This window comes from Eretmochelys imbricata, chromosome 6 (assembly GCF_965152235.1).
Source record: "Eretmochelys imbricata isolate rEreImb1 chromosome 6, rEreImb1.hap1, whole genome shotgun sequence".
Classification (NCBI taxonomy): Eukaryota; Metazoa; Chordata; order Testudines; family Cheloniidae; genus Eretmochelys; species Eretmochelys imbricata.
Window position 1 is genome coordinate 3,580,961 of NC_135577.1, and position 72,089 is coordinate 3,653,049.

The 72,089-nt window shown below is 44.2% G+C and overlaps 2 protein-coding genes across 2 annotated transcripts; both read right to left on the reverse strand.

Moving 5' to 3' along the window:
- Nucleotides 1-18,216: 18,216 nt before the first annotated feature.
- LOC144266417 (olfactory receptor 5AR1-like) lies at nt 18,217-19,155 on the reverse strand. The gene has a single exon (XM_077819872.1). It carries the CDS (start codon nt 19,153-19,155, stop codon nt 18,217-18,219), a length of 939 nt encoding a protein of 312 aa, XP_077675998.1.
- A 42,101-nt stretch (nt 19,156-61,256) lies between these two features.
- Nucleotides 61,257-62,195, reverse strand: LOC144265936 (olfactory receptor 8U9-like). Its single transcript, XM_077819026.1, has one exon. The coding sequence runs from the start codon at nt 62,193-62,195 to the stop codon at nt 61,257-61,259; it is 939 nt and encodes a 312-aa protein (XP_077675152.1).
- Between the last annotated feature and the right edge of the window lie 9,894 nt (nt 62,196-72,089).

Consider the following 72,089-nt stretch of genomic DNA (forward strand, 5'->3'; position numbering starts at 1 on the left):
ATTACTTACTAAATTCTAAGACTTCATTCCTGCACTGTCCCCAGCAAACGCATCACACAGACAGACACAGAACCTTTGTTTTTCCCCCTCCTCCCAGCTTTTGAAAGTATCTTGTCTCCTCATTGGTCATTTTGGTCAGGTGCCAGCAAGGTTACCTTTAGCTTCTTAACCTTTACAGGTGAGAAGATTTGTTTTCTCTGGCCAGGAGTGATTTTAAAGGGGTTTAGCCTTCCCTTTATATTTATGACAGATGCTAAATAAATCTGAGTCAACTAGAAATAGTCATGCTGTCGTTACAAATGTTAATAATTTTTATAATGTTTGTGAAGTTATAATATTACACGGTATCATATTATTAATACATGTTCCAAACAGAGGCTGGCAAACTGGTCTGTCTCAAACAAAGAAATGTGTACTCTGCTAATTTTGTATCTAAACAGTCACCAGAGTCATCAAGCAGGAAGAGAAACAAAGGAAGCCCAAAAAAGGTGAGGTAAAAGCAGCAGGGAACATCCTTCTACATAGACATTTTGTCTGCTGGTAACCACATGGAAATGTTTCTCCAAGGAGGGATAGGACTATAAAAAGAAGGGGCAGACATCCGAACGCACCGATCTCCCTCTCTTTCTCTCTCTCCCAATTGATTCACTGCATCTGAAGCGATAAAGGAAGCAGCCATTGGACTGGGGGAGGGGTCCTCACATAAGAAGTTTGGTCAGTGAGACGGCTGAGAGAATGTGGTGAGGACACTTTTGCTTTGAATTTCACATAATTTGTTAACTTAGGCATAAGTTGCATTCTAGCTTTATTTTTCTTGTAACCATCTCTGACTTCTATGCCTCCTTATTTGCACTTACTTAAAATCTATCTTTGTGATCAATAAACTTTTTTCATTGTTCTATCTAACCCAGTGTGCTTAAATACAAATGTCTGAGAAACGAAGTTGCAGGCATGTTAGTGCTATTAAAGAAATAATGGACAATGTAGCTTGTATTGTCCAGGAGAGGACTGGGCAGCACAGGACATACTTTTCGGGAGGGAAACCGAAGACTGGGAATGTGTTGGGGTCACCCTGCAGTATGAGCAAGGGTGGTGAGAGCCTGAATGTAACCCAAGTATTCCTGGCTTGGCTGCTCAGGGTGTGATTTGCATGCTGGATGGTTGTTTGTGAGTGGCCCATGTGGAAGCCACTTCAGCAAGGCATTGCAAGGTTTTGGGCAGGTGTGACACAGCTTCTGATTACTCTGGGTTGGACCCTGGTATGTCACCAACCTAAAAAGTATCCCGGTAACATCAAAGGTGTAGTGATGACTGACAGTAGTATTCAATTGACATGAAAGGGTGAAGTCACCACAGGGATGGGCCCATGCACTGATCCATGGCTGCAGATGTACAAGACCATTGTGGTCATCACCTCCCCACAAGGAGATCCATGGCAGGTCCAGTGATGACTCTTACCTTTTTCACTATGATAGCAGAAATTATCGCCCATGGGTGTGCAGGCTTCGCTGGTATTATCAGTGCTCTGGGGCATGTCGGTGCCCCCTTCTCATAAGTGGTGCCAACCTGTGAGGCATTGCAGGGTTCATTGTATTAGGAAGAAAAATTGATGATCCAAGTCAGCTATATTCTTTGGTATAATCCATGTGGTGGGAGGAGTGGGAAGTTACAAAGAATGTACACAAAGTCCTGCTTTCCTGGGCACCAGAAGAAACAGCCAACAGCAAGCAAGCTCTGTATTCAGAAACTCCCAAGTCTGTCACTCTAGGTCTGTGGCCAAGAAACCATATTCCCCTATTTCCTCTAGGAGTCATGCTCATAACTCCTCCTCCTGGTTTCTCTGCCTCCTGTGACCCAGAGGTGCCTGGGGAAGTCCTTACTGAAAATGCTAAAGTCAGGGCAGGGCAGGCTGCAAAAAGGAGGGTATTCCACAAACTGGTGGTTAACACTCAAGATCTCTGCAGCATCTCTGCAGATGCTTCTACAAAATATCTGTTTTGTTAATTTTATTTAGTTCCTATAAATTACAGTCTGTGAGACAGAGTGTGACGTTGTGCCCCATAACGCTTTATAGAAATAGGCTTATGAATGTAAATATGACATAATTGGAATATGTTTTATGCCAGATATGCCATGTAACATATCTCTGCAATGGCTATGATCTACTGGATATATTTATCCTATTTGCATGCATGTATCATTTTTGTATTCGAAGTTATGAATATTGGCTGTGTACTGGTTTGATTTTAAGTAGCCTCAGTGAAGCAGTTGTTCAGCTTCTTGAGAAATGACTATTCTCTGTAAGTGCCCAATCTAGAAACACTTTAGCTAACAATGAACTTTGAGAGACACCAATCCACATTTGAGCTTTCCTGGGAATGTGCCGTCATCTTGTATGGAACTGAGTCATGCATGGACATGTGACTTGCCCATGTGACTCCAAAACTCCATCTTGGAGCTGGATTCTGCGTAAGAGAAAGGAAGGGGTTTCCACCCACAGGAGAGAGACTATATCAGATCCTGGGGAAACCCCTCCATTTTGTCTTCAGCTGGCACAAGAGATAGCCTCTCCACCCCAGGGAGATGCTGGAAAGGAACTGGAACAAAGGACAGTAACTATAGGTGTAAGTGATTGCTGGATCCAGACTAGCAGGAAGTCCAGTCTATAAAAGAGGCTTTTTGGAACATCTCAGATCATGAGATTTACCTGCATTTAGTTTTTACTTTATTCAGCTTAGACTTCTGTCTTTTATTTTATTTTGTTTGGTAATTCACTTTGTTCTGTACGTTATTACTTAGAACCACTTAAATCCCACTTTTTGTATTTAATAAAATCACTTTTTATATATTACTTAACCTAGAGTATTTCTTAATACCTGGGAGAAGAGCAAACAGCTGTGCATATCTCTGTATCAGTGTTATAGAGGGCAAACAACGTATGTGTTTATCCTGTATAAGCTTTATACAGAGTAAAATGGATTTATTTGGGGCTTGGACAACACTGGAAGCTGGATATCTGAGTGCTGGAGACAGGAGCACTTCTTTAGCTGTTTTCACTGAAGCCTGCTGCTTCTGGAGGATGTGGTTCAAACTTGGATCTGGGTTTGCAGCAGGCAAGTGTGTCTGTCTCAAACAAGGTAAGGTACGGAAGTCCCAAGCTGGCATGGAAAAGAGGTTCAGAGGGAGACTCAACACATCGGGTGGCAGTCCCAAAGGAGTTTCTGTGACCCAACCCGTCACAGTGGCGTAGTCGAGCAGGATCTGTGCACAGCTGATTGCTTTGAGACACTGGTCGTGATTTTAAGTGAGTTTTGGGTGTGGTGGGTGGAGAATAGACAAAGTGGTTACTGGTTTGTTATTTTCTGATTGCTTATTTCAGATAAGGGAAATAGGGACAGAAAAATAAGCAAAATAAGTTAGAGTGAAGATCCAAAGAAGCTAGAACTGCAGAAGTTGCAGACTGCCAAGAAAGGCTGAAAACTGGGTACTGGGAAAGTTTCTGTTAACTAAGAAGCCCCTGATCTGAGTGAATCTCAGTTTCAGTGAACTGCAGAGGGGGTCTGGCCCAGCACAAGAAAGCAGGAAAATGACTACCAGTGCAGCAGCTGCTAATGTAGAGCTGGCCAGAATAGAAGTAGAAGAGAAGTTTCAACTGAAGCTCAAAGAACCAGAGGAGACGGCACACAGAAGGGTTATGGAGGTAGAGGCAGTGAGGGATGAAGCTGCTCACAAAAGGGCTATGGAAACAGAGGCAGCCAGGGACAAATGAGCCCTGGAATTAAGAGACAAAGAAATACAGGCCCAGAAGCATGAACTGGCTGTTATGGAGTGGAAGAGAGAGAGCCCTCCAGCAGCTGGCCCCACTTCCCCAAAAATACACAAATGGGTGCGACAATGTCTGCGGTATGATGAGTTCAGTGATATTGCCGAATATTTCATCAGCTTTGTGCACCCTCCACACAATTCCTGACACTCAACAAATTATCACATTGGTCGCAAAATTGACTGGAAGAGCTCTGGACATATTCAATAAGATTCCTATTGATGATTCCAATTGATGACGCTTCAAACTATGGTAAATTTAAGAAACTGGTTTTGAAACAGTTTCAGATTACACATGAAACCTACAGGGTTAAACTCAGGAGTCTTAAGCGGGGATCTGGATTGAGTAATGTGGCTTATGTAAATGAAATGAGAGATTTGTTCATTAAGTGGGTGAGGGGAAAAGGCATTACAAGCTTGGAAGAAATGTGTGGTTTGGTTACTCAGGAACAATTCCTGAATATGTGCAGTGATGATGTAAAACAGTATTTGTGGGACAAAAAGGTGGATGCAGTGGGTGGATTGGCTGAGTTTGCAGACTCTTTTGAGCCATCGCAAGCGGCCATTAAACAGAAACCAGTGGCAGAGGGACACAGGGTTGGGGGAAAGCAGAATCACTGTTTTACCCCAGGGAAAGAGGAGGCTGGGTGTCCATCTCCCCATTCCCCTGTTACTCGTACCAAGTCTCCTGTACGCGAAGAGGAGCCCAAGAGGTGCTCGGATTGTGAGTCCGCTGAGGACCTGAGGAATAAATGTACTTTGCTGAATGGGAACAGGCAGCAGGTAACACATGAAGCTGCTGCTTCTCAGAGCCAGGCTGCTGCCTCTTTCCACACAGGATTTGTAAAGGGGGTTTTGCCCCAGCCAAGCAGTGAGCAAATGCACGCTGTTAAAGTGACTGGGAAAGTTCTCCTGGGATTGAGGGACACAGGTGCAGAGATTTCTGTGGTCAGGAGGGACCTGATCCAGGAGAAGGATTTGTTGCCAGGGAAAATGGCAGAATTAGAACTGGTGGGAGGTTAGAAAGTCCTTTCCCCTTTAGTTAAGGTACACATGGAAACTGGTGGTGTGCAGGCTGAGCTGACTGTTGCCACAGTGGCACACAATTTTGCACCATTTTGACTGGGGAATGATTTCTTTCATGTGGCAGAATCTGTCCCTGGCTTGGTTAACAGCGAGAAGAAATCTTGTTCTCAAAGCCCCCGGGCAGGATGTGTGTTTGAAGACACATGGGCTAGTGGGGGAATAGGAGAGAGTATCTTAAATTCCTCTGTAGCAGTGAAGCATGCAGCTTTGGGGGCAGGAATGGCTGTAACCTGTTCCTGTAGCTCCGGGGCTCAAGGCAAGTCCCTGCGGGAGGGGCTGGACAAAGCCAGCTCCTGTCCTGTGATCATCTGCCTGGGGGAGGGGAATGTTCCACCGTGTAACAGGGTGGCTGTCCCAGCTGATGACTGCTAGGAAGCTGCTGGTTGGCATGGGACAGGCCCTGCCTTGGGGTGCACAGAAACATGTACCTCAAAGGTGGAAGTTGGGGTCCTGGTAACCGCTGTGGTGGGAACAGACCCCAGAGACTCTGTAGCTGGAAGCAAGCCCAACCTGAGGGAAAGAGGGGGATTGTGCTGCCAGGGAAGGGACTGTCATCGCTGGTAGATGTGACCCCCATAGCTGGACCAGGGTCCCCTTCCCTTTTGGGGGACACAGGTTTGTCTGTCCCAGTGGGGAGCCAAGAGAGGAAGGTGAGGGGAGACCGGAGGGTCTGCTCACTTTTTGTAGGGGGACTTTTTCCCAGGAGGAGGGTGAAAAATCTGCATTTAAAATGCCAGACCCCTCTCCTGTGAATCAGGTTTTAAGGGAAGACTGAGGGTCAGATCTCCTGGAGGGGAGTGCCCACCCAGCTGACCTGTTGGGAGCAGAAAGTGGGGTAAATGAGGGGATCTTTCCGCTCCAAAGCACTCCATTAAAGAATGTTATTCCTGTTACCCTTATAAAAAATAACACTCTCTCTTCAAGGCTGGTGGGAGAAAAACTCTGCACTTGGGAAGCTTCACAAGAGGCCAAGGGCAGGCAAGGTTGCAGTGCCCCTTTTCTTGCCAAAGCCTCAAACACAGGCCTGAACTAAAAGCCTTCTCCAAAAAGGCAGAAGAATCTGCATCAGAGCCCCTACCAGGGTACACAAAGGAATTGGGAAATGCAATAGACACTCAACAAGCTAAATTGTGTGAACAAAGCCTGTCCGCTGAAGAATTCCTGTTAATCTTGTGTCTTTTGCTACTTCATCTCTGGGTCAAGACAAAGGAGCTCATGCTAGTGGTAAATCCTTTAAACATGTGGGACACACCTGCTTTCTGGGAAATAAAATAGTTTTGTTCATGCTAGGGATGGTGGCAAGACAGTCCCACAAGCATGTTGCTTTTCAGCTTATACCTGTAAACAGGCTGGAAGCCTGGCACCGCAGCAAAAGCATAACAGGCCTACGCTGCTGTGTGGAAGGGGAAACTGAGGCACACTGCCTCAAGGCTGAATGCCAAGACAACTATACTTTAACAGATATTGCTGTCTGCATTCTGTTAGCAATACTACACCCCAACTTGTTTTCAGGCATCCGGGGACCAGAACCCCAAACCTTGCTAGAACACCTATGAATGACCTCCTATCGTTTAAAGGCACTAAAAGGGGTTGTGACCAGAAACCAACAGGGATTTTACATGTACTGCGTCTGCCATGGACAGTGTCCAAGTCTCTGGCAGTATGTTCAGGAGGAGGGTGTGACATTACACCCCATACTGCTTTCTAGAAATATGCTTATGAGAGTAACTATGACATAATTGGAATATGTTTTATGCTAGATAGGCCATGCAACATATCTCTGCAAATGCTATGATCTCCTGGATATATTCCTTCTATTTGTATGCATGTATCATTTTTGTAGTTGGAGTTATGAATATTGGCTGTGTACTTGCTTGATTTTAAAGGTTTCAGAGTAACAGCCGTGTTAGTCTGTATTCGCAAAAAGAAAAGGAGTACTTGTGGCACCTTAGAGACTAACCAATTTATTTGAGCATGAGCTTTCATGAGCTACAGCTCACTTCATTGGATGCATACCGTGGAAACTGCAGCAGACTTTATATACACAGAGAGAATATGAAACAATACCTCCTCCCACCCCACTGTCCTGCTGGTAATAGCTTATCTAAAGTGATCATCAAGTTGGGCCATTTCCAGCACAAATCCAGGTTTTCTCACCCTCCACCCCCCCACACAAATTCACTCTCCTGCTGGTAGCCTAGTAGAGCATTTGGTCAGCTTGTGGGGTAAGGAATGTGCAAGTTAAGTGCCCAATCAAGAAGCACTTAACAGACGATAGAACTTGGGGATGCCTATCCACATCTGAGCTTCCCCAGGAATGTGGTTTGGCTGGTAAGGAACTCAATTGTGTAGGGACATGTGACTTGCCCATGTGACTCCAAAACTCCATTTTGTAACTGGATTCTACACAGGGAGTGGGAGGGGTGTCCACCCAGAGGAGCAAGTCTATAAAAATCCCTGGGAGATCCCTCCATTTTGTCTTCAGCTGGCAAAAGGCAAGCTGACCCACCCCAAGCATACCTGAAAGAAACTGGAACAGAGGACAGTAACTACAGGGGGTGTGAGTGATTGCTGGACCCAGACTAGAGGGAGACCAGTCTGTAAAAGGAAGCTTAATGGAACACAAATGGGGGTGAGGGTTTTATCTGTATTCAGTTTTATTACTGTATTAGAGATAGATCTGCATGTTTTATTTTATTTTACTGGGTAATTCACTTTGTTTGGTCTGTTATTACTTGAAACCTCTTAAATCCTACTTTCTGTACTTAATAAAATCACTTTTTACTTATTAATTAACCTGGAGTATGTATTAGTACTGGGGGTGGGGCAGGCAAACAGCTGTGCATATCTCTCTATCAGAGTTAGAGAGGATGAACAATCTGTGAGTTTACCCTGTGTAAGCATTATACAGGGTATAATGGATTTATTCAGGGTTTGGACCCCATTGGGAGTTGAGCATCTGAGTGTTAAAGACAGGAACATTTCTTAAGCTGCTTCCAGGAAAACCTACAGCTGTTAGGGGACATGGTTCAGACCTGGGTCTGGGTTTGCAGCAGGCTAGCGGGTCTGGCTCAAACCAGGCAGGGCACTGAAGTCCCAAGCTGCCAGGGCAGGAAAGCAGGGGCAGAAGTAGTCTCGGCCCATAAGTTGGCAGCTCCTAAGGGGGTTTCTGTGATCGAACCCATCACAGGTGGGTGCTCAGCGCTCTCTGAAAGTCCAGTCCTTTTGAGGTGCTTCAAGCTAGGTACCTAAAATCACTATTCGCTTTTGAAAAGCTTGACTCCACTGAGCAGCTTCACTCTTCTAGCCTTCATCCCCCACCTCAGACCCAAACCGATAAAGGGAGTGAGTGCTAAAGGGAATCAAACTCATATTAACATTCTTTAAACATCACTGTTTTTCCCCATTCAGCCATATGAAAGCTGGATCCCTGGCTGGTCTGTGTCAGCATAACTGTATTGATGCCAATGGACCAGGTGTAAATAAGAAATGCTCTATTCAAGTTAATTGCCCAGATCTCCTGCTAATGTACATTGGCCATAAAAACTATGTAATTCAAAGGAGCCAGATCCCCAGCTGGCATAAATCAGCATAGATCCACTGAAGACAGTGGGCCAGATCCTTAGGTCGTGTGAAGCAAAGAAGCCCCATCAAAGTCTCGATACCAGATTCTTTGCTGGTGTAACTAACATGGGTCATTTGGAGCTTCTGGGTGGTGTAATTGGAATGTTCCCATTGAAGTCAACAGGCCGGAGCCACTGTGGGTGTGACTCTTGCGCCAATTTGCACCCGCCGAGGATCTGAGCTAATGATCACCAATGCACAGCCTCCTTTGGGTAACTTCTATACTATGTCCGTAGGAATCAGAGCCAGCCAACAATGGCACTTTTATTCATTAAAACTCTCACAAATTGTGGGTTTGGTATTTGACTAGCTTGAGGCCAGGTTTTACGCAAGAAACTTTTTGCCAGTATTGCGATGTGGGTTAGGCATGTGATTTTTTTTTTAAACAACATTTCTGTACCAGCAAAATCCATCGGTCCTGTCTACACTTGGACTGTTACAGTGGCACCCTTGTAGCACTTCAGTGTAGAAGCTCTCAATGCTGATGGGAGGTGTTCTCTTGTCGGCAGAGGTAATCTGCCTCCTTGAGACATGCTAGCTAGTGCTCCCTACTTGGGGACTGAGGTTGGCTTGACTACGTCGCTTGGGGTGTGATGTTTCCACAATTATGGCACATAGTTTTGATGCAGGAAATGTTTTCTAGGCCTGGGGATTTGTGCACAGCTCAGTTTCTAGGGGAGTAGTTGCCTGCAAATGGTCACATTGTCCTTGCTTGAAAGTGCAGGGTTAAGGAGACAGTGCAAGGAAAGTGTCCACCGTTGTGCCCCTGCACAGATACCATGCATGACTGCATTCTCTTTGCAGAGACAAACACCTACAAGATCTCTATCAATCATTCTTACAACTACAATACCCACCTGCGGAAGTGAAGAAACAGATTGATAGAGCCAGAAGAGTTTCCAGAAGTCACCTACTACAGGACAGGCCTAACAAAGAAAATAACAGAATGCCACTAGCCGTCACCTTCAGCCCCCAACTAAAACCCCTCCAACGCATTATTAAGGATCTACAACCTATCCTGAAGGATGATCCAACACTCTCACAAATCTTGGGAGACAGGCCAGTCCTTGCCTACAGACAGCCCCCTAACATGAAGCAAATACTCACCAGCAACCACATACCACACAACAGAACCACTAACCCAGGAACCTATCCTTGTAATAAAGCCCGTTGCCAACTGTGCCCACATATCTATTCAGGGGACACCATCACAGGGCCTAATAACATCAGCCACAATATCAGAGGCTCGTTCACCTGCACATCCACCAATGTGATATATGCCATCATGTGCCAGCAATGCCCCTCTGCCATGTACATTGGTCAAAATGGACAGTCTCTACATAAAAGAATAAATGGACACAAATCAGATGTCAAGAATTATAACATTCATAAACCAGTCGGAGAACACTTCAATCTCTCTGGTCACTCAATTACAGACATGAAAGTTGCGATATTACAACAAAAAAACTTCAAAACCAGACTCCAGTGAGAGACTGTTGAATTGGAATTCATTTACAAATTGGATACAATTAACTTAGGCTTAAATAGAGACTGGGAGTGGCTAAGTCATTATGCAAGGTAACCTATTTCCCTTTGTTTTTTCCTACCCCCACCCACCCAGAGGTTCTTCTTAAACCCTGGATTTGTGCTGGAGATGGCCCACCTTGATTATCTTACACATTGTAAGGAGAGTGATCACTTTAGATAAGCTATTAACAGCTGGAGAGTGGGGTGGGGGGAGAGAAAACCTTTTGTATTGGTAAACACCCATTTTTTCATGGTTTGTGTGTATAAAAAGATCTTCTGTACTTTCTACAGTATGCATCCGATGAAATGAGCTGTAGCTCACGAAAGCTTATGCTCAAATAAATTGGTTAGTCTCTAAGGTGCCACAAGTACTCCTTTTCTTTTTGCGAATACAGACTAACACGGCTGTTACTCTAAAACTCTCAAAATGCTATCAGTCAATAAGAGACATAGTAATTAGGTGATGTTAGTAACTGAACAATTACTAGGTCTTATGCCTCTGTATTACACTGGCTTCGTGTGTGTGTGTGTGTGTGTGTGTGTGTGTGTGTTTATGCACACACATGCATGAATGTATGACCTTCCAGAAGCATGATTGGGGAGCAGTAGCAGTCAAGCCATGTATTAAAGTAAAGAGAATCTCATTCAGCTCAGATTGTATGGAGCTGAGGATGGGCAGGAATGATGCCAGGATGTGCAGGAATGGCATCCCTAACCATCTGTTTGCCAGAAGCTGGGAATGGGTGACAGGAGATGGATCACTTGAGATGACCTGTTCTGTTCATTCCCTCAGGGGCACCTGGCATTGGCCACTGTTGCAAGACAGGAGACTGGGCTAGATGGACCTTTGATCTGACCCAGTCTGGCCATTCTTTTGTTGATCTGTTTTTTCTGTGCCGAAAACCTCATCGTGAGTCTTTGTGGATAATCAAGATGCCCTCATGGCTCATTACACCTGCACAGTAGATTTGGATATATATGCTTACCTACACGTTATTAGATTACAAGCCTGTAGGGCAGTGCCCAGGAGGTATGGCTTACCTACGGATTGTTAGATCGGATCGTAAATTTTCCAATGGAATGTTTTTTTACCAAAAAAAAAAAATCATTTAGTCAACACTGTCATTTCCATGGGAACATGTTTATTTTGGGGCGGAGGGGGGGGGGAAGGAGACTCATTAAGAAAAATAAACAATTGAAATGAAGTGTTTTGGTGGCAATGGACAAGGAACGTTTTGATTTTGTGTTCTGACATGACTTTTTGTTTCATTTTTTTCCCCTTAGGACAGTAGCCTATGTGTTACCTATGTGGTATGCCTCTCCTAAATATTATCGGTCCTTGAGCCTTGGTGGAAGCATCTGTGAGGTATAATGGACATAAGGATTTCTAGGCCACAAATCTGTGCGTCCACATTTGTATAGCATTCTTCACTTAAAAATGATTTGGCCCCTCATAACTGCCAGGCAGGGCCTGTGACATATTGCTTTCCTAACGTGTACGAAGTCACCAGCCTGAAAAGCCGTACCTGTGTGGTGTTGCTCACTCAAGTATTATTAGGCCATATGCCTGCACGGCATTACGCATCTAGAGATGATTAGGCTTCAAGTAGTCCTTGTGAGGTTGTGACAGATGTTTTCCAAGGATATTGAATTAAGGTGAAATCTCTTTGGAGTCCATTGTATTAACTACAAAGCTCATGCATTAATGTGGGCCTGGATGATCAAAGTGCCGTATTGAATAAGGTGGCAGACAAGAATGGTCTTTTAGGACAATACATGTGAAGTGGATTTCATGGCAAATATCTAAGGAGAGGTGAAGACAAATTTCCCACCTCCATTTATGCAAAAACCCAGCTTATTGAAGCTATGGCCTGAAGAGTGGGCCTTTTTCTGCTGACTACCTGTTCCCAGAGGCACAAGATCGGTGGCCCAAGCTGTGCAAGGGATAGACTGACCTGTTCACAGGGGCGGGAGTTCTCAGCTGAGGCTCTTATGAACTTGTAGTCACAGGGAAAACACCTAAGTGTGATTTGAAAGACTGACTCCTACCAGAGCCCCTGCTGGATTTGGGAGATGATTTGGGGTAACCTTATTAGCAGGTGTGTAGGTTCTCTTATTGTTTTTAATATGTTTTCTCTGTAATAATTTCACCTTAAGAATACATGTGCCATCTTATCAAGGTCTGTGTAGTAATTTATAACTACTGGCAATTACACTGTTCATAATCTTTGATGAGAAAGCAAAGCACAGAAGCTGGCCTGTTTAGGCAGTCTGATTTGCAGGGGATATCACAGTGTAGGAAGGGAACTGGAAAATCCCGAGTTAGGTGGGGGAGAGATACAGATCTCTGTCTAAGAGAGGTGTTGGCTGAGGAGCTGGGGGCCTAGAATGGATGCCCTTGGTCGACCAGTAGGGTAACCATATGTCCCGATTTTATAGGGACAGTCGAGATTTTGGGGTCCCCTTGTAGGTGGGGAACTTTGTGGGATGGAAAGTGGTACCTGGAGAAGGATTGCTAGGGTTTGTTGGTATATTCTGCTGAGCCCTTGCCTTCTCCATCTCCAGTTCATGCTCCCTCTCTTTTTCCTTCTCCTCCAGTTCTTTGGCCCTTGCCTCCACTTCTTTTTCCTTTCCCTCCATAGCTCTCTTGTAAGCAGCCGCTTGGTGGTGTTCTGCCTCTTTTGCTGCCTCCCTTTCTTTGTCCTTTGCCTCCATTTCTCTCCTGTGAGTAGCTTCTAGGGCTTTTTTGGCTGCTTTCACTGCCTCCAGTTTGGCTAACTCCAATTTGTGTAGTGCCTTGGTGTCAGTCATTTTTACCTCTCGGTTTTAACTAACTTTACACCCGAGGGTTAGAAATAAAACAAACAAAACTTGGCTTGTAAAATTTTCCTATTCTGTAATAGGATACCTATATTCTCTGATAGGGATTGTCAGCCTACAGAAAAATCCAAAAAAAACCCCAAAAAACAAAAAACAAAAAAAAACACCCCAACAACAACAACAATAAAAAAAAATTCAAACCACCCCCCCCCAACCCCTAACACTTTTGCCTCCAGGGAAATAGGCAGAAAACCCCTCCCGTTACTTTTAGGTAAAAAAAATCTTCAGGTCTGAGAAGACTTGTGAATTTCCCTGCAGGAGGATAACGACTCTGCCTTTAGGTAGAGAAAACTGCAATTCACAAAAGTTAATTCCCTTTTGTCTCTGCTCTGGCCCCAAAGCAAAGCAAAAAAAACTTTCCAACTATTTCCAGTTGGAGACCTGCTTTCTAGCAGCCCAAAGGATTTTAAAAATTTCCTTTTAAAATCTGTTTTTCTGGTTCAAAAAATCTCAAATTGATCTCAAAATGATTTCAAGTTAACCCACCGCTCTGCCACCATGTCAAGGTTCCTTCCCCACTCTGAACTCTTAGGTACAGATGTGGGGACCTGCAAGAAAACCTCCTAAACTTACTTTTACCAGCTTAGGTTAAAACTTCCCCATGGTGCAAACTATTTTATCCTTTGCCCTTAGACTTCCACTGCAACCACCAAACGTTTATCCGGGTTTATTTTTATTAGGAAAGCATTGTTTGGAAACATCTTTCCCCAAAAATTCCTCCCAACCCTTGCACCCCACTTCCTGGGGAAGGTTTGGTAAAAATCCTCACCAATTTGCATAGGTGACCACAGACCCAAACCCTTGGATCTTAGAACAATGAAAAAGCATTCAGGTCTGGAAAAGAAACATTTTAATAGAAGAAACAGTAAAAAAGAAACATCTCTGTAAAATCAGGAAGGTAAATACCATATAGGCTAATTAGATTCAAAACATAGAGAATCCTTCTAGGCAAAACCTTAAGTTAAAAAAAGACACACAGACAGGAATATCCATTCTATTCAGCACACTTAATTTTTCAGCCATTTAAAGAAATCATAATCTAACACATACCTAGCTAGATTACTTGCTAAATTCTAACACTCCATTCCTGTTCTGTCCCTGGCAAAAGCATCACACAGACAGACCCTTTGTTTTTTTCCCTCCCCCTAGCTTTTGAAAGCATCTTGTCTCCTCATTCGTCATTTTGGTCAGGTGCTAGTGAGGTTATCCTAGCTTCTTAACCCTTTACAGGTGAGAGGATTTTTCCACTGGCCAGGAGGGATTTTAAAGGGTTTTACCCTTCCCTTTATATTTATGACAGAAGGGTAACCACCATTCTGTATACAGTACTGTAAAATCCCTCCTGGCCAGAGGCACAAAATCCTCTTACCGGAAAAGGGTTAAGAAGCTCAAGTAACGTGGCTGGCACTGGACCATGATGACCAATAAGGGGACAAGATACTTTCCAATCTGGGGGAGGGAGGGTACAGATTTGTTCTTTCTGTTCCGTTCGGCTCTTTCCGGAGTCAGATCAAGAAAGCAAGCAATTCAACTCCTATAGAATTAGTACGCACTAGCAAGGGGATGCATTAGGTTATATTTTGTTTTGGCTTGTGATTTTCTCTGTGTTGAGAGGAAGTTGTATTCCTGGTTATTTTTTTTCTTTTTGTAACTTTAAGGTTTTGCCAAGAGGAAAATCCTCTGTGTTTTGAATCTGATTGTCCTGTGAGATTATCTTCCATTCTAATTTTACGGAGGTGCTTCTTTTACCTTTTTTCTTTCTAATAAAGTTCTCTGTCCTAAAAAACCCAATGTTGGTCTGTGGTCATCTTGTTTATTCCCAAGCCACCCCAGGAAAGGTGGTGTAGGACTTGGGGGAAATTAGGGGGAAGATAGGGCTCCAAGTGGCCCTCCCTAAATGTTTGTTGAATCACTTGGTGGTGGCAGCGTTTACCTAATCCAAGGTACAAGGAAGAATTTGTGCCTTGGGGAAGTTTTAACCTAAGCTGGTGAAAAAAAGCTTAAGGGATCTTTCATGCGGGTCCTGACATCTGTACCCTAGAGTTCAGAGTGGGGAGGGAACCCTGGCAGCTCCTCAAGTTACTGTGCTCTGACACTTCCCTCAATCAACTCCTTCTCTATAACTATGGCAGCTCCGTGGAAATCATCTCCATCCTCGTTGTCCTCCTCTCCTACATTTTAATCATCATCTCTCTCCTGAGGTTCTTGCTCAGTTAATCTCTTGATTAACCTGTTAAAAAATCACCAGTGAGGAACTGCAGAACAACAAGGGGACTGGCTAAGCCAATGAGATATAATGTCCTATAGCAACAGACATAGGTATATAACAGATGTAAGAGATAATTAAGTTCTCATTGGATAAGAGGGAAGATCCTTTCATGGACTGAGAATGGTTAAAAGACAGGGAACAAAGGATAGGCATAAATGGTAAATTTTCAGAATGGAGAGGGGGAACTGGTGGTGTTCCCCAAGGGTCAGTCCGAGGACCAATCCTATTCAACTTATTCATAAATGATCTGGAGAAAGGCGTAAACAGTGAGGTGGCAAAGTTTGCAGATGATTGTAAACTGCTCAAGATAGTTAAGCCCAAAGCAGACTGTGAAGAACTTCAAAAAGATCTCACAAAACTTGGGCAAGAAAATGGCAAATGAAATGTAATGTGGAGAAATGTAAAGTAATGCACATTGGAAAAGAAAATCCAAGTATACATACAATATGACGGGGGCTAATTTAGCTACATCTAATCAGGAAAAAGATCTTGGATCATCGTGGATAGCTCTCTGAAGACGTCCACACAGTGTGCAGCGGCAGTCAAAAAAGCAAACAGGATGTTAGGAATCGTTAAAAAAGGGATAGAGAATAAGATGGAGAATATCTTATTGGCCTTATATTAATCCATGGTACGCCCACATCTCCAATACTTTGTACAGATGTGGTCTCCTCATCTCAAAAAAGATACACTGGCATGAGAAAAGGTTCAGAGAAGGGCAACTAAAATGATAAGGGGTTTGGAACAGGTCCCATATGAGGAGAGATTAAAGGGGCTAGAACTTTTCAGCTAGGAAAAGAGGAGACTAAGGGGGGTTATGATAGAGGTATATAAATTCATGAGTGGTGTGGAGAAAATGAATAAGGAAAAGTTACTTACTTGTTCCCATAACATAAGAACTGGGGCCACCAAATGAAATTAATGGGGAGCAGGTTTAAAAGAAATAAAAGGAAGTTCTTCTTCACACAGCACACAGTCAACCTGTGGAAATCCTTGCCTGAGGAGGTTGTGAAGGCGAGGACTATAACAGGGTTTAAAAGAGAACTGGATAAATTCATGGAGGTTAAGTCCATTTTAATGGCTATTAGCCAAGATAGGTAAGAAATGGTGTCCCTAGCCTCTGTTTGTCAGAAGGTGGAGATGGATGGCAGGACAGTGATCACTTGATCATTACCTGTTAGGTTGACTCCCTCTGGGGCACCTGGCATTGGCCACTGTTGGTAGACAGGATACTGGACTGGATGGATCTTTGGTCTCATTCAGTATGGCCATTCTTAATGTTCTTATGTTCTTATAATGGGACATGCATGTGTTTTGGTTTGGGGTATTACGTTTGACCCAATATTTGTTTATTTAAGGATTTAGGGTCACAGGATAGCAGATTCTTTTTGGTAGGAAAGGAATCATTTCATCCATCTCTCCCTGATCCATGGAGGGCAGATGGTCTGCTGGACTTGGACTCAGCAGACCTGGGTTCATTCTTCTGCTCTGTCACAAAGTGGAGAAATCACTTAAATTGCCCCATCACCTTTACAGTGATATCAAGTTTAAAAAAGTCTCTCTCCTCACTCTGATGTGTGGTGGTCTGCTCTGCAGAATTAAAGCAGTGAGCTAATTGCTGAGCAATGTGGGTGGGGGATAAAGAGGAAGGATTTTAAGAAAGACAGTTTTGGGGAAAGGGAATGGCTGAAGGTTTTGAGGATGAGACAAGGTTCCTTTCCCCTTTGCCTCACCAGTTCCAATCCAGGGAGGAGGTCAAGATCCATGAGCCCAGAAAGATGATGGGTCTTGAAATGGGACACGGTTATTTTCAGCTATAGGTCACAGATCTTTTTTTTTCCCCACACCCTGTTCAGCGAATGGGACCAACATTCCATGTATGGAAACAGCACCACAGGGAAAGCCAAGGACGTTATCTCAGCAGCAGAGCAGATGCTGCGATCCATTTTAACTGGCTGCACCTCTTTCCACAGCTTTTTCATTCTTCTAGAAAGCGGGACAGAACATGAGAAAGACGAGTGTTTATTGACCTATAACTTTCCTATAAAATATTACGGTTGCTCCCAGAAGGACTGAAAGAAGAAAATGAAATGAGTTATGGCAATAAATAAATGTGTGGTGATATATAGCATTTGTGGTGGATTTGAATAAATTAATAAAGAAGGATGATAGGGAGGAAATGGTGTTCATCTGGCTTATTCAAACCTTTCACCGCATGCAGGCAACAGTCCTCTATCCTCAGAAAAACTGGAACATTTGTAACTGATTTCTGATTGTATTAAGCTTAGCTTGAGTGTTTTGTTTTATTTTGCTTTGTTCTGTCTGTTATTACTTAAAAACACTTAAATCCTACTTTTTATACTTAATAAAATCACTTTTCTTTATTTATAAACTTAGTATAAGTAATTGTTACCGGTGTGTGTGTGTGTGGGGGGGACAGCTGTGCATATCTCCCTTGCAGTGATATAGAGGGCAAGCATTTATCATTTTATCCTGTATAAGCTTTATACAGAGTAAAACAGATTTATTTGGGGTTTAGATCCCATTGGGAGCTGGGTATCTGTGTACTGGAGACAGGTGTCCTGCTGAGCTGGTTTCAGTCTAGATCTGCACCTTTGGGGGAATCACCCAGAGCCTAGGTCTGTGTTGCAGCTGGGTAGTGTGTCTGGCTCAACAAGACAGGGTTCTGGAGACCCAGGCTGGAAGGGAAAATGGGCTCAGAGGTAATTTCAGCAGATGAGGTGACACTTCCAATGAGGGTCTCTGTGACCGAACCCGGCACACTATGAACTTGGGTTTCCTGCATTTCCTGTGATGCTTCCCTTTTTTGTCCACTGATCTCCATTGGGGACTGCAGACCTCATTGGAATACAAAAAAATTGATAATAATAACAATATAATAATGAACAAACTACCAGGGGCTATCCGAAATTATTTTGTCATGGGCTGAGAATTGAATTCACCTGTTTCCAGTCCCCTCCACTAAACCAGTACTGAATGAAACAGATTCAAGAACTGGTTAGCAGTTTATTCATTGCTTTCCTCAGGGCGTCCTTCACCTCCGTGTTCCTCAGGCTGTAGATGAGGGGGTTCAACATGGGGATCACCAGGGTGTAAAACACTGAGGCCACTTTGTCTGTATCCATGGAATAGCTGGAGTTGGGACGTAAATACATGAAGAGGCTGGTGCCATAAAACAGGACCACAGCGGTCAAGTGGAAAGTGCAGGTGGAGAAGGCTTTGTGTTGGCCCTCGGCAGAGCGGATCTGCAGGATGGTGGAGGTGATATAAACATAGGAGAGGAGGACAGTCACAAAGCTGCTCCCTGTAATGCAGCTTGTCAAAGCAAACATCACAATCTCATTGATGTGGGTGTCAGAACAGGAGAGAGCCAGCAGCGCGGGGACGTCACAGAAGAAATGATTGATGATGTTGGAGCTGCAGAATGACAGCCAAAATGTACAACACGTGTTTAACACTGAATCCACCAACCCCACAGTGTACACACCAACCACCAGCTTTTTACAAAGCTGCTTGGACATGGTGACCGTATAGAGCAGCGGGTTACAGATGGCCACATAACGGTCATACGCCATCACAGCCAGCAAGAGGCACTCAGCATCTCCAAAAGCGATAGAGAGATACATTTGCACAGCGCAGGCAGTGAAAGAAATGCTTTTCCTCTCGGCTAAGAAATTAAGCAGCATCTTAGGGGAAATTATCAAGGAAAAGCAGAGGTCACAGAAAGACAAATTCCTGAGGAAAAAGTACATGGGGGTGTGGAGTCGGAGATCAATCGTGATTAACAAGATCAACCCCCCATTCCCCAGCAGGGTGATACCATAAATCAGTAGGAACACCCCAAACAGGGGAACCTGCAGCTGTGGATTATCTGTCAGTCCTGAGAGAATGAACTCAGTCGCCTCCGAGTGATTTCCCCTTTCCATCTCCTCTCAACAGAGATCGGACAGCTACAGAGATGTGGGCATGTAGATAGTGAGGAAAACCTGTTCCTTCTCTGCAATGAAGAAAGTGAAGATAAAGGGAGATCAGTTTCTTAATGGGCATCAGTACGAGCTCAGGGAAAGGCTTAGTCCACAGAGCCAGATGTTCACAGCTGGTCATTCCAGATGTTCGATAAAATGCAGACACTGTGCAAATACAATGACACACAGGTTAATCATGCCCCCCCACACACACAAAGACTCCTGTTCACTAATCCAAACAGAAAACAGTGACTTGTGACTCCGCTGGGAGAGAATCAGTCTGAAGGGATTATTCCTTATCTAAAGAAGGGGTGAGAGTGAAGGAGTGTCAATCTTTTGACCCTCTTTGGGCAAGGGGAGCTGTGTGGCTTGGCACGTCCATTTGGGGTAAAGTTGCTTACTGTTCTAATTAAGCTTTCTGGCATTTACTTGACCATGTATGAAAACCCAGCAACATCATGGGAAGCCCTGGCTTCAGTGACTTTGTAATTGCCTATTTTTTTCCAACCCATGAGGTAGGTCCTTTAGATGAAGGGGTAGGAGTTGGGGCTGAGGCTTTTAGTGCTGGAGGTCTGGAATTGAATAGCTGCTGATCCCCATGGTGTCTCTGTGTGTGTCTGACTGTAATTCAGGACAATAGCACGTACCTGCTGAGAAGAGAGAGAGAGAGGTGGTGGCATTTCCCCGTCAATAGAAACTGCCAGTCTGGGAGCATGCAGGGAATTTTATACTGAGATGTGCCATCTATGGCACATGATTCAAGAAGCAACTGGGAGTACCTGAGTTCAGAGACCTACAACACCTAATTAATGCATTCATTGAACCAAAGCCAGCTTGGTGTATTTGGTACCCTGGGGATTAATTTGACCTACTCTTTCCTACTGTGTTATTAAATGATGCAAATTCTATCAGAGTTACAGAGTATGAGGTTAAGGTATATTTCATCCTGGTGTATTCATTGTAAATTGGGTACTGTGTAGACCTAATCCACAAAGGTTTTTTTTTTTGTTTGTTTTTTGTGGTGACCAAAATCTTTTAGCTAAAAACTTAATATTTTCACTTGGAAGTACCCCGGGGGTGCCTCAGATACCACACACCACCAATCTCTTCCATGTTCCTGGCGCCCAGGCTGGACTACATTCCCCCCTATGCATGATGGTCTCTCCTCTTGCTGAACTGCTCTGGAACTTCATCAGAGTCCCACAGCCATAATTGAGGGAGGAGGGAAGTTTTGTATTTTGACAGAAAGCTGATAATTTCCATGGAAGAATAATTTCATGAAAAAAATTGTTGAATGCAAAATCCAATTTTCCATGGAAAAAAGTCTTAAGAAAAAATTTCAACCAGTCTTAGCAACAAATTTGGAATCAAAGGAACTGAAAGTTAGGTACAGGTGAAATGTACAAACTGTTTGCAGCTGTAAATGGTATCTTATCAGTTATTCCTGGTTTGAGAGTAACCTCATTGTCCTGGCCCCAAGAAGTGGAATGTAAAGCCTGTAAGACATGTAAGAGGACTCCAGATTATCAAGATATTTATAGGATGCCAATCACCATGGTATCCTATGTCCTTCCTTTGCTAGGTTACTCCCTAAAGTAGAAAAGATCGGTTCACGCCTTTTGCTTGCTGGAGACCACATGATGACAAGAGGCATTCAGGCGCTCAGGAGGAGACCACAGCATGCTAAGGAGTTCTGCAGTTCACAAAACTACCCCTTTTGCATGAATATTATCTGCATATTATTTGCACACAGAGCTCAGTTTTAGATGCAAAATAAATTTATGAGTCAACTAGAAATAGTCATGATCCCATCACACATATTAAAACATTTTTTGATAATGTATGAGAAGTTAAAAGATCACACTGTATCATGTTATTCATACATGTTCCAAACTGAGGCTGGCAAACTGGTCTCTCTTCAACAAAGAAATGTTTGCTCTACTTAATTTTGTATCTAAACAGTAATCAGAGTCAGTAAGCAGGAAAGGAAACAAAGGTATCCCCAAAAGGTGAGGAAAAAGCGGAAGGGAACATCCTTCTACATAGATTTTTTTTTCTCTTCCAGTAAGCAGGTGGAAATGTTTCTCAAAGAAGGGATAGGACTATAAAAAGAAGGGGCAGATTTCCCAAGGCACCACTCTCTTTCTCTCTCTTTATCTCAGCCCATTGATTTACTGCGTCTGAAGAGGAAACTTTTCCTTTGAATTACACATAATTTATTAACTGAGGCAAATGTTGCATTCTAGCTCTATTTTTCTTTTAACCATGTCTGACTTCTATGCCTTCTCATTTGCACTCACTGAAAATCTATCTTTGTATTCAATACACTTTGTTTTATTGTTTTATCTAATCCAGTGTGTTTAAATAGAAATGTCTGAGAGTTGTCTGCATATTCGTGCTGATAAAGAAATAATGGACAATGTTGCTTGTATTGTCCAGGAGAGGACTGGGCAGCACAGGACGTACATTTCAGGAGGGAAATCAAGGATTGGGGAATATGTTGGGGTCACCCTGCAGTATAACCAAGGGTGTTGAGAGCCTGAGTGTAATCCAGTTATTCCTGGCCAGCCTGCAGTTACACACACATGCCTCAGGTGAGATTTCCATGCTTGAGGGTTGTCTGTGAGTGGCCCAGGTGGAAGTCACTTCAGCAAGGCATTGCAAGGTTGCAGGCAGGTATGACACAGCTGCTGATTAGTCTGGGTTGAACCCTGGTATGTCACAGCCACCAACCTAGAAAATATCCCAATAACACGAAAGGTGTGGTGCGGACTGACAGTAGTGTTCGATTGACATGAAAGGGTGAGGTCACCACAGGGATGGGCCAATTCACTGATCCATGGCTGCAGATGCACAAGGACATTGTGGTCATCACCTCCCACCAAGGAGATCCAAGGCAGGCCCAGTGATGACCCTTCTCTTCTTCACTGTGGTAGCAGAAATTATCCCTCATGAGTGTTCAGGCTTGCCTGGTATTATCAGTGCACCAGGGCATGTTGGTACCCGCTTCTCCGAAGTGGTGCCAACCTGTGAGACATTGCACTGTCGATAGTATTAGGAGGAAAAATTGATGATCCAAGTCAGCTATATTCTTTAGTACAATCTGTGGGTGAGGGGTTACAAAGAATGTACACAACATCCTCCTTCCCTGAACACCAGTAGAAACAACCAACAATCAGCAATCTCTGTATTCAGAAACTCCAAAGTCTGTCACCCCAGGTCTGTGCCCAGGAAACACTGTGCCCCTACTTCCTCTAAGAGTCATGCTCATAACTCCTCCTCCTGGCTTTCTCCCTCCTGTGACCCAGAGCTGCCTGAGACAGTCCTCACTGAGAATGCCATGGTCAGGGCAGGCTGCAAAAAGGAGACTATTCCCCAAACTGGTGGTTAAAGCTCAAGATCTCTGCAGCATCTCTGCAGATGCTGCTACAAAATATCTCTGAGCAAGCCATCTCCCTCCCGATTCTTTTGTTAGTTTTCTTTATTTCCTACAAATTATAGTCAGTGAAACATAGTGTGACGTTGCACCCATAATGCTTAATAAAAATATTGTTATGAGTGTAAATATGACATAACTGGAATACGTGTTATGCTAGATAGACCATGTAACATATCTCCGAAAAGGTTATGATCTACTGGATATATTCATCCTATTTGCATGCATGTAAAATTTTTGTATTCAAAGTTATGAATATTGGATATGTACTTGTTTCATTTTAAGTAGCCTCAGTGAAGCAGTTGGTCATCTTCTTGAGAAGAGACTATTCTGTGTAAGTGCCCAGTCAAGAAACACTTCAGCTAACAATGAACTTTGAGAGTCGCCAATCAACAACTGAGCTTTCCTGTGAATGTGGCATCAGCCTGTAAGGAACTGAGTCATGCATGGACATGTGACTTGCCCATGTGACTCTAAAAGTCCATCTTGGAGATGGATTCTGCAGAGGAGAGGTGAAGGAAGAAGAGAGAAACTATATAAGCCCCTTCGGAAACCCTTCCATTTTGTCTTCAGCTGGCACAAAAGATAGCCCCTCCACCCCAAGGAGATGCCTGAAAGAAACTGGAACAATGGACAGTAACTACAGGGATGTGAGTGATTGCTGGACCCAAACTAGGAGGAAGTTTACTCTGTAAAAGAGGCTTATTGGAACATCTCTGAGGTGAGATTTACCTGCATTTAGTTTTTACTGTATTGGGCTTAGACTTATGTGTTTTATTTTATTTTGTTTGGCAATTAACTTTGTTCTGTCTGTTATTACCTGGAACCACTTAAATCCTACTTTTGTATTTAATAAAATTACTTTTTACTTATTAAGTAACCCAGAGTATGTATTAATAATGGTGGACATGTGTGTGTGTGTGTGTGGGGGGAAACAGCTATGCATATCAGTGTTATAGAGGGCTAACAATTTAAGAGTTTACCCTGTATAAACGTTATGTAGGGTTAAACAAGGTTTGGATCCCATTGGGAGTTGGGCATCTGAGTGTTAGAGACATGAACGCTTCTTGAGCTGTTTTCAGTTAAGCCTGCAGCTTGTGAGGGACGTGGTTCACATTTGGATCTGTGTTTGCAGCAAGCAATTGTGCCTGGCTCAAAGAAATTAAGGTACTGAAGTCCCAAGTTGGCAGGGAAAACAGGCTCAGAGATAGTCTAGGCACATCAGGTGGCAGTCCCAAAGGGGTTTCTGTGACACAACCCGTCACACAGAGTTTACGAATAAAATTGCAAAACAATGTGGGAGTAGGTGAAGGAGAGGACAAGACTGGATGGACTTCAATTGCAACAAGGGCGGTTTAGGTTGGACAATAGGAAAAACATCCCAACAGCGAGGATGGCTAAGCACTGGAATAACTTGCCCAGGAAGGTTGTGGAATCTCCACCGCTGGAGATTTTTTGAGAGTAGGTTAGACGAACACCTGTCAGGGAGATAGGACAAGATTTCCCAACTGTTTTTTTTGATCAGCAGCTTCTCTGAGGCCTGGTTTATGCTTAAAAAGTTAGAACAATAGAGCTCCGTCACAGAGGGTGGGGAAACATTTCACAGCCTGTGCAAGTCAGTTAGCTTGTACAGACCCTCAGTGTAATCCTTTCATTGACCGAGCTACTGCCTCTCGGAGAAGTGGATTAATTACAATGATGGAAAAACCCTTCTATCAATGTGGAAAGCATCTACACTGTGGTGCGGCTGTACATCATAGATGAATCAATGTAATGGCCTTAGTATAGACATTCCCTGAATTGATGGGTGAGTTTTCCTCCTTCCTATTAAAGCGATTTTCTCCTCTTTTCCATCATTTTTCTGCCTCCCTTATAAAGCTCTTAACTTCTTTTGAAAGTAAATGTGTTCAGAAAAGTTGAAATAGCTTCTCTCAGGATAGTTCCTTCCTTCCTTCCTTTCCCTCCCATGAATGGCTCACTGTCATGTCAACTAAAGGCTGAAAAGCTCTGAATCTGGTTTGTTTGCCTGTGACTTGGTGGTACCTCTTTGTTTTCCCTCCCTTCACTTAGAATGAGTTGAGGATGGAAGCAGTACCTGCTCAGAACCCTAAAATCAGAACCGTGAAATCAAAAGTTGAATCTTTCGCTGTTTGCTAACCACACCAACATTACCCTTAATACTTCTGGAGCTGATTCCTGGGATGACTTTGACGTTTGCTCCCAGGAGCATCTTTGCTCCCACAATGACAGGTGTGCACAGCACATGCAATTCATGTTGTTGCTGTTTCTTTCCTTGTGGAAAGGGAACACAGAGGGCCAGAGAATCAGCTGGTCTCGATCGCTCTCTTTCCCGTGAGGCCTTTTGAATGTAGTACGAAACTGAGGTGACTGTGTTCCCCTTCATTTGCTGGTCACTGGTGGTTAACACTAAAGACCCCTGCAGCATCTCTGCAGATGCTGCAACAAAGTATCTCCAAGCATGCCACCCCCCTCCCTCCCTCATGTCATCTGATGTGCGGTTTTCCCTGCCAGCCTGGGCCTCCAGAACCCTGCCTTGTTGATCCAGACACGCTTGCCTGCTGCAACACAGACCAAGGGTCCAGGCCACACCCCCAAAGCTGCAGATCTAGACTGAAACCAGCTCAGTAGGACACCTGCCTCCAGCATGCAGACACCCAGCTCCCAGAGGGATATAAACCCCAAATAAATCAATTTTACTCTGTATAAAGCTTATACAGGGTAAAATGATACATGTTCGGCCCCGTATCACTTCAGGAAAGATATGCACAGTGGTTTGCCACCCAAGGCAACAATTACTCACACTGCATTTGTAAATAAACAAAAGTGATTTTATTAAGTATAAAAAGTAGGATTTAAGTAATTTTAAGTCATAACAGATAGACTAAAGTAAATCACAAAGTAAATTGTGTAAGGCTGAGCTTAATACACTCAGAAATCAGTTACAAATTTTAACTTCTCACCCCAGTTGTTACTTTAGGTAAAATCCTTCTCAGATCAGATGCTTTTTCTGACCTGGGTCCAGCCTGGCCTCACCCACCCTTGTACTTACAGTCCTTTTGTTTCCAGGTGCTTGTGGGTATCTCTGTGGGGTGGGGAGGCTGTCTCTTAAGCCAGTTGAAGACACTCATTGTTTGCTTCCCCACTTTATATAGAACTTCCCCAAGGCGGGAAACCTTTGTTTGGAATTCCACCCCGCTCAGGAAAAGTACCAGCTTCAAGACGGAGCTCAGTATCTGGCGACATGGTCACATGTCACTGTAAGACCCCAATCTCCATTCTTCATGGTTTCTCCCACATGTACACAGGAAGGCTTGAGTGTAAACAAAGCCATTCACAGTTCATTGATTCTGAAGCATCTTTAAAGGCTTTCACTTAATATGTCTAAATCAGTAATACAAGTTAATATCTTATTCTCCTAATTCCAGACATAAAAATAATCCAAGTAAACAAATAGGATGAACACACTTTGTAGTTTATAGGCTTTATAATGACATGTTGCAAGGGGCACTTAGCATAAAACATGTTCCAGTGATGTCATATTCAGAAGCATATTTTCAGAAAGATTATGGAGTGCAATGTCATACAGAGCTTTGCCCAGCACTGGACAGAAGGGGGAATTGAACCCAGATTTCCCACCTCACAAGTGAACACACCAAATATTGGGTTAAAAATTACAAAGGGAAGGCCCAGCACTGCCTCCTACAGTGGCTGTGTTGCGACCGGTATGAAAATCCTCCCCCCGCACACACACATTGTTTTGGGACAAAGCTATTTGGCATATTTGTAACACATTCGTGAAGAGTTTCACGTCAGTCCAAACGGTATTGTTTTTGACAATAAATGATTAGTCCCAAAGTAATTCACTGATTTATAGACACCTTTGTGTCACAATGCTGGTAAATTACTTAAAAAGACATTTGGAGAGGTGACGAACAAATAAAGTGGAATACAGTCACCTCAGTTTTGTACCATATTAAAATGACCTCCGGGAGAGACAGCAATCCAGGCCAGCTGATGATCTGGCCGTCTGTGTTCCGTTTCCACAAGGAAAGACACGGCAACAACATTCATTGCATGTGCTGGGCACACCTGTTGTCCTGGGAGCAAAGATGCTCCAGGGAGCAAATCTCAAAGTCATCAAAGCCAAATTTAACCTCCCCTGCCAAGGAAGCAGTTCCAGAGGTATAAAGGGTAACATTGGTGTGGTTAGCAAACAGGGAAAGACTCGACTCTATGTCTGATTTTAGAGTTTCTTATCAGGTACTGCTTCCGTCCTTCTCAACTCATTGTAAGTGAAGGGAGGAAAAAGAAAGAGGTACCACCAAGGCATGGGCAAACAAGTCTGTTTCAGAGCATTTCAGCCTTTAATTGAAATGACATTCATGGGAGGCAAAGGAAGGAATTATGCTGAGAGGAAAAATTTCTGAACTTATTTACCTATTAAAAGAAGGAAAGATCTTTACAGGGGAGGGAGAAGAATGATGGAAAAGGAGAGAAAAATTGCTTTAATGGGAAGGGGGAAAACTCCCCCATCAAGTCAGATAATGTCTATCCTAAGGCCATTACATTGACTCAGCTATGGTGTGCAGCAGCGCTTTAGTGTAGATGCTTTCCACGTTGATGGAAGAGTTTTTCCTTAAATGTGGTTAATCCATGTCCCTGAGAGGAAGTAGCTCGGTCAATGAAAGAATTACACTGAGGGTCTGTACAAGCTAACTGCCTCGCACAGGCTGTGAAAAGATTCCCCGCCCTGTGCTACAGAGCTCTGTTGATCTAATTTTTAAGCATAAACCAGGCCTCAGAGAAGCTGCCCATGGAAAAGACCAGTTGTCAAATCTAGTCCTATCTCATTGCCAGGTGTTTGTCAAACCTCCTCTTAAAAAATCTCCAATGGTGGAGATTCCACAACCTTCCTGGGCAAGTTATTCCAGTGCTTACTCACCCTCACAGTTGGGATGTTTTTCCTTTTGTCCAACCTAAACCGCCCGTGCTGCAATTGAAGTCCATCGGTCCTTGTCCTATCCTTCCCCTACTCCCACATTGTTTTGCAATTTTATTCTTAAACTCTGTGTGACGGGTTGCGTGTCAGAAACCCCTTTGAAACTGCCACCTGTTGTGCCTAGACTACCCCGAGCCTGTTTTCCCTTCCAGCTTGGGACTTCAGTACCTTAACTTGTATGAGCCAGGCACGATTGCCTGCTGAAAACCCAGATCGAAGTCTGAACCATGTCCCACACAAGCTGCAGGCTTAACTGAAAACAGCTTAAGAAGAGATCCTATCTCCAGCACTCAGAGGTCCAGCTCCCAGTGGGGTCCAAACCCCAATAAATCCGTTTAACCCTGTTTAATGTTTATACAAGGTAAACTCATGAATTGTTTGCCCTCTATAACACTGTTTGCCCCCCAGCCAGGTACTTAAAAAGTAAAAGTGATATTATTAATTACAAAATGTAGGATTTAAGTGGTAGTAATAGACAGAACAAAGAGAATTACCAAAAAAATAAAATAAAACATATAAGTCTAAGCCTAATACAGTAAATACTTACAAAAAGCTTAGATACTCTCTCTCTTGGGGGTGGAAACCCCTTCCCCTCTCCTCTGCAGAATCCAGCTCCAAGATGGAGTTTTGGAGCCATATGGGCAAGTCACATGTCCATGCATGACTCAGTCCCTTACAAGCCGAAGCCACATTCCCAGGAAAGCTCACATGTGGACTGGTGTTTCTCAAAGTTCTTTCTTAGCTTAAGTGTTTCTGGATAGGGCACTTCCAGAGAATAATCTTTTCTCAAGAAACTGACCAACCACTTCACTGAGTTTACTTAAAATCAAACAAGTACATAGCCAATATTCATAACTTCGAATACAAAAATGATACATGCATGGAAATGGGATGACTATATCCACTAGATGGTAACCTTTGAAGAGATATGTTACATCGCATATCTCGCATAAACCACATTTCAGTTCCGTCATATTTACATTCATAAGCATATTTCTACAAAGCATTATGGGGTGCGACGTCACACTCTGTTTCACGGACTATATATTATATGAAATAAATAAAATGAACAAAAGAATTGGGAGGGAGCTGACTTGCTCAGAGATATACTTTAGGAACATCTGCAGAGATGATGCAGAGATCTTCAGTGTTAATGACCAGTTTGGGGAAATTTCTCATTTTTGCAGCCTGCCCTGACCTTGGCATTTTCAGTGAGGACTGTCCAGGCAGCTCTAGGTCACAGTAGGCAGAGAAACCAGGAGGAGGAGTTATGAGCATGACCTCGAGAGTAAGTAGGGCATAATATTTCGTGGGCACAGACCTGGAGTCACAGACTTGGGAGTTTCTGAATACAGAGATTGCTGGTTGTTGGTTCTTTCTACTGGTGTTCAGGGAAGCAGAACTTTCCCTCCATTCTTTGAAACCCCTCCCCCACGGATTATTCCAAAGAATATAACTGACTTGGATCATCAATTTTTCCTCCTAATACAATCAACCGTGCAATGCCTCACAGGTTAGCACCACCTAGGAGAAGGGGGAACCAACATTCCCTGAAGCACTGATAATACCAGCCAAGCCTACAGACCCATGGGGGATAATTTCCCCTACCATAGTAAAGAAGGGAAGAGTCATCTCTGGGACTGCCAGGGATCTCCTTGGGCAGAAGTGATGACCACAATGTCCTTGTGCATCTGCAACCATGAATCAGTGCATGGGCCCATCCCTGTGGTGATTTCACACTTTCATATCAATTGAACCCAACTGTCATCAGCATTACACCTTTGGTGTTACTGGGATATTTTCTAGGCTGGTGGCTGTGACATACCAGGGTCCAACCCAGACTAATCAGCAGCTGTGTCATACCTGCCTGCAACCTTGCAATGCCTTGCTGAAGTGGTTTCCACCTGGGCCACTCAGAAACAACCATTAAGGATGCAAACCACACCCTGAGCATGTGGGTGTAACTGCAGCCTGGCCAGGAATAGTTGGGTTACACTCAGGCTCTCACAACCCTTGGCTATACTGGAGGGTGACCCCAACACATTCTCCAATCTTTGATTTCCGACCAGAAATGTACGTCCTGTGCTGCCCAGTCCTCTCCTGGACATTACAAGCTACATTGTCCATTATTTCTTTAATAGCACTAATATGCATGCAACTTAGTTTCTCAGACACTTCTATTAAAACACACTGAATTAGCTAAAACAATAAAACAAAGTTTTTTGATGAGAAAGATAGAGCCTGCCAGGAAGTTGCAGGTTGGTAGGGGAGAGGCCCTCCCTGGGGTGCACAGAAACAAGTACCCCAAAGGTGGAAGTTGGGGTCGTGGTAACAGCTGAGGTGGGAACAGACCCCAGAGACTCTGTAGCTGGAAGCAAGCCCAACCTGAGGGAAAGATGGGGATAGTATTGGCCAGGGAATTGTCTGTCATAGCTGGTAGCTGTGAGCCCACAGCTGGACCAGGGTCCCCTTCCCTTTTCAGGGACACAGGAGTGTCTGCCCCAGTGGGGAGCCAAGAGAGGAAGGTGAGGGGAGACCGGAGGGTCTGCCCACATTTTGTAGGGGGGCTTTATCCCAGGAGGAGGGTGAAAAATCTGCATTTAAAATGCCAGAACCCTCTCCTGTGAATCAGGTTTTAAGGGAAGACAGAGGGTCAGATCTCCTGGAGGGGAGTGCCCACCCAGTTGACCTGTTGGAAGCAGAGAGTGGGGTAACTGAGGGGATCTTACCAATCCAGAGCACTCTATTAAAGAATGTTATTCCTGTTACCCTTTTAAAAAATAACACTGTCTCTTCAAGGCTGGTGGGAGAAAAACTCTGCACTTGGGAAGCTTCACAAGAGAGAGCGGCCGAGGGCAGGCATGGTTGCAGTGCCGCTTTCCTTACCAAAGCCTCAAACACAGGCCTGAACTAAAAGCCTTCTCCAAAGAGGCAGAAGAATCTGCATCAGAGCCCCTGCCAGGGTACACAAAGGAGTTGGGAAATGCAATAGATACTAAACAAGCTAAATTGTGTGAACAAAGCCTCTCCGCTGAAGATTTCCTGTTAATATTGTGTCTTTTACTTCTTCATTTCTGGGTCAAGACAAAGGAGCTAATACGAGTGGTAAATCCTTTAAACATGTGGGACACACCTACTTTGTGGGAAAAAAAAAAAAAAACCTTTTGTTCATGCTAGGGATGGTGACAAGACAGTCCCACAAGCATGTTGCTATTCAGCTTATACCTGTAAACAGGCTGGAAGTTTGGCACCACAGGAAAAGCATAACAGGCCTACGCTGCTGTGTGGAAGGGGAAACTGAGGCACTCCGCCTCAAGGCATTTGTGGCTAAATGCCAAGACAATTCCACTTTAACAGATATTGCTGTCTGCATTCTGTTAGCAATACTATACCCCAACTTGTTTTCAGGCATCCAGGGACCACGGGGGAGGGATAGCTCAGTGGGTTAAGCATTGGCCTGCTAAACCCAGGGTTGTAAGTTCAATCCTTGAGGGGGCAATTTGGGATCTGGAGCAAAAATTGGGGATTGGTCCTGCTTTGAGCAGGGCGTTGGACTAGATGACCTCCTCAGGTACCTTCCAACCATGATATTGAACGATTCTATGATACCAGGAACCCCAAACCTTGTTCGAACACCTATGAATGACCTCCTATGTTTTAAAGGTACTAAAAGGGGTTGTGACCAGAAACAAACAGGGATTTTACATGTACTGTCTCTGCCACGGACAGTGTCCAAGTCTCTGGCAGTATGTTCAGGAGGAGGGTGTGACATTACAACCCATAATGCTTTCTAGAAATATGCTTATAACTGTAAATATGACATAACTGGAATATGTTTTATGCTAGATAGGCCATGTAACATATCTCTACAAAGGTTATGATCTCCTGGATATATTCCTTCTATTTGTATGCACGTATCATTTTTGTAGTTGGAGTTATGAATATTGGCTGTGTACTTGCTTGATTTTAAGTAGCCTAGTAGAGCATTTGGTCAGCTTGTGGAGTAAGGAATGTGCAAGTTAAGTGCCCCATTGCAAGTTGAGCATCTGAGTGTTAAAGACATGAACATTTTTTAAGATGCTTCCAGGAAAACCGACAGCTGTTAGGGGACATGGTTCAGACCTGGGTCTGGGTTGGCAGCAGGCTAGCGGGTCTGGCTCAAACCAGGCAGGGCACTGAAGTCCCAAGCTGCCCGGGTAGGAAAGCAGGTGCAGAAGTAGTCTCGACACATAAGTTGGCAGCTCCTAAGGGGGTTTCTGTGATCCAGCCCATCACAGGTGGGTTCTCAGCACTCTCTGAAAGTCCAGTCCTATTGAGGTGCTTCAAGCTAGGTACCCAAAATCACTATTCGCTTTTGAAAAGCTTGACTCTAGTGAGCAGCTTCACTCTTCTAGCCTTCGTCCCCCACCTCAGAACCAAACCCATAAAGGGAGTGAGTACGAATGGGAATCAAACTTGTATTAGCATTTGTCATAAATATAAAGGAAAGGGTAAACCCCTTTGAAATCCCTCCTGGCCAGAGGAAAAATCCTCTCACCTGTAAAGGGTTAAGAAGCTAAAGGTAACTTCGCTGTCACCTGACCAAAATGACCAATGAGGAGACAAGATACTTTCAAAAGCTGGGAGGAGGGAGAAAAACAAAGGGTCTGTGTCTGTCTGTATGCTGCTTTTTCCGGGGACAGAACAGGAGTGGAGTCTTAGAACTTTTAGTAAGTAATCTAGCTAGGTATGTGTTAGATTATGATTTCTTTAAATGGCTGAGAAAAGAGTTGTGCTGAAAAGAATGACTATTCCTGCCTATTTGTCTTTTTTGTAACTTAAGGTTTTGCCTAGAGGGATTCTCTATGTTTCGAATCTAATTACTCTGAAAGGTATCTACCATCCTTATTTTACAGAGGTGATTCCTTTACTTCTATTAAAAGTCTTCTTGTAAGAAAACGGAATGCTTTTTCATTGTTCTAAGATCCAAGGGTTTGGGTCTGTGGTCACCTATGCAAATTGGTGAGGATTTTTACCAAACCTTCCCCAGGAAGTGGGGTGCAAGGGTTGAGAGGATTTTGGGGGAAAGATGTGTCCAAACTACGTTTCCCAGTAAACCCAGATAAAGTTTGGTGGTGGCAGTGGAAATCGAAGGGCAAAGGGTAAAATTAATTTGTACCTTGGGGAAGTTTTAACCTAAGCTGGTAAAAGTAAGTTTAGGAGGTTTTTATGCAGGTCCCTACATCTGTATCTTAGAGTTCAGAGTGGGGAAGGAACCTTGACAGCATTCTTTAAACATCACTGTTTTTCCCCACTCAGCCATGTGACAGCTCGATTCCTGGCTGGTCTGCATTAGCATAACTCTCTTGATGCCAATGGACCAGGTGTAAATAAGAAATGCTCTATTCAAGTTAATTGCTCAGATCTCCTGCCAATGTACATTGGCCATAAACACTATGTAATTCAAAGGGGCCAGATCCCCAGCTGGCATAAATCAGCTTTTATCCACTGAAGTCAGTGGGCCAGATCCTTAGGTGGTGTGAAGCAAAGAAGCCCCATCGAAGTCGCGACACCAGATTCTTTGCTGGTGTAACTGACATCGGTCATTTGGAGCTTCTGGGTGGTGTAAATTGGAGTGGTCCCGTTGAAGCCAACAGGCCGGAGCCACTGCGGGTGTGACTCTGTGCCAATTTGCACCCGCCGAGGATCTGAGCTAAGGATCACCAATGCACAGCCTCCTTTGGGTAACTTCTATACTATGTCCATAGGAATCAGAGCCGGATGACAATGGCACTTTTATTCATTAAAACTCTCACAAATTATGGTTTCGGTATTTGACCTGCTTGAGGCCAGGTGTACCCTAAAAACTTTTTGCCAGTATAACAATGTGGGTTAGACGTGTGATTTTTTTTTTAAACAACATTTCTGTACCAGCAAAATCCATAGGTCCTGTCTACACTTGGACTGTTACAGGGACACCTCTGTAGCTCCTCAGTGTGGAGGCTGTCGGTGCTGACAGGAGGTGTTCTCTTGTTGGCAGAGGTAATCCGCCTCCTTGAGAGGTGCTAGCTAGTGCTGCCTACTTGTGGACTTAGGTTGGCTTAACTACATTGCTTGGGGTGTGATGTTTCCACACCCCTGAGTAACAAAGCCCGGTCGATCTAAGTTTCTAGTGTTACCCAGCCCCTAATGGAGATGCAGGTATAATGGCAAAAAAAAAAAAAAGTGCTTTTGCTGATTTAGTTATTTCTTTTGGGGAACGGATATAAGTTATAGAGACAAAAATGCTCCTTTGCTCACATAAACTGAGGCTACGCGATACGGGTTTGCCTGCGTAGCTGTACCAGTATAGCTAAAGAGGCAAACCTTTCTAGGGTAGACTGGGCCTAAACAAATAGCTTTTTCCATTCTTGGTCATTTATGCCTAATCACTCCAGCCTTTGAAACTCTCTACGTGAAGAGGTTCTGAAAGAGAAATATTCTATTAAACCCTGAAACACCAAGATTCCAGCAAATTAAAAGTTCTATGGGAGCGTTTTCCACAGGGAAAACTTGGAGTGAAGGTAACATACGAGCTAAATGCTCCCTGCCCCCATCTAGTGGCTGGTCCGTAGGGAAGATAAAAATCTATTACAGCGACCAGCAAATGGAGTAACTATGCGCTCAAGGGCCTATGCTTTGGTGCTGAAGGTCTTGGGTCCTATAAGCAATTATGACACACAGTTTTCAGGCAGGACATGTTTTCTAGGCCTGGGGATTTGTGCACAGCTAAGTTTCTAGGAGAGCAGTTGCAATCACATTGTCCTTGCTTGAATGAGCAGGGTTAAGACAACAGTGAATACCGTAGCACCCCTGCACAGAGAGCAGGCATGACTGCATTCTCTTTGCTTTCCTGAGTCCAAGCATCACTCCCTGCTCATCCCCTTTTGGCTGCGAGCTGTCCCCCAAAAGCAGGGGAGAAGCAGGGGGGAGATAGGGTCATGTTCCCCCTTCCTCTTAGAAGGCAACAGAGATGACTGGACCTGGACGGGAGGATGTGCTGTTAGCTACGGGCCTGCTGTAAATCCCACTGAAGTTAATAGATCTATTGATTTCATATCTGGGCCCCATTGAGTTCAATGTGAATTAGGCACAATCGGGGCCCGAACGATGCAAGGAACAGTCCCGCTCTTCCTTTGCTGCTATCGAATCTATTGTCCCCACTGGAGGGTGTTGCTGTGAGTTTACCAGTCCCTTCTAGTGAGCTCCGTGTAACATGAGCACAGAGGTCAGAGCCGTGGGCCCTCCAAGCACTAGGCTCTTGGTGGGTTCTCCATCCCTTGGTGGGTCCCCATTAAACACTTTGCCTTCTGAGAGCCTCAGGTGCTTTAATGCTCTGCTTACAACTTCCCGTCCCCAGCCGCTGGCCCTGCTCTCAGGCTGCCTGCTACTTGTCCTTCCACAGGCGCCTCCCAGGCTGCAGCCTCTGGCCGGCCACTGCCCATTCTCAGTAGCTCCCTGGCTGACTCTCATCCTCTCCTGCCCTCTGGGTGTTACCGCCTTGCCTGTTCACATGGACCCCTCCGCTGTCACGATGCGGAACTTCGGTACAGACAGCGCCCTCTGGTGGACATACATGAACCAGATCCCCTCCCAGGATGAGCTGTAGCCCAATCCTTTTCCTCCAGCTAATTCTGGAGTGGGCTGGGAGTTGGGACCAGACCACGAGCCAGCAGGTTCATTACACTATCTCTATTGGGCCCAACACCATAATACACACTCCCACTCCTGTCCCTGGACATGCTCTGCTACACATTCCCTTGTCTTTGTGATGCCTCTCAGAGGCACAAGGGTAGTGTGGGAGCAGAGAAATTCAGTACACTCAGAAACAACGAGGAGTCCAGTGGCGCCTTGGAGACTAACACATTTATTTGGGGATAAGCTTCCGTGGGCTATAACCAACTTCGTCAGGTGCACGGAGTGGCAGTACACTCAGTCCACATGGTTCTTTCTTGCTCAGCTTTGGTCCACAGTGAGCTTGGAACCACTGAGCAGACTAAGGCGCTTCAGGAAGGAAATGGCCTGGAGACTTTAGACTTTCTTTAGGATGGAGATTGCAGGAAAAACCAGCCCCCTTTCAGTACACAAAGCTCACCGTGTATCAACAATTCTGCCCATGAGTTCCATTACATTGCACCTAAGGCTTTATCAGCTGAAACGAATTCAGTGCATTTACCCATGGAATATTTTATGGAAAAGACTTTAGCAGAGCTGTGTGAGGTGCGGCGGGGGGCAAAGACTGAAACATTGGGGTTGGGGGGGGGCTGTAGCAAAACAGGATTGAGGGGCATGGGCAGAGCTGTGTGGACAGGCTATGACTGCAATTCCAGGGGCTCCAGGCAAAGAATTAGAGGGGTTATGACAGGTCAGGTCTCGCTAGCTAAGTTCCTTATGTGGCTCCTATTCTCACAGTGTTGGAGCCCCTTGCCATCTGGAGTTGGTGCTGCAGGCGGAGGTAGCTCTCTGGCGCCCTCTGCTGCTGCCTGCACACATCAATCAACAACTTCTTTGGGTGTCACACCCTTCGTAGGGTATGTTGCTCCAATATCATTTTCAAAAAGGTTTTGGGGCACTTAGAAATGTAAATACTATTGACTGTCAAAATCTCATTGACGGGGGGCAGGGACATGAACCCACCTCTTCTAACAGGCTAGCACCCGAAATATTCCTCTAGCCAGTCCCCAGCCTCCAACTGTGTCTTTGCCCCCACTGCGGCTAGCCTACCTGCCCTGCCACAGGTCCCCTAAACACTCAGCTATCTATCCTCTCAACTAAAGTGTGTTGATAGAGAGAGAGAGTGTGTGTGTGTGTGTGTTTGTGTGTGCACATATCCTGCATATTTAATGTAATGGAAATCAAGGGGATGCAAATTAGGATTTGATGCAGAGCTGGGGGCATGTGTGGGAATCCTACAGATTAGAGATGAGATGGACAGGACTGGAAGGCCAGGGGATCCAGGAGTAGTAGTAGAAATGCCAGGAGGGTTGTGACAGATCTGAAATGAAGTGCACTCTCTATATGGGGCGTGGGTGGATTTTCAAAATATTCTTTCCTGTCTTTAGCAACTGGTTTTAATTTTCTTTTATTCCACTCTGCATTCACCCAAACAGTTCTGAACACAGAGGCTTCTCTTTGCATTATTTTTAAACAGGAAATTAAGTCTGTATACAGGTCCATAGATTTTAAGGCCAGAAAAGGTCATGATTATCAGATAGTCTCATGTTCTGCATGCCACAGGTCAGAATATTCCAATCCAATAATCCAGTGCAGGGAATTATTCTATCCTAGGGGAGAGCCTGTTTCATAACCTGTGGCTGTGATAGCAGTTTAAGTTTAAAACATGTTTATTCTGTCCATATTCTTTCGCTGTTTCCCCACGGTATTAAGGTGCATCCAATCAAGATGTGTCTGTCCTGGTCTCCAAGGTCTGGGGAGAGGGTGTGTGGGCTATAGAAAGAAAGGTGGATTTGTAGGTCTGACATTAGTAGAAATAATAGTAATATTTGACTGATACTAATATTGTCACTGGAACAACAGTTCTGAATTTAAAATGTATCTTCTGTGCAGTTTTGCAGTTACAAATCAAATAATTAGTCTCTGTCTCTGTATAGTCCCCCATAGGGAATTCTCTGCTGGTAATTTCTTTAATTCCCCTGTGAGGAACAAGGTAATGCACTTTGGAGATTATGCGTGCTGGTTCAAAATAATCTCCCTGGCTCTGGCAACAAAACAAAAATGCAAATTCCAGGGAGGTTACACTTCCAGGACCTGAGGCGATCAATTTAGTCTCATTGACCCATCTCTCCATAAACGGTATTAGCTTCTCACCATTTTAATAAGCTCTCGGTGGACATGATGATGAAAAAGTTTGTGCCTGCCAAACTGAGATTGCGTAACTTGGCAAGCAAGTTTGGAAGTGTGGTTAAAGTGTGTCCGCTGTGCATCATTAAAATCTGAATGTGTTTCAAAGACATTGCAAACATTCATTGAAATCAGCAGCTCCCAGAGATCAATGACCAAGCTTGATGATTGCTGTCCTAACTTTGGGAACTCAGAGAGGCTTCTTAAACCAAAAGAGTCCTGTCGAAAGAGAAGCAGGATTTATACAAAAACAGTGAGGAGTACTTGTGGCACCTTAGAGACTCACACATTTATCTGGGCATAAGCTTTCATGGGCTTAAACCCACGTCATTAGATGCATGGAGTGGAAAAAAACAGTAAGCTGGTATATAGACACAGTACATGAAAAGATGGGAGTTGCCTCACCAAGTGGAGGGTCAGTGCTAACGAGACAATTCAGTTGAAGTGGAAGTGGGCAAATCTCAACAGTAGAATACCGAGGGAGGAAAAATCACTTTTGAAGTGGTAATGGGGCCAATGTAGACAGAGTGGCCCATTTCAAAGTATTGACAAGAAGGTGTGAGCAACAGTAGGGGGATATTAGTTTTCATAGTGACCCATCCACTCCCGGTCTTTATTCAGGCCTAATTTGATGGTGTCGAGTTTGCAAATTAATTCCAGTTCTGCAGTTTCTCACTGGAGTCTGTTTTTGAAGCCAGAACAGGGGGTGGGGGGTAATAGGAGCCTATATAAGAAAAGGACCCCAAAATTGGGACTGTCCCTATAAAATCAGGACATATGGTTACCCTACTGGTCCACCAAGGACCATTCATTCATTCTAGGCCTCCAGCTCCTCAGCCAACACCTCTCTTGGACAGAGATCTGCATCTCTCCCCCACCTAACTGGGGATTTTCCAGTTCCCTTCCTACACTGTGATATCCCCTGCAAATCAGACTGCCTAAACAGGCCAGCTTCTGTGCCTTGCTTTCTCATCAAAGATTATGAACAGTGTAATTGTCAGCAGTTATAAATTACTACACAGATCTCGATAAGCTGGCACATGTATTCTTAAGCTGAAATTATTACAGAAAAAATATATTAAAAGCAATAAGAGAACCTACACACCTGCTAAGAAGGTTACCCCAAATCACCTCCCAAATCCAGCAGGGGCTCTGGTAGGAGTCTGTCTTTCAAACAAAAAGAAAAGGAGTACTTGTGGCACCTTAGAGACTAACCAATTTATTTGAGCATGAGCTTTCGTGAGCTACAGCTCACTTCATCGGATGCATACCGTGGAAACTGCAGCAGACTTTATATACACACAGAGAATATGAAACAATACCTCCTCCCACCCCACTGTCCTGCTGGTAATAGCTTATCTAAAGTGATCATCTGGTTAAGCCATTTCCAGCACAAATCCAGGTTTTCTCACCCTCCACCCCCCCACACAAATTCACTCTCCTGCTGGTGATAGCCCATCCAAAGTGACAACTCTTTACACAATGTGCATGATAATCAAGTTGGGCCATTTCCTGCACAAATCCAGGTTCTCTCACTCCCTCACCCCCTCCAAAAACCCACCCCCATACACACACAAACTCACTCTCCTGCTGGAAATAGCTCATCCAAACTGACCACTCTCCGAGTTTAAATCCAAGTTAAACCAGAACATCTGGGGGGGGCGGGGGGGTAGGAAAAAACAAGAGGAAATAGGCTACCTTGCATAATGACTTAGCCACTCCCAGTCTCTATTTAAGCCTAAATTAATAGTATCCAATTTGCAAATGAATTCCAATTCAGCAGTTTCTCGCTGGAGTCTGGATTTGAAGTTTTTTTTGTTTTAAGATAGCGACCTTCATGTCTGTGATTGTGTGACCAGAGACATTGAAGTGTTCTCCGACTGGTTTATGAATGTTATAATTCTTGACATCTGATTTGTGTCCATTTATTCTTTTACGTAGCGACTGTCCAGTTTGACCAATATACATGGCAGAGGGGCATTGTTGGCACATGATGGCATATATCACATTGGTGGATGTGCAGGTGAACGAGCCTCTGATAGTGTGGCTGATGTTATTAGGCCCTGTGATGGTGTCCCCTGAATAGATATGTGGGCACAATTGGCAACGGGCTTTGTTGCAAGGATAAGTTCCTGGGTTAGTGGTTCTGTTGTGTGGTATGTGGTTGTTGGTGAGTATTTGCTTCAGGTTGGGGGGCTGTCTGTAGGCAAGGACTGGCCTGTCTCCCAAGATTTGTGAGAGTGTTGGGTCATCCTTTAGGATAGGTTGTAGATCCTTAATAATGCATTGGAGGGGTTTTAGTTGGGGGCTGAAGGTGACGGCTAGTGGCGTTCTGTTATTTTCTTTGTTAGGCCTGTCCTGTAGTAGGTAACTTCTGGGAACTCTTCTGGCTCTATCAATCTGTTTCTTTACTTCTGCAGGTGGGTATTGTAGTTGTAAGAAAGCTTGACAGAGATCTTGTAGGTGTTTGTCTCTGTCTGAGGGGTTGGAGCAAATGTGGTTGTATCGCAGAGCTTGGCTGTAGACGATGGATCGTGTGGTGTGGTCAGGGTGAAAGCTGGAGGCATGCAGGTAGGAATAGCGGTCAGTAGGTTTCCGGTATAGGGTGGTATTTATATGACCATTGTTTATTAGCACTGTAGTGTCCAGGAAGTGGATCTCTTGTGTGGACTGGACCAGGCTGAGGTTGGTGGTGGGATGGAAATTGTTGAAATCACGGTGGAATTCCTCAAGGGCTTCTTTTCCATGGGTCCAGATGATGAAGATGTCATCAATATAGCGCAAGTAGAGTAGGGGCTTTAGGGGACGAGAGCTGAGGAAGCGTTGTTCTAAATCAGCCATAAAAATGTTGGCATACTGTGGGGCCATGCGGGTACCCATAGCAGTGCCGCTGATCTGAAGGTATACATTGTCCCCAAATGTGAAATAGTTATGGGTAAGGACAAAGTCACAAAGTTCAGCCACCAGGTTAGCCGTGACATTATCGGGGATAGTGTTCCTGACGGCTTGTAGTCCATCTTTGTGTGGAATGTTGGTGTAGAGGGCTTCTACATGCATAGTGGCCAGGATGGTGTTATCAGGAAGATCACCGATGGATTGAAGTTTCCTCAGGAAGTCAGTGGTGTCTCGAAGATAGCTGGGAGTGCTGGTAGCGTAGGGCCTGAGGAGGGAGTCTACATAGCCAGACAATCCTGCTGTCAGGGTGCCAATGCCTGAAATGATGGGGCGCCCAGGATTTCCAGGTTTATGGATCTTGGGTAGTAGATAGAATATCCCAGGTCGGGGTTCCAGGGGTGTGTCTGAGCGGATTTGATCTTGTGCTTTTTCAGGAAGTTTCTTGAGCAAATGCTGTAGTTGCTTTTGGTAACTCTCAGTGGGATCATAGGGTAATGGCTTGTAGAAACTCATGTTGGAGAGCTGCCGAGCAGCCTCTTGTTCATATTCTGACCTATTCATGATGACAACAGCACCTCCTTTGTCAGCCTTTTTGATTATGATGTCAGAGTTGTTTCTGAGGCTGTGGATGGCATTGCGTTCCGCATGGCTGAGGTTATGGGGCAAGTGATGCTGCTTTTCCACAATTTCAGCCCGTGCACGTCGGCGGAAGCACTCTATGTAGAAGTCCATTCTGCTGTTTCGACCTTCAGGAGGAGTCCACCTAGAATCCTTCTTTCTGTAGTGTTGGTAGGGAGACCTCTGTGGATTAGTATGTTGTTCAGAGGTATTTTGGAAATATTCCTTGAGTCGGAGACGTCGAAAATAGGATTCTAGGTCACCACAGAACTGTATCATGTTCGTGGGGGTGGAGGGGCAGAAGGAGAGGCCCCAAGATAGAACAGCTGCTTCTGCTGGGCTGAGAGTATAGTTGGATAGGTTAACAATATTGCTAGGTGGGTTGAGGGAACCATTGCTGTGGCCCCTTGTAGCATGTAGTAGTTTAGAAAGTTTAGTGTCCTTTTTCTTTTGTAGAGAAGCAAAGTGTGCGTTGTAAATGGCTTGTCTAGTTTTAGTAAAGTCCAGCCACGAGGAAGTTTGTGTGGAAGGTTGTTTTTTTATGAGAGTATCCATTTTTGAGAGCTCATTCTTAATCTTTCCCTGTTTGCTGTAGAGGATGTTGATCAGGTGATTCCGCAGTTTCTTTGAGAGCGTGTGGCACAAGCTGTCAGCATAGTCTGTGTGGTATGTAGATTGTAATGGATTTTTTACCTTCAGTCCTTTTGGTACGATGTCCATCTGTTTGCATTTGGAAAGGAAGATGATGTCTGTCTGTATCTGTGCAAGTTTTTTCATGCAGTTGATAGATTTCCACTCCATACGGCTAAATGCAGTGCCTTGCATAATGACAGGTTTCAGAGTAACAGCCGTGTTAGTCTGTATTCGCAAAAAGAAAAGAAGTACTTGTGGCACCTTAGAGACTAACCAATTTATTTGAGCATGAGCTTTCGTGAGCTACAGCTCACTTCATCGGATGCATACCGTGGAAACTGCAGCAGACTTTATATATACACAGAGAATATGAAACAATACCTCCTCCCACCCCACTGTCCTGCTGGTAATAGCTGATCTAAAGTGATCATCTGGTTAGGCCATTTCCAGCACAAATCCAGGTTTTCTCACCCTCCACCCCCCCCACACACAAATTTACTCTCCTGCTGGTGATAGCCCATCCAAAGTGACAACTCTTTACACAATGTGCATGATAATCAAGTTGGGCCATTTCCTGCACAAATCCAGGTTCTCTCACTCCCTCACCCCCTCCAAAAACCCACCCCCATACACACACAAACTCACTCTCCTGCTGGTAATAGCTCATCCAAACTGACCACTCTCCAAGTTTAAATCCAAGTTAAACCAGAACATCTGGGGGGGGGGTAGGAAAAAACAAGAGGAAATAGGCTACCTTGCATAATGACTTAGCCACTCTCAGTCTCTATTTAAGCCTAAATTAATAGTAAATTAATTAAATTAAATTAATTGTGTAAAGAGTTGTCACTTTGGATGGGCTGTCACCAGCAGGAGAGTGAATTTGTGTGGGGGGGTGGAGGGTGAGAAAACCTGGATTTGTGCTGGAAATGGCCTAACCAGATGATCACTTTAGATAAGCTATTACCAGCAGGACAGTGGGGTGGGAGGAGGTATTGTTTCATATTCTCTGTGTATATATAAAGTCTGCTGCAGTTTCCACGGTATGCATCCGATGAAGTGAGCTGTAGCTCATGAAAGCTCATGCTCAAATAAATTGGTTAGTCTCTAAGGTGCCACAAGTACTTCTTTTCTTGTTGCGAATACAGACTAACACGGCTGTTACGCTGAAACCTGTCTTTCAAACCACACTTCGGGGTTTTCCCTGTGACTGCAAGTTCATAAGAGCCTCAGCTCAGAACTCCCGCCCCTGTGAATAGGTCAGTCTATCCTTTGTACAGCTTGGGCCACTGATCTTTTGCCTTTGAGAACAGGTAGTCAGCAGACAAAGGCCCACTCTTCAGGCCACAGCTTCAGTAAGCTGGGTTTTTGCATAACTGGAGGTGGGAAATTTGTCTTCACCTCTCCTTAGATATTTGCCATGAAATCCACTTCACATGTATTGTCCTAAAAGACCATTCTTGTCTGCCACCTTATTCAATATGGCACTTTGATCATCCAGGCCCACATTAATGCATGAGCTTTGTAGTTAATACAATGGACTCCAAAGAGATTTCACCTTGATTCAAAATCCTTGGAAAACATCTGTCACAACCTCACAAGGACTACTTGAAGCCTAATCATCTCTGGATGCATAATGCCGTGCAGTCATATGGCCTAATAATACCTGGGTGAGCAACACCACACAGGTACGGCTATACAGGCTGGTGACTTCATACGCTTTAGGAGAGCAATATGTCACAGGCCCTGCCTGGCAGTTATGAGGGGCCTAATCATTTGTAGGTGAGGAATGCTGTACAAGTATTGACATACAGTAATCTTGAGGTCAGTTATACCTCACAGGTGCTTCCATGTAGGCTAAAGGACTAAAAATATTTAGGAGAGCAATACCACACAGACACTCCCATCTAGGCTCAAGGCCTAATAATATTTAGGGGAGAAATACCACATAGATAACACATAGGCTAGTGTCCTAAGGGGGAAACCAAAAGTCATGTTGGAACAGAAAATCAAAATGTTCCCAGTCCAATGCCACCAAAACCCTTCATTTCAATTATTTCTTTTTCTTAATGAGTTCCCCTCCCCCGCAAAAATCAACATTTTCCCACAGAAATGAATTTTTTTTGGTAAAAATACATGCCATTGGAAAATTTCTGATCCCCTCCACTAACAATCCGTAAGTAAGCCATACCTCATGGGCACTGCCCGACAGGCTTGCAGTCTAATAACGTGTAGGGAAGCAAATATATGGAAATCTGATGTGGAGATTTAATGAGTCATGAGAGAATCTTGATTATCCACAAAGAATCACTATGAGGTCTTCCGCACAGAAAAAACAGGTCCACATAAGAATGGACTGACTGGGTCAGACCAAAGGTCCATCTATCCCAGTCTCCTGTCTTGCAGCAGTGGCCAATGCCAGGTGTCCCAGAGTGAATGAACAGAACAGGTCATCTCAAGTGATCCATCTCCTGTCACCCATTCCCAGCTTCTGGCACACAGAGGGTTAGGGACCCATTCCTGCCCATCCTGGCATCATTCTTGCCCATCCTCAGCTCCATACTATCTGAGGTGAATGTGATTCCCTTTAACTTTAGTACATGGCTTGACTGCTACTTGACTGCTACTGCTCCCCAGGCCTGCTACTGGAAGGTCGTACATTCGTGCATGTGTGGGTGCACACATACACACACGAAGCCAGTGTAATACAGAGGCATAAGGCCTAGTAATTGTTCAGTTACTAACAGCACATAATTACTGTGTAATAATTAATCTTATTCACTGATAGCAATTTGAGAGTTGGCACCACTGTGAGGTAAGTGCACTTAAGGTTTGTAAATCTTCAAGCCTCTAGGGGAGAACCTGTGTGGTGTCGCTCACCTAAAAATTATTAGGCCTCAGGATACACAAAAGAAATGGCACGAGTGAAGGAACCAGCAGAGGCTGTCCAGAAGGCTTTAGAGCCAATGGTCTCCAGGCTAGCAACAGTATGGATTCTCCTGTACGTTTAAGACCTAGTTTTTTTGATGAGTACATGTCGCAGGCACAAAGAACCCTGAAAGCATACTGATCTTTGGCCCAGAAGCATCACACAGGTACAGCCATGTAGGCCTCATTCCTAATATTTCTGGGGCTAGCAACCCACACAGAACCTGCTGGCCAGACAGACAACCTAACAATTACTGGGCTAGAGACACCTCCCAAACCCTGCCCAGCAGTCATTAGCCTTCGTCACCTTGGAGCCATTAATACCACAAAGACACCAATGGGCAGGTGTAATGAGGCTTTCCTGTGAAAGGAGGACTCACACGTTCAACAAAGATCAAACCGAAGACATCCAAAGATGCTTTTAGCTAAATGAAAGAAATATGCTTTTACCGTGGTTGGGAACTGTCACTACCAGATGCACTAATTCAGTGTATTTCACAAGCATCTGTTTTAATCTTCAAGCTACCAACATCACACAAAGACACTGCCCGGGACGGAAAAGGTTTAATAATCTTTGAAATAGTGGCACAACAGAGCAAACATCAGGCTTTATCACCTTAAAGTTAGCAACACACCCCAAGATGGCCCTGTCTACAAAATTATTATGTCTTTAGGCGAGAAACACCACAAAGGCCTAGTTTCAGAGTAGCAGCCGTGTTAGTCTGTATCTGAAAAAAGAAAAGGAGGACTTGTGGCACCTTAGAGACTAACAAATGTATTTGAGCAGAAGCTTTCGTGAGCTACAGCTCACTTCATTGGATGCAAAGGCCTAGTAGCTGTTTGGTTAGTCTCATGACCCAACACATCTTTTCGTGCATAAATTCCTGGAGAGGCTTGAGGCTAACTATGTTGCACAGGCATCAAGTCAAATAATCTTTAGGATTAAATAATAAGGATTGCCGCATGTGATTGTCTGCCGTAATAATAATAGAGGCAAGATGGGTGAGATAATATCTTTTCTTGGACCAGCGTCTGTTGCTGAAAGAGACAAAGCTCCCAGAGAGCAGTGCTTCAGATCTGGGAAAGGTACTCAGAGTGTCCCAGCTAAATGCAAGGTGGAACAGATGGTTAAACATAAAGAATGAACACTTGTTGCAAGAAACCGTTCAGAATGACGTGGGCGTATCCTGGGACCAACATGGGCACAACAACACTGCAGGTAATACTGATAGTTATTAATAATTAAAAGGCCTGATGCTCTTTGGGTCAGCAATGCCACACTGGTTCTGTCCTGCAGGCATCTGGGCATCATAATCTTTGGGAAAGCAACAGAACAGATTTAATCCTTCAGATATGAATCCAACACCACATCATCACTGTATCATACACATATAAAAATGACACTACTTAAGCTTGCATCACCCCACACAGAAATGGCATTGGAGGCCTTATATCTGATCGTCTTTGAGTTAACAGCATCACTTTTTAAAATAATAATAATAATAATTAATAATTTAACCGGGGGAGGGATAGCTCAGTGGTTTGAGCATTGGCCTGCTAAACCCAGGATTGTGAGTTCAATCCTTGAGGGGGCCATTTAGGGATCTGGGGGAAAAATTGGGGATTGGTCCTGCTTTGAGAGCGAGTTGGACTCGATGATCTCTTGAGGTCCCTTTCAACCTGATATTCTATGATTGATTCTATGATATTTCTCCAGGTCTTTCTAACGGCTGGTAATTCATGGGTTGGCAATGCAACTGCTCTGTAGATATAAATCTCAATATTCTTTGGACTATCAACACCTCACAGAACCTGCTGTGCAGATGTAAGGCCTAATATAATTTTGGGGCTAACCACCTCAAACAGGGAATACCCTACAGGCATAAATCCTATGTCCTGGGACTAGCAACAGCACATTAACCTTGTATGATTGGCAGGGGACCTGATATATCATGTTCACTGCAGCTCTACCCCTTCCATTTCACCCCAGTTACAGATGTTTTGAGGCCCTCCCTGAGCTTGGGGCCTTGGTACAATTGTTCTCCCTCCTTGCCCACCTACATCAGCCTTGACCATATGTCATGTGTTTTCCTGCATTCTGTCATGAATTAAACTTTGTGTGGAGTACTGCCTCCTAGTGGTTGCTCTCAGACTGACATTGATTGTGTCGGTCATCAGCATCAGAGGGATTGTCTGCACTAAGATGGGTGTCACTTTTCACTTATAACATAGGCGCTGCCTAGGAAATTTCCTACCTTGTAATCTATGGCCAAATTGCAGTGCACCAAAGGGCCAGAGAATGGAGCTACACTGATTGACACCAGCTGAGGATCTGGCCCAGGCCATTTAGCGTAAGCCCGTGCCTGACAGTCCTGGTCTAGCCATGGCACGGAGGAACTTCATTGCCGGCACAAAGATTCTTAAGTTTGGGGAGAGTCGTGACATTCAAACAGTGACAACAGGCTTAAGGCATAGTAGAATCTGTGTTGGCAACCAGAGATGGATTAAGGTCTCCCGGGGCCCTAAGCCAGAGCAAGTGGGGGAGGCCCCAGCACCAAAAACAATGGCTCTGCCCCATCCCTTCCTCCTAAAGTCCCACCCATGGTCCCACCCCATTCTGCTCCTTCTGCCTGAGGCCCCTCCCAAGTCCCTGCCCTATTCTGCCCCTTCCTCCATGGCTCTGCCCCCTGCTGGCTCCTTTCTGCCCCAGCCCCGCTTCAGCCTGGAGACCTGAGAAGCTCTCTGCCCCAACCACAGCCACAGGGCCAGCACAAGAGGTGAGAGCTCCTCCAGCCGTGGGGCGGTGGTGGGGAGAGACTTTTCCAGGGGCCTCAAATTGCCTGGGGCCCCTAGGCATGAGCCATGCAGTAATCTGACACTGCTGGCAACAGCAAAGTCATTGCATTGCAGTGCTATGTCTCAGTAGTATTGGACTTGCAACACTGAAGACATTCCATGCTGTGTAGTTCAAAGATGTAATCCTTGGGCTCACAAGACCATATAGCCTGGATCGAAGAATTCATATTGATAGGCAATTAAAAACTAAATATACCATCATAATTATTCATAGTTACTAGAGAAATAACTCATGGATTAATTCATCCCTTGGACTCATTTTTTCTGTCCTTTTTATCCTGTTATCGAGTGAACACTTATATTAGCATTTCTGATGGTGCCTAATAATATTTTGTGTTTCAAAGAAATCTACAAATAATTATATGTTTAACATATTGATTTAATTTGTCAAATAAGTATACAAAATTAGAGGTCACATCCAATTTCTTATGCATGTGGAGAATGAAAAAATGACACCAACAAAATGTCTAAAGAAATTCTTACAATTTTTGTAGCAATTGGATGCCTATCTTGGATGGTGCTAAACTTTTTGTAATGTCCTATTATCTGGTTTATGTTTGATTTTTATATAATGAAAAATAATGTGGTATTTGAACTGTCTTGTCCTAATAATAACAATTTGTGATATTAAAATGGTAACAACAAAATGTCCCCCTCTCTGGTTTCTCTGTATGATCACAATAATGAATAGTTGTCAAATGAATAATTAATCACTTCACTCTTTGCATCCAAATCTGCTCTCTACTCTTAATTCCCTTTCACTTAAGTGTGATCATTTCCGGAATCAGATATAGTGGTTGCACTTGAAATGTTCCTTTTGGTTGTATCAGTATTATCAGGTTCCGCAGTGATATCCCAATTAAATTATAAGGACTATCTCCCAAATCATTACTCTCTCTGTAAATGGAAGGAACTTTTCCAGTGCTTCTACTGTGCTAGTTCATGTGAGATTCAGGTCTGATATATTTCCCTGTGGAATTTACTATCATAAGATATCGTTGAGGCAGGATAAGAAAAGGAAGGGACATTTTATGGGTAAAACAATATCCAGATTTATAAAAAAGGTTAAAAGATTTGAAAATCTTTTTGGGGACAGATATAAACCAAATTCATTTAAGCAGAAACCAACCTCTAACCAGTGGGTGTTAGGAAGAAACTTTCCACAAACAAGTTATCACATTGCGAGAGGGATGTGCTACGAGAAGAAAGTTATCCTGACCTGATGGACTTTTTGTGGACGTTCTAGCCAGAATATAGGTAATGGCCCCTGCTGTGAGTCATCGAACCATGCAAGGGCATGTGACCAGCTCATTTTATACTGGTCTCCATCTTGTGCCTGTACTTTTCCACTAACTGTGCTGGGGGCTTTGTTTGGGACAATGAAGTTCTCTCCACATGGCAAAGGGGGGAGTGACATCATCACTTGACTTCACTCCCCCCACAACTGAACACCTGGAAAGATGGCTAGAGGACAAAGATTTTGACTGGGGAAGTGGCCCCAGGCGGGAAACGAGGAATTCCAGCCTGTGTTTTGAAGATTGTTGAGCTGTTTGTATCATCACAGTGAGATACTACTTGATTCAAATCCTGTCTAGGTTATAGAACGTAGATTGGTTTGATTTCTTAGGTAATCTGCTTTGATCTGTACACCTATTACTTATAATCACTTAAAATCTGTCTTTCAGTAGTTAATAAACCTGTTTTATGTTTTTTTACCTAAAACAGTGTGTTGTTTGAAGTGGAAAGGGAAATCTGCTAAGGAATAGAAGGGGCTGGTGCATTGTCCTCTCCACATTGAGGGAGGGTGGATGGGGTAATAACTTACACTGGTCAGGCTTCTGACCAGGGCAGGACAGTACAGGTCTTGGGTCCTAGGCTGGGGAGCAGAAGGGAATTTCTGAAGCCTATTGGTGGTTCATAGTGCCTGGCAAAAGCATTCATGTAACACAGCTGGGTGTGTCCCTGCCTGTGACTGTTTGTGTTGGTGCAAGACCTATTGCATTATTACAATATGAAAGGGAGCTTGGTTTGGTAAGACAGAGAGCTTAGCGGTGCCCCAGTTCCAGGTTGCACCCTGGGAATGCCTGTCACAATCTTGCCTCAAGGATTACGGTTCCCTTTGCTCAAGAAAAGGCAGGATAAACTTTGTTGCTAATAACAATGATATGCTGATGGAACTGCTTTGGAGGCAGGATGCAAATGTGTTCCTGCTTGATGTAGGTCTGAAACATTGGAGTTCTAACTATTTACCATTCATTTTTGGTTTTATTTTAACGTCTTCTACTATTTCTAAATTTGTATTGATTTTTCCTTGTTTGAGTAAAACAATTAATTCTTTTTTTCTTTTCTTTTTTTTAGGGGGCGCAGGGCAGCTATTTCATTCCATTGAAAGGCCAGGAGTTATATGCTGATGTGAACCAACTAGGGATTTACCTTACACACAGCTGTGTGGGAAAAAAAAAACAATAATGCTTAAAGAATGCTAATATGTTTTTCCTCAAATCTTCTCTTTTTGAAAAAGAGTGAATGACATTTTGTTTTAAACCTGTCCAGAATGTTTTGAATGAACATTTTTCAGTTTTCTGGGCCCAAAAGGCTCACCTCTGAAGCTTCTTCCTGCAAAATCCCATGAGAACAGAAGAAACAGAAGAACGACCATATTGGGTAAGACCAGTGGTCCATGTAGCCCAGTATCTTGTCTTCTGACAGTAGCCAATGCCAGGTTCTTCAGTGGGAATGAACAGAACAGGTAATCATGAAGTGATCCATCCCATCACCCATCCCTCTCTGTGTGACTGATTTTCCATTGCCTTGCAGCTTGTATAGTCTTGTAGACCTTTGCATCATAAGGCCCTGATCCAAAGCCCACTGAAGTCAGTGGATAGATTCCTATTTACTTCAGTGGAGTTTGAATCAGCACCTCATATTGCAAGTTGTTCGTGACAGCACAAGCTCAGTGGCCCAGAATCAGGCATGTTGGAACTAGATATGGTAAAAACAGAAATGTAAAACAATTCGATTCAAAATTTCAAAGTTTTGGTTTGTAGGTTTCAATACACACTCATTTTAAAAGTTTGGCAAGGTATTTTTCTTTCAGCTTTTTCCGTTCCAAAGGGAGTGGGGGGAAGGGGGGGAAAGAAACCAGAGAAATACTTAAACAAAAAATATTGACAAGCAAAACTGAAAAAAGATGGCATGGGACATTTTGAAAGCAGACACATTTGTTGTGAAAATTCTCATTTTAGGAATATAAAATGGCTATTTTTGACTAAAAAAGCTTTTCATCTCTAAAAATGTCTGCCACCTCTAATGGCAAACTTTTCTCCGCCAAGAATGAGTCAGAGAGAGAGAAAAATTTCCTTCCATATTCTGCTCACATCAGGACATTCTTCCTGCAAACACCAGAGCCAATGTTCATCAAGCCACAAGGTAGGTCTTCATCCCCCCCCCTCCCCCCGCACACACACTTGGTGGTTAGTCCACATAATAAATTAATAAATCTACAGCAGAGGCCAAAAAAGAGGGGCTTAATATTTGAGCTCAAAGTGTAGATGCTCCTGATTTTAGGACCTACTCCTACACAGACAAAGGAAATGGGCGCTTTACCTTTGACTTCAATAAGCACTGAATCTGGTCCCTAATGCTGTAGATCCTGAATCAATCTCTGCGTATGTTCCATGTCAGGCGACTGCAGTATTGCCAACCACAAACATTCAAAAATCATGACACAGGTCGCCCAAACTCATAAGTTTAAGGAAGAAATACAAATAGTTGGGTTCTTTTTGTTGGCCTTCAGGTTTTTGAGCCTTTGGGGGGCACATAGATCATGTTTACAAGTTTTTCTTTGTATTCACAAGCGCTAGACAATTAATTGTCTTTAAATGAAAGGTGAGATTCACCTGACTCCAGGCACTGGAGCATTAAGAAAGCATCAAACATCATGAGGCAGGCAATAAAACCATGGCAGTAGGCAACACAGCTTACACAGAGGTTAGTAACTTCTCGTATTTGCTCTTTATTCTCTTTAAAAATGTATCCTGGGCATGAAAATAGAGATTTACATGTTTAGAAGGTGTCAGTCTATTCTTTCTTGAGCTACTGGAACCCAGAAAAAGATCTGGTTTTTATTTTGAATATTTTTTGAAGCCTAAGTAGCAAAAAGGTGTGCCAAGAGAATGCCCCGCCTCCTCCTTGTCAACTCTGCCCCTTCCCTTAAAACCTCCTCAGCTGTGCCATTCTTACCCTGTCTATCCATGTAAAGGCCAGGAACAATATGGCTATAAACTCTCGGTGGTGTATCCTTTCCACACTCATGCGAAGCACAGGCAATCTCTGAAAACTGACTGTGTAAAAATGTCACCTGCCTACACCACAGACCTGCTCCCTGTCTGCATTACAGTCACGTCTTCTATCTTCAGTGACAGAAATCAGTTTTTACTGCTGATTATTTCTGTTAGCTCTGGAGAACTGAAGTAGCTGAGAGAGAAGGAGCTGGACACTTTCCAATGTTATGCATCACCAGTAAAATTGTTTCTTCAGGTCCAATCGATTACATCTGTGCCAACCGACTGAAGGTGCTGTGACTGGAGAGGTGTCACTGAGGGCCCAGTTTGGCTCGTGATGATGATGCATGAGGCGAGCAATGCCCCATTTGACTCTCAGAGAGCAGGTGAAGTTTGCAGAAAGAGAAAAAACTCCCAGGTTAGCAGTGAGATATGATCTGAGCATACTTGGTTTAGATATTAGTGAGAGACAATAAACACTGAGAGCCATGATCCATTTTTACCCCCCAGAAAGGAGGACTTGTGGCACCTTAGAGACTAACAAATTTATTTGAGCATAAGCTTTCATGAGCTACAGCTCACTTCATCGGATGCATGTAGTGGAAAATACAGTGGGGAGATTTTATATACACAGAGAACATGAATCAGTGGGTGTTACCATACAGTCTGTAACAAGAGTGATCAGGTAAGGTGAGCTATTACCAGCAGGAGAGCGGTGCGGGGGGTATTGGGGGACCTTTTGTAGTGATAATCAAGGTGGGCCATTTCCAGCAGTTGACAAGAATGTGTGAGGAACAGTGGGTGGGGGGGAATAGTTTTACTATGTGTAATGACACATCCACTCCCAGTCTTTATTCAAGCCTAAGTTAATTGTATCCAGTTTGAAAATTAATTCCAATTCAGTAGTCTGTTGTTGGAGTCTGTTTTTGAAGTTTTTTTTGTTGAAGAATTGCCACTTTTAGGTCTGTAATTGAGTGACCAAAGAGATTGAAGTGTTCTCCAACCAGTTTTTGAATGTTATAACTCTTGACATCTGATTTGTGTCCATTTATTCTTTTACGTAGAGTCTGTCCAGTTTGGCCAATGTACATGGCAGAGGGGCATTGCTGGTACATGATGGCATATATCACATGGGTAGATTTGCAGGTGAATGAGCCTCTGATATTGTGGCTGATGTGATTAGGCCCTATGATGATGTCCCCTGAATACATATGGGACACAGTTGGCAATGGGCTTTGTTGCACGGATAGGTTCCTGGGTTAGTGTTTTTGGTGTGTGGTTGCTAGTGAGTATTTGCTTCAGGTTGGGGGGCTGTCTGTAAACAAGGACTGGCCTGTCTGCCAAGATCTGTGAGAGTGATGGGTCGTCCTTCAGGATAGGTTGTAGATCATTGATGATGCGTTGGAGAGGTTTTAGTTGGGGGCTGAAGGTGATGGCTAGAAAACCAGTCGGAGAACACTTCAGTCTCTTTGGTCATACCATTTGTGGTGGATTTGAATAAATTAAAGAAGGATGATGGTGTTCATCTGGCTTATGCAAAACTTTCACTGTATGTAGGCAACAGTCCTCTGTCCTGAGAAAAATATTGGATCATAGAAATTACAGAGATAAATTCTTTCTGAGTATTGATCCTGCAAAGGGAAAGTTTTGCGGAAGTGTGTATTTCTGTGCCCTAATGAAGAAGTTGGCTGAAAATCTGGATGCAACTGTGGTCAGTAGAAATTACTGCTCTTATGTGGGATAGGGTGACGAGATAGCAAGTATAAAAAATCAGGATTGGGGTGGGGAGTAATAGGTGCCTATATAAGAAAAAGCCCCGCAAATCGGGACTGTCCCTGTAAAATCAGGACATCTGGTCACCCTAATGTAGGATAAAATGTTGACTAGTATTGTTGCCCTGGAATTTGACATTTCTCTATGTACCCCAGAACCTGACGTTACTGCAGTCCACCATTTTGTATGTTCAGCTGCTGCCGGCTGAAAACCAAACATCATATCACTAGGAATAATAGGCCTTTGTGAGACAAGGTCGGACAGCTGCATATTTTCCGTTTGTTATTTAGAATTGGAGGATGGGACACAAAGTTATGGAGGAGAGTGGATAGCGACCTTGGTTTTAGGGGACCCTGACATATTGTTGTTATGGCTAGAAACAGTAGAAACGTTTTGAGATAATGAGTAGTTTGTTGAAATTAGGAGAATTGGTGACTCAGTAGAGGTTATTATGCTGCCCTACTAGGAGTCACTATAGATTATGCTCTTTGTTAGAGTTAGCTATAAAAGATTAGATAAAAGTAAATATCTTGGAGCAGTCTGAGGGAGCTTTTCTTTGGGAAGGAGATGACATCTAAACTCCCCACCAGCTGGATGGAAAGTGGGCCCCTGGAAGTCCAGCTGGTGATTATTTGAAACCATCTTAGACTGTCAGTAACTATATCTGGGATGCTCTAAACTTATTTCTTCTGCCTGTGTGTGCTTAATATATAATCAATTGTCATTTTAGATAAGACCGCACTTGCTTGTCTTAATTTTTCATCAGCCAGAACGCTGTGTTCCCATGGATTTATTCCTGACACCATCTGGAGTGAAACAGTTCAATTACCGATGCTGTGGGATCTGACAAGCCTGGGTAACAGTATTTTTGAGTTTACCCATCCTTCAAAGAGGGGTAGGTCTACGGCCAGCCTTACAGGCAGTGGCGGTTTGGCGCTGAGTTGCTTAGCCATCTGGGGACTGAGGAAGCTGAGCACATGCCTAGTGGCAGAATTTTAGGCACCCAGATGGTTTTGCTAGTGGAAACTTAGGGCTTGTCTACACTTGAAACACTACACTGGCACTGCTGCTGCACTTCAGTGTAGATGCTACGTACACCAATGGGAGGGACTCTCCCATCAGTATCGTTAATCCTCCTCCCTGAGAGATGGTAGCTAGGTCGAAGGAAGAAGTCTTCCATTGTTTTAACGTTATCTGCATGAGGATTTAGGTCAGCTTAACTACCCCACCTGATCCTCCTGCCCCCTCCCCTCCTGTGAGCAACAGGGTCAGGACCATTCCTCTGCTCCTATCCCTCTCCTCCTTTGAGTAATGGGAACAAGATGGCTCCTCTGCACCTTCCCCTCTTCTCCTGTCAGCAAGGGGGGAGGTACATCACCTCAGCGCCTCTCCCCTCCCTCTCTGAAATGAATAGACAGCAGGTTGAAAGCAAACAAAAGGAAAGACTTCTTCACACAGTGCAGAGTCAGCCTTTGGAACTTGTTGCCAGGGGATGTTGTGAAGACCAAAACTGTAACTAGGTTGAAAAAAAAGAAAAAAAAAGAATGAGCTAAGTTGATGGAGGATAGGTCCTTCAATGGTGTTTACCCCCTGCTCTGGGTATCCTAAGCCTCTAACTGCCAGAAGCTGGGATTGGGTGACAGGGACCTAATCACTCCATAATTGCCGTGTTCTGTTCATTCCCTCTGAAGCACCTGGCACTGGCCATTGTTGGAAGACAGGATACCCAGTGTGGCTCTTCTCATGTACTTAACTAAGGAAGGGATAAGCTGATGGGGGAAGAATGATGGGGTGGGGGATGGAGGGGCTGAAATAAGGGGGTCAACACACCAAAACCCCAGATGTGTAGCACTGTCCTATCTTCCACGAACAACAGACTGGCATCTCACCTGGTGTTATTTTGTCCCACAGAGACCAAGTATGCTCTGCAGCTTCCCACCCCTAGAGTCTTTGGAGGACACAGGCAGTGGGCAGCAAAGGAGGGGGAAACAGAATAGCTCAAGGGGCGGAGTAAGTGGACAAAGTGCCAGAGGAAGAGGAACCAAAAGATCGGGGGTCAGATGAAACAATCAGACCTTTTGGGAAATATTTAACATCTTCTTCCTTCAGCAAATTTCAAAACCATGTTTGGACAAAAAGAACTGTTTGTAAAAAAGACCCTGAAAGCTAGAGTGTGCAGAGGGATCAAAACCGTGAAGGTCAAAATAAAATAAAAGGGGGGGGTGGGTGTTGTAAATAACATGTCAGTTGAAGACTGGCAGCGTGAAGAACGTGTTTTATGTGGTCCGCTCTGTCAGGGGGCCTGTGTCACACGATCAGATCAACACACAGATGTTCTGCCATTGTGCAAAGCCTGTCAGAGCACAGCCTGTCAGAGCTATAGCACCATGCTCCTCAACCAGGGCTCCCTGAGGGGCCGCAAGCGGGTTTCAGGGGGTCCGCCAAGCCGGGTGGGCATTAGACTGGCTGGGGCACAGGGCAGAAAGCTGAAACCGCACCACATGGAGCTGAAGCCCAGAACCCCAAAGCCCCCACCCAGGGCTGAAGCTGAAGCCTGAACAACTTAGGTTCACAGGGCCCCCCGTGGTGTGGGGCCTCGGGCAATTGCCCTGCTTGCTACCCCCCAAACTCCAGCCATGTCTTTTATACTCAGAAAAACACTTGTTGTGACACAGGTGGGCCAGGGATCATGTGTGGGATGCGGTGGGGGGAGGGGGGGGCGCTCAGAAAGAAAAAGCTTGAGAACCCTTGACCTCCAACATCCAAGGCACCAGATTGCCCCTAGCCACACACCCTTTAAAGAAGCAATGGGCACCAGGTTGTCTTCTCATGTGTCAAAAGCCTTATGTTTAAGGGGTCTGGTTCCTCTGTCTCAAACACCAGTTGTGTCAATGGTACGTTTGACAACTTGGCCCATATAACCTCCCTTCATTAGCTGCTTGATTTTGGGTGTCGGCAAAGCCTGTTTCAAGGGACTTTTAGGGGGTTCCTTCTTTAATCAACAGGCCTTCTCCAACTGCCCATCCTCTTTGATACAAAAATTGGGTAACTACTGTCTTAGTCAACAGTTTAGGGAGAAATGAACACTTCAGCAGTCCATTGGGCTGTCTTCTGAGCTAAGGAGGAACTTTTGTTTGAGTTGTAGTGGGACGGGGTGGGGTGAGGGGGCTTGTGAAAAAGAAAGAAGGTGGGATGAAAACCTTCTCCCCCTTAGTTGTGTATTTCAGATTTCATACTTGTTGATAGGTTAAGTATCAAAAACAAAAGACTTACGTTATTCTGACAATAGGCCCATGTACTTGTGTTGGGGTGGGATAGTTGTATGGGCAGTGACAAATCTGGCCCAACACAAAGTATCCCTGAACCACTCAGTTCTCCCCTTTTCATTGTCTCCTCTTAAATCAGACCTTTTCCCACTCTAATTATACCTTTTTACTTTCCCTCAATCGCTCTGCATTGGGACTTCAGTCTCACCAACATTGCTTTCAGTCATTTCTCATGTCTCTCTTTTATGGACTTGTATTATTTAATGATGTAAAGTATCTAGAGTTACAGCATGTGGAAGTTCAAAACATAAAGTGTTAAATAAGACCAGACAATTGATAACTGAGGGGCCTTTCAGTGTGATGCTGAAGCGAAAAACATCATTGTTCTCTGCAGATGCTGCAACAAAATATCCCCAAGCGTGCCAGCCCTCTCCTGATTCTTTTGCTATTTTTATTCCCTACATCTCTTCGTCCGTGAAACAGAGTTTAGAAATAGGAGAAGCAGCAATGGGCTTCAATTGCAGCAAGGGAGGTTTAGGTTGGACATTAGGAAAAGCTTCCTAACTGTCAGGGTGGTTAGGCCCTGGAATAAATTGCCTAGGGAGGCTGTGGAATCTCCATCATTGGAGACTTTTAAGAGCAGGTTAGACAAACACCTGTCAGGGATGGTCTAGATCAGAGGTGGGCACACTATGGCCCGCGGGCCACATCCAGCCCGCAGGACCCTCCTGCCAGGCCCCTGAGCTCCTGGCCCAGGAGGCTAGTCCCTGGCCCCTCCCGTGCCGTTCCCACTCCCCCACAGCCTCAGCGCGCTGCCAGCACAATGCTCTGGGCAGCTGGGCAGCACAGTTGAAGGGCCGCGGCCTGACCTGGTGTTCTGGGCGGTGCTCCAGGCAGTTCGGTAAGAGAGCAGGGGGTGTTGGATAGAGGGTCGGGGATTTCGTGGGTGTGGCCAGGGTTCAGGATGTGGATAGGGGCTGGCGCGGTCAGAGGGTGAGGAACAGAGGGGTTGGATGATCCCGGGTGGTGCAGTCAGGAATGAGGGGGGGCGTTGGATGGGGTGGCAGGGGGCAGGCAGTGGTGGAGGGTCCAGGGGTGGTCAGGGGACAGGGAGCAGGGGGTGGTGGATGGGGCAGGAGTCCCGGGGGAGCCGTAAGGGGGTAAGAAGCAGGGGGGTCTGATAGGAGGTGGGGGCCAGGACATACCTGGCTGTTAGGAGAGACACAGCCTCCCCTAACTGGCCCTCCATACAATTTTGGAAATCCGAAGTGGCCCTCAGGCCAAAAAGCTTGACCGCCCCTGGTCTAGAAAATACTTAGTCTTGCCATGAGTGCAGGGGACTGGACTAGTTGATCCCTCAAACTCCCCTCCAGTCCTACGATTCTATGATCACACAAAAGGGCCCTGCACCACGGGGATGCCAGCCTGACCACTGGGCAGGGCAAGGGACACACACACCTGCCTACGCTTTACTTTCAGCTCCACTATAACCCCCATCTCACACACACACATAGTGCCCGCTGCATGCCAAACACACTCATAGACAGAGTAACCATTCTACACACATAGCCTGGCACTGAGCTTGATCAGAATAGAGAATAATCTCTACTGGGAAACTGGGACAGCTGGAATATTTCCAACTAACCTGAACAAAAAGAACCAAAGGGGATTCTGCTGCCCTGGCAGGGAAATAGGACTAGATTTCCCAACTGGTCTCTTCCATCGGCAGCTTCCTTGAGGCCTGGTTTATCCTTAAAAATGAGATCAACCGAGCTCTGTCGCACAGGACTGAGAAACTTTTCATATCATGTTTGAGGCAGTTAGCTTGTACTGACCCTCAGTGTAATTCTTCCATTGACCTAGACATTGCCTCTTGGGGACGTGGATTAACTACATTGATGGAAAAAACCTTCCGACAATGTGGAAAGCATCTACACTACGGCACTGCTGCACACCATAGCTGAGTCAATGTAATGGCCTTAGTATATACATTCCCTGAATCGATGGGGGGAGTTTCCCCCTTCCTATTAAAGTTATTTTTCTCTCTTTTTCTAGTCACTTTTCTCCATCCCTTGGTAAAGCTCTTTCCTTCTTTTAAATATGTTCTAGGTAAATATGTTCACAAAAGTTGAAATTTCTCCTCTCAGGATAATTCCTTCCTTCCCCTCCCATGAATGGCTCACTGTCATTTCAATTAAAGGCTGAAGTGCTCTGAAACTGATTTGTTTGCCCATGACTTGGTGGAACCACTTTATTTTTCCTCCCTTCACTTACAATGAGTTGAGGATGAAAGTAGTACCTGCTCAGAACCCTAAAATAAGACATAGAGTCAAATCTTTCCCTGAATATGTCTGGAGCTGCTTCCTTTGGCGGCAGAGATTAAATTTGGCTTTGATGACTTTGAGATTTGCTCCCTGGAGCATCTTTGCTCCCAGGACAACAGGTGTGCACAGAACATACAATTAATGTTGTTGCCGTGTCTTTCCTTGTGGAAATGGAACACAGAAGGCCAGAGCATCAGCTTATCTGGATCGCTGTCTCTCCCATGAGGTCATTTTAACACGATACAAAACTGAGGTGACTGTATTCCACTTTATTTGTTGGTCGCCTCTCCAAATGTCTCTTTAAGTAATTTCCAAGGATTGGGACGCAAAGGTGTCTAGAAATGAGTGAATTTCTTCTGGAATAATCATTTATTGTCACAAACAATATCATTTGGATTCACCTGAAACTATTAACAAATGTGATACAAATACGCCTAATAGCTTTGTCCCAAAACAAGGTGTGTGTGCGGGGGGAGGATTTAGGTGCCGGTGGCAACACAGCCACTGTAGGAGGTGGTGGTGGTCCTTGCCTTTGTAATTTTTAGCCCAATAGTTGGGGTGTTCACCTGTGAGATCGGAGATCTGGGTTCAATTCCCCCTTCTGTCCAAGGCTGGGCAAAGCTCTGTGTGACATTGCACTCCATATGCTTTATGAAAATATGCATATTAATATGACATAACTGGAATATGCTTTATGCTAAGTGCCCCATGTAACATATCACTATAAAGATTATAATCTACTAAGTGTGTTCATCCTATTTGTTTACATGGATTATTTCTATCTCTGCAGTTAGGAAAATAAGATATAAACTTGTATTACTGATGCAGACAATTAAGTGGAGGCTATTAAAGGTGGTTCAGAATTAATGAACTGTGAATGGCTCTGTTTTCCTGTAAGCCTTCTTGTGTATGTGTGGGACAAACCAGGAAGAATGGATACTGGTGTCTTAGAGTGACATGTGACCATGTCACCTGATACCGAAATCCATCTTGAAGCTGGTACTTTTCCTGAGGGGGGTGGAATTCCAAACAAAGGTTATCCACCTTAGGGATGTTCTATATAAAGTGGGGAATCAAACAATGAGTGTCTTCATCTGGCTTACAAGACGACCTCCCCACCACACAGAGATACCTGCAGGCACCTGGAAACAGAAGGACTGTAACCACAGTGGTGGGTGAGGCCAGTCTGGACCCAGGTCAGAAAAGGCATCTGACATGAGAAGGATTTTATCTGAAGTAACAACTGGGGTGAGAAGTTAACATTTGTAACTGATTTCTGAGTGAATTAAGTTTAGCCTTGTGTGATTTGTTTTTTTTTTATTTTGCTTTGTGATTTACATTGTTCTGTCTGTTATCACTTAAAACCACTTAAATCCTACTTTTTATACTTAATAAAATCACTTTGATTATTTATAAACTCAGTGTAAGTAATTGATCGCTGGGGGGAAACAGCTGTGCATATCACTCTATGGGTGAATATTTGTCTTTTTACCCTGTTTAAGGTTTAGAGAGAGTAAAATGGATTTATTTGGGGTTTAGATTCCATTGGGAGCTGGTTTCAGTCTAGATCTGCAGTTTTGGGGGTGTGACCGAGACCCTAGGTCTGTGTTGCAGCAGGCTAGTGTGTCTGGCTCAAGAAGGCAGGGTTCTGGAGGCCCAGGCTGACAGGGAAAATGGGCTCAGAGGATATTTCAGCACATCAGGTAACAGTCCCAATGAGGGTCTCGGTGACTGAACCCAGCATACTATGCACTTGGGTTTCCTACTTTTCCAAAAAACATCACAGCCCTTGAGCAATGAGCTGTTCCAGTCTGGGTTGCTCTCAATCTCTCCTTTCAAATTTGTTCTACTGTAGATAACTAATTAAATAACCATTGGAAGAGAGACGTGAAGTTGAGAATCTCACCCACTAAGTGGTCCCCTTAGCCACCAGCTAATAGAGTCATTCTCTCTCTATGGCCCTCTGATGCTTCCCATGTTTTGTCCACTGATCTTAGTTGGGGCCTGGAGACCTTGTTGGAATAAAAACAAATTAATAATAATAACAATATAATAAAGAACAATACTCCCACGGGCTCTGCGAAATTACTTTGTAATGGGATGGGAATTGAATTTCCACTCCCCACAACTCAACCAATACAGAGTTAAACAGATTCAAGAATTGGTTATGAGTTTATTCATTGCTTTCCTCAGGGCGTCCTTCACCTCCGTGTTCATCAGGCTGTAGATGAGGGGGTTCAACATAGGGATCACCAGTGTGTAAAACACTGAGGTCACTTTGTCTCTGTCCATGGGATAGCTGGAGGTGGGACGTAAATACATGAAGAAGAGGGTGCCAAAAAACAAGACCACAGAGGTCAAGTGGAAAGAGCAGGTGGAGAAAGCTTTTTGCCTGCCCTCGGCAGACCAGATCTGCAGGATGGTGGAGATGATATACACATAGGAGAGGAGGACAGTCACAAAGCTGCTCCCTGTAATGCAGCTTGTCAAAGCAAACATCACAATCTCATTGATGTGGGTGTCAGAACAGGAGAGCGCAAACAGTGGGAGGATGTCACAGAAGAAATGATTGATGATGTTGGAGCTGCAGAATGACAGCCGAAACGTAAAACACGTGTATATTATTGAATCCACTAACCCCACAACGTACGCCCCAGCCACCAGCTGTTTACAAAGCTGCCTGGATATGGTGATCATATAGAGCAGCAGGTTACAGATGGCCACATAACGGTCAAACGCAATCACAGCTAGCAAGAGGCACTGAACATCTGCAAAAACGGTACAGAGATACATTTGCACAGCGCAGGCAGTGTAAGAAATGCTGTTCCTCTTGGCAAATAAATTCAGCAGCATCTTTGGGGAAATTATCAAAGAAACGCAGAGGTCACAGAAAGACAAATTCCTGAGGAAAAAGTACATGGGGGTGTGGAGTCGGGGATCAATTGTAATTAACAAGATCATCCCCCAATTCCCCACCAGGGTAATACCACAAATCAGTAGGAACACCCCAAACAGGGGGACCTGCAGCTCCGGACGATCTGTCCGTCCTGAGAGAATGAACTCAGTCACCTCTGAGTGATTTCCCTCTTCCATCTCCTCCAAACAGAGATCAGGCAGCTATAGAGATGTGGGCAGGTGGATGCTGAGGAAAACCTGTCCCTTCTCTGTAGTGAAGTAAGTGAAGATAAATGGAGATCAGTTTCTCAATGGACATCAGTACCCACTCACGGAAGGGCTTAGTCTACAGAGCCAGATGTTCACAGCTGGTCATTCCAGGTTTTCGATAAAATGCAGACACTGTGCAAATACAACCACACCCAGCTTAATCATGCCCCCCACATAAACACTCCTGTTCACTAATCCCAATAAAAAAACACAATGACTTGTGACTCTGCTGTGAGAGAATCAGTCTGAAGGGATTATTCCTTAGCTAAAGAAGGGGTGAGAGTAAAGGAGTATCAATCTTTCCACCCTCTTTGGGCAAGGGGAGCTCTGTTGCTTGGCATGTTGGTTTGGGGTAAAGTTGCTTACCGTACTAATTAAGCTTTTTGGCATTTACTTTAGCCTGTACGAAAACCCAGCCACATAAAGGGAAACCCTGGCTTCAGTGACTATGTAATTGCCTATTTTTTCCAACCAAAGAGGTCAATTCTTTAGCTGAAGGGGTCGGAGTTGGGACTAAGGCTTTTAGTGCTGGAGGTCTGGACTTTAATACTTGCCGACCACCATGGTGTGTGCGTGTAATACAGGATAATAGCACTGAGAAGAGAGAGAAGAGATGTGGTGCTGTTTCCCCATTGACAGAAACTGCACATTTGTAGCACTAGGGAAGTTTTATAGTGAGATTTGTGATCTATGGGACATGATTCCTGAAGCAACTGGGAATAACTGAGCTCAAATAGCTATAAAATCTAATTAATGCATTCAGTGAACCAAAGCCACCCTTGGTGTAATTCATATCCTGCGGATTAATTTGTCCCACTCTTTCCTCCAGTGTTATTAAATTATGCAATTTCTACCAGAGTTACAGAGTATGAGGTTAGGGGTATATTTCATCCTGATGTTTTCAGTGCAAGCTGGGTACTGCGTAGAGCTGATCCACAAAGGGTTGTTGTTATTTTTTGTGGAGACCAAATTTTTTTTGCAAAAAACTTAATATTTCGGCTCGGAAATACCATGGGGGTTCCTCAGATACTGCACACCACCAATCTCTTCCATGGGCCAGGTTCTCAGGCTGGATTACTTTCCCCATGATGGATGATGGTCTCTTCTCCTGGTGGACATCCCTGGAACAATACCAGAGCTACGGTTTAGGGAGGAGGGGAGTTTGGTATTGTCATAAATATAAAGGGAAGGCTAACCACCTTTAAATCCCTCCTGGCCAGAGGAAAAACCCTTCCACCTGTAAAGGGTTAAGAATAAAAAAGGTAACCTCGCTGACACGTGACCAAAATGACCAATGAGGAGACAAGATACTTTCAAATCTGGAGGGGGGGGGGGCAAAGGGCTCTCTCTGTCTGTGTGTTGCCTTTGCCAGGACCAGAGCAGGAATGCAGGTCAGAACTCCTGTAAAGGGTTAATAAGCAATCTAGTTAGATACGTGTTAGATTCTGTTTTGTTTAAATGGCTGATAAAATAAGTTGTGCTGAATGGAATGTATATTCCTGTTTTTGTGTCTTTTTGTAACTTAAGGTTTTGCCTAGAGGGATTCTCTATGTTTTTGAATCTGATTACCCTGTAGGGTATTTACCGTCCTGATTCAACAGAGGTGATTCTTTTACTTTTTCTTCAATTAAAATTCTTCTTGTAAGAACCTGATTGCTTTTTCCTTGTTCTTAAGATCCAAGGGTTTGGGTCTGTGTTCACCTATGCAAATTGGTGAGGATTTTTATCAAGCTGTCATAAATATAAAGGGAAGTGTAAACCCCTTTAAAATCCCTCCTGGCCAGAGGAAAAATCCTCTCACTTGTAAAGGGTTAAGAAGCTAAAGGTAAACTCGCTGGCACCTGACCAAAATGACCAAGGAGGAGACAAGATACTTTCAAAAGCTGGGAGGAGGGGGAAAAAACAAAGGGTCTGCGGCTGTCTGTATGCTGCTTTTGCTGGGGGCAGAACAGGAATGGAGTCTTAGAACTTTTAGTAAGTAATCTATCTAGGTATGTGTTAGATTATGATTTCTTTAAATGGCTGAGAAAAGAACTGTGCCAAAGAGAATGACTATTCCTGTCTGTGTGTCTTTTTTGTAACTTAAGGTTTTGCCTAGAGGGATTCTCTATGTTTTGAATCTAATTACCCTGTAAGGTATCTACCATCCTGAGTTTACAGAGGTGATTCCTTTACTTCTATTAAAAGTCTTCTTGTAAGAAAACTGAATGCTTTTTTCATTGTTCTAAGATCCAAGGGTTTGGGTCTGTGGTCACCTATGCAAATTGGTGAGGATTTTTACCAAACCTTCCCCAGGAAGTGGGGTGCAAAGGTTGGGAGGATTTTGGGGGGAAAGATGTGTCCAAACTACGTTTCTCAGTAAACCCAGTTAAAGTTTGGTGGTGGCAGTGGAAATTCCAAGGGCAAAAGGTAAAATAGTTTGTAGCTTTGGGAAGTTTTAACCTAAGCTGGTAAAAATAAGCTTAGGGTTTTTTTCATGCAGGTCCCCACATCTGTAGCCTAGAGTTCAGAGTGGGGAAGGAACCTTGACATATTTTGATGGAAAGCTTATAATTTCCAGGGAAAAGATAATTTCATGGAAAAAAGAGTTGAATGGAAAATCCAATTTCCCATCGAAAACACTTGTGGAGAAAAATTTTCAACCAGCCTCAGCAACAAATTTGGAATCAAAGGAACAGAAAGTTAGATACAGGTGAAACGTACTTATTTTTTGCAGCTGTAGCTGATATCTTCTCAGTCATTCATGGTTTCAGAATCACCTCATTGTCCTGGCCCCAATAGGTGGAATGTAAAACCTGTAAGAGATGTAAGAGTACTCCAGATTATCTAGCTATTTATAGCATGAAAATCACCATGTGTGATGAACTGAGACTGTTCTTAATGTTTCCTCTGAATACTGAAGGGGTGCCTCAGTTTCCCCTAAGCATTTCTTAAGTCTCTAGGTGGTGGGATAAGGGAGTGTAATTGTTGCAGAGCAAAGGACCAGTGTACATAAATGGCCAACACTCTGTCTCCTGGCAACTGATGGCCTGGGCCCTTACCCTTGTAAGGTGATAGCTAGAGGGCTGGAGAACAAAGGAATCCGGTGACCTCCTGATCCAGGAAAGGGGCAAAGCCCAGAGGACGAGGGGTTGGAGTGTGAGTCAGTTTGGGGCTGGCTGGGGATGTGGAGTGAGGTGCAGACGGGATTGTCTGGCTCACTGACTCCCAAAATGGAACAGGCTGAGGGGTCCTGTTCTCTCTACCTACAAGCTCTGTTTTTGACCATGTTCCTTTCATCAAATAAACCTCTGTTTTACTGGCTGGCTGAGAGTCACGTCTGACTGTGAAGTTGGGGTACAGGACCCTCTGGCTTCCCCAGAACCCCGCCTGGGCGGACTTGCTGTGGGAAATGCACAGAGGGGCAGAGGATGCTGAATGCTCCAAGGTCAGACTCAGGAAGGTCGAAGCCGTGTGAGCTTCTCACCCTGAAGACAGTCTGCTCACAGAAAGGACACTTCCAAAGAGTCCCGACTGGCTTCCCTAGGGAGCAGTTCCAGAGCATTGCCCGGGAACTCCATGACACAATGATATCCTATGTCCTTCCCTTACTAGGTTACTCCCAAAGGTAGGAAAGATAGGTTCACTCATTTTGCTTTATGGAGACCACATGATGACCAGAGGAGCTCAGGAGGAGACCACAGCATGCTATGGACTTCTGCAGTTCACAAAACTATCCCTCTTGTATGCATATTATCTGCACACAGAGCTCAGCTTTAAGATGCTAAATAAATCTATGAGTCAACTAGAAATAGTCATGCTCTCATCACAAATATTAATATTTTTTATAATGTATGCAAAGTTATAAGATTACACTGTATCATGTTATTAATACATGTTCCAAACAGAGGTTGGCAAACTGGTCTGTCTTAAAGAAATGTGTGCTCTGCATATTTTTGTATCTAAACAGTAACCAGCGTCATCAAGAAGGAAGGGAAACAAAGGAAACCCAAAAAGGTGAGGAAAAAGCAGCACGGAACATCCTTGTTCATTTTGTCTTCCGGTAACCAGGTGGAAATATTTCTCAAAGTGAGGATAGGACTATAAAAAGTAGGGGCAGACAACCCAAGCCATCACGTGTTCTCTCTCTCTCTCTCTCTCTCTCTCTCTGATTCACTGCATCTGAAGGGATAAAGGAAGCAGTCATTGGACTGAGGGATGGGTCCTGACCTAAGAAGTTTGGTCAGTAAGACTGCTGAAAGCATGTGGTGAGGAAACTTTTGCTTTGAATTTCCCATCATTTGTTAACTTAGGAACAAGTTGCAATCTAGTTTTATTTTTCTTGTAACCATGTCTGACTTCTATGACTCCTAATTTGTACTCACTGAAAATCTATCTTTGCAGTCAATAAACTTTCTTTTGTTGTTTTATCTAATCCAGTGAATTTCAATAGAAGTGTCTGCGAAGCTAAATTGCAGGCATGTGAGTGCTAATAAATAAATAATGGGCAAAGTAACTTGTATTGACCAGGAGAGGACTGGGCAGTACAGGACATACATTTCCGGAGGGAAACCGAAGACTGGGGAGCATTTTGGGGTCCCCCTGCAGTACAACCAATGGTGGTGAGAGCCTGAGTGTCACCCAACTATTCCTGGCCAGTCTGCAGTTACATACACATGTTCAGGGTGTGATTTGCATGCATGACAGTTGTTTGTGAGTGGCCCAGGTGGAAGCCACCTCAGCAAGGCACTGCAAGGTTGCAGGCAGGTGTGACACAGCTGCTGATTACTCTGGGTTGGACCCTGGTATCTCAAAGCCACCAATGTAGAAAATATCCCAGTAACACCACAGATGTGGGGCTGACTGACAGTAGTGTTCGATTGACATGAAAGTGTTAGGTTCCCACAGGGATGGGCCCTTGCACTGATCCAGTGATGACTCTTCTCTTCTTCATTATGATAGCAGATGTTATCCCACATGGGTGTGCAGGCTTGGCTGGTATTATCAGTGCTCCAGGGAATGTTGGTTCCCCCTTCTCCTAGGTGGTGCCAACCTGTGAGGCATTGTAGGGTTGATTGTATTAGGAGGAAAAATTGATGACCCAAGTCAGCTATATTCTTTGGTATAATCCATGGGGAGTGGTTTCAAAGAATGGATACAAAGTCCTGCTTCCCTGAAGGCAAGTGGAAATAACCAACAGCCAGTAATCTCTGTATTCAGAAACTCCCAAGTCTGTTACTCCAGGTCTGTGCCCACGAAACACTGCACCCCTACTTCCTCTAGGAGTCATGCTCACAACTCCTCCTCCTGGCTTCTCTGCTTTCTGTGACCCAGAACTGCCCGGGACAGTCCTCACTGAAAATTCCAAAGTCAGGGCAGGGTGCAAAAAGGAGAATATTCACCAAACTGGTCATTAACACTGAAGATCTCTGCAACATTTCTGCAGATGCTCCTACAGAATATCTCCGAGCAGGCCAGCTCCCTCACGATTCTTTTGTTAATTTTCTTTATTTCCTATAATTTATAGTCCGTGAAACAGAGTGTGCCATTGCACCCCATAATTCTTTATAGAAATATGCTTATGCATGTAAATATGACATAACTGGAATATGTTTTATGCGAGATATGTCATGTAACATATCTCTTCAAAGGTTACGATCTACTGGATATATTCATCCCCTTTCTATGCATGTATCATTTCTGTATTCCAACTTATGAATATTGGCTGTGTACTTTTTTGATTTTAAGTTGCCTCAGTGAAGCTGTTGGTAGGCTTCTTGAGAAAAGACTATTCTCTTTTAGTGCCCAGTCAAGAAACACTTAAGCTAATAAACTTTGAGAGACACCAATCCACATCTGAACTTTCCTGGGAACGTGGCGTCATTCTGTAAGGAACTGAGTCATGCATGGACATGTGACTTGCCCATGTGACTCCAATACTCCATCTTGGAGCTGGATTCTCCGTAGGAGATGGGAAGGGGTTTCCACTCCCAAGAGAGAGACTATCTAAGCCCCTGGGGAAACCTCTCCATTTTGTATTCAGCTGGCACAAAATATAGCCCCTCCACCCCACGGAGTTGCCTGAAAGAAACTGGAACAAAGGACAGTAACTACAGGGGTGTGAGTGATTTCTGGATGCAGATTAGAAGGAAGTCTAGTCAGTAAAAGATGCTTATTGGAACATCTCTGAGGGTGAGATTTACCTGCATTTGGTATTTACTGTATTAGGCTCAGGCTTACATGTTTTATTTTATTTTGTTTGGTAATTCACTTTGTTCTGTCTGTTATTACTTGGAACCACTTAAATCCTATTTTTTGTATTTAATAAAATCACGCTTTACTTATTAAGTATCACCTGGGGGCTCAGGTGCAAACAGTGTTACAGAGGGCGAACAATTTATGAGTTTGCCCTGTATAAACGATATACAGGGTTAAACAGATTTATTGGGGTTTGTACCCCATTTGGAGCTTGACATCTGAGTGCTGGAGACAAGAGCACTTTTCACTTAAGCCTGCAGCTTGTGCTGGTCCTGGTTGAGACTTGGATCTGTGTTTGCAGCAGGCAGTCATGCCTGGCTCATACAAGGTAAGGTACTGAAGTCCCAAGCTGGCAGGGAAAACAGGCTCAGAGGTATTCCAGGCACATCCGGAGGCAGTTCCAAAGGGATTTCTGAGACGCAACCCATCACACAGTGTTTAAGAATAAAATTGCAAAACAATGTGGGAGTAGGGGAAGGAAAGAACAAGAACTGATGGACTTCATTTGCAGCAAGGGCAGTTTAGGTTGGACAATAGGAAAAACATCCCAACAGTGAGGGTGGCTAAGCACTGGAATAACTTGACCAGGAAGGTTGTGGAATCTCCACCATTGGAGGAGGTTTGTCAAAAACCTGTCAGGGAGATAGGACTAGATTTCTCAACTGTGCTTTTTGATCAGCAGCTTTTCTAAGGCCTGGTTTATGTTTAAAAATTAGATCAACAGAGCTCCGTCACATAGGGTGGGGAAACTTTTCACACCTTGTGCGAGGCAGTTAGCTTGTACTGACCCTCAGTGTAATTCTTCCATTGACTGAGCTATTGCCTCTCGGAGACGTGGATTAACTACATTGAAGGAAAACCGCTTCCATCAATGTGGAAAGCATCTACACTACGGCACTGCTGCACACCATGGCTGAGACAATGTAACGGCCTTAGTATACACATTCCCTGAATCGATGGGGGAGTTTTCCCCTTCCTATTAAAGCTATTCCTCTCTCCTTTTCCATCATTCTTTTCCCTCCCTTGGTAAAGCTCTTTCCTTTTTTTGAAAGGTAAATATGTTCAGAAAAGTTGAAATTGCTCCTCTCAGGATAGTTCCTTCCTTCCCCTCCTATGAATGGCTCACTGTCATTTCAATTAAAAGCCGAAATGTTCTGAAACTGACTTGTTTGCCCATGTCTTGGTGGTACCTCTTTCTTTTCCCTCCCTTCACTAACAATGAGTTGAGGACGGAAGCAGCACCTGCTCAGAACCCTAAAATCAGAACCGTAATATCAGAGTTGAATCTTTCCCTCTTTGCTAACCACACCAACGTTACCCTGAATAATTCTGGAGCTGCTTCCTGGGATGACTTGGAGATTTGCTCCCTGGATCATCTTTCCTCCCAGGACAACAAGTGTGCACAGCACATGCAATTAATTTTGTTGTTGTCGTGTCTTTCCTTGTGGAAATGGAACACAGAGGGCCAGAGAATCAGTTGGTCTCGATCACTGTCTCTCCCATGAGGCCTTTTGAATATAATATGAAACTGAGGTGACTGTGTTCCACTTTATTTGTTGGTCACCTGTGGTTAACACTGAAGATCTCTGCAGCTGCTGCAACAAAGTATCTCCAAGCATGCCACCCCCCCTCCCTCCCTCCTGTCATCTCATGTGCTGTTTTCCCTGCCAGCCTGGGCCTCCAGAACTCAGCCTTGTTGAGCCAGACATGCTAGCCAGCTGCAACCCAGACCATGGGTCCGGGCCACACCTCCAAAACTGCAGATCTAGACTGAAACCAGCTCAGCAGGATACCTATTTCCAGCACGCAGACACCCAGCTCCCAAATGGATCTAAACCCCAAATAAATCCATTTTACTCAGTATAAAGCATATACAGGGTAAAATGATACATGTTCGCCTCCTATATCACTGCAAGAAAGATATGCACAGCTGTTTTACCTCCCAAGGTAACAATTACTCACACTGATTTTATAAATAAACAAAAGGGATTTTATTAAGTATAAAAAGTAGGATTTAAGTGGTTTTAAGTCATAACAGATAGAACAAAGTAAAACACGCAAGGCTAAGACTAATACACTCAGAAATCAGTTACAAAAGTTAACTTCTCACCCCAGTTGTTGTTTCAGATAATATCCTTCTCAGTTAAGATGCCTATTCTGACCTGGGTCCAGCCTGTTCTCACCCACCCCTGTGGTTACAGTTCTTATGTTTCCAGGTGCTTGTGGGTATCTCTGTGGGGTGGGGAAGCTGTCTCTTAAGCCAGTTGAAGGCACTCATTGTTTGCTTCCCCACTTTATATAGAACATACCCAAGGTGGGAAAACTTTGTTTGGAATTCCACCCCACCCCCCCACAGAAAAAGTACCAGCTTCAAGATGGAGCTCAGTATCTGCTGGCAAGGTCACATGTCACTGTAAGATCCCAATCTCTATTCTTCCTGGTTTCTCCCACATGTACACAGGAAGGCTTTCAGCTAAACAAAGCCATTCACAGTTCAATGATTCTGAAGCACCTTTAATGGCCTCCACTTAATATATCTACATCAGTAATACAAGTTAATATCTTATTTTCCTAATTCCAGACATAAATATAATCCATGTAAACAAATAGGATGAATGCATTTAGTAGATTATAATCTTTATAATGATATGTTACATGGGGCACTTAGCATAAAGCATATTCCAGTGATGTCATATTCAGAAGCATATTTTCATAAAGCACAAGGATTTCAATGTCACACATAGCTTTGTCCAGCACTGAACAGAAGGGGAATTGAACCCGGATTTCCCACCTCACAGGTGAACATCCCAACTATTGGGATAAAAATTACAAAGGCAAGGACCACCACCGCCTCCTACTGTGGCTACGTTGCTACCAATATCAAAATCCTCCCCCCCACACACACACACATTATTTTGGGACAAAGTTTTTAGGAGTATTTGAAACACACTTGTTAATAGCTTCAGGTCAATTAAAAAAGTATTTGTTTTTGACAATAAATGACTAGTCCAGAAGAAATTCATTCATTTTGAGACACCTTTGCATCCCAATGGTGGGAAATTACTTAAAGAGACATTTGGAGAGATGACCAACAAATTAAGTGGATTACAGTCACCTCCATTTTGTATTGTGTTAAAATGACCTCACAGGAGAAAGAGCGATCCAGGTCAGCTTATTTTCTGGCCGTGTTCCATTTAAAAAAGGAAAGACATGGCAACCACATTAATTGCATGCACTGTGGACACCTGTTTTTTGTAGGAGAAAAGATGCTCCAGGGAGCAAGTCTCAAATCATCAAAGCCATTTTTAACCTCTGCCGCCCAAGGAAGCAGCTGCAGAGGTATTAAGGGTAACGTTGGTGTGGTTAGCAAACAGGGAAAGATTTGACTCGATGTCTGATTTTAGGGATCTGAGCTGGTACTGCTTCTGTCCTCAACAGCTTTACAAGGGAGGGAGAAGACTAATGGAAAAGGAGAGAAAAATAGCTTGAAGAGGAAGGGGGAAAACTCCCCATCAATTCTGGGAATGTCTATACTAAAGCCATTACATTGACTCAGCTATGGTGTGCAGCAATGCCGTAGTGTAG

Coding starts and splice junctions, on each gene's coding strand:
- LOC144266417 (XM_077819872.1), bottom strand. CDS start 19,155: ATGGAAAGGGGAAATCACTCGGAGGCGACTGAGTTCATTCTCTCAGGA.
- LOC144265936 (XM_077819026.1), bottom strand. CDS start 62,195: ATGGAAGAGGGAAATCACTCAGAGGTGACTGAGTTCATTCTCTCAGGA.